This window comes from Hemicordylus capensis, chromosome 4, assembly GCF_027244095.1.
Source record: "Hemicordylus capensis ecotype Gifberg chromosome 4, rHemCap1.1.pri, whole genome shotgun sequence".
NCBI classification, from domain to species: domain Eukaryota; kingdom Metazoa; phylum Chordata; class Lepidosauria; order Squamata; family Cordylidae; genus Hemicordylus; species Hemicordylus capensis.
This window is the reverse complement of record NC_069660.1, coordinates 121,800,020-121,872,108: the sequence shown is the minus strand read 5'-3', so window position 1 is coordinate 121,872,108 and position 72,089 is coordinate 121,800,020. Positions and strand designations below refer to the sequence as shown.

Sequence of the window (72,089 nt, the reverse complement as noted above, 5' to 3'; positions counted from 1 at the left end):
AATTCAAGGTACTGGTACTTACTTCTAAAGTCTTACATGGTAGTCTGGGTACCTCAGTTATATATAAAATCTCCCACTACTCTAAAGTCCAGTCGTTATTTCTGTTTTGTTTTGCAAATTCTACTGCCATCAGAACCACAACTACCTTTAACTAAGAGTAGTTCTTTCTTGTTAGTGGAACTCATCATTATCATGACGGTCATGATTGTGTGGGGTTTCAATACCTGACATGGAGGAACTGATTTTTTTTGGGGGGGGGATGTAAAGACCCAAGAAATGGTTTAGATCTGCCTGTTCTCAATGGGGTTACACTACCCCTGAAAGATATAAATAGCTTGTTAGTGCTCCTGGATCCAAAATCTGAGGATTCTGAGGTTGAGGCAGTGGCCAGGAATGCTTTTTATCCACTTCAGCTGCTACATCAGCTTAGCTATACCCATTTCTGAAGGTAAATGACCTTAAAACATTAGTACACATGCTGGTGATCTCCAGGCTTGACTTCTGTAATGCACTCTACATGGGTCTGCCTTTGTATAAAGTTCAGAAAGTACAATTGGTACAGAATGCGGTAGCCAGGTTGGTGTCTGGAACAACTCGAAGCGACCATATAACACCAATTCCGAAAGAATTGCACTGGCTGCCAATAAGTTTCTGAGCGAAATACGAAGTGCTGGCCATTACCTATAAAGCCCTGAACAGCTTAGGTCCAGGGTACTTAAGAGACTGCCTTCTTTGTCATGAACCCTGCTGCCTATTAAGATAATCTGGGGAGGCCAAGTTATGGTTGCCACCGGTTCGTCTGGTGGCAACTCAGGGCCAGGGCTTTTCTGTGGCTGCCCCAGGACTTTGGAATGCACTCCCTGTCAAAAGAAGAGCTTCTCTCATCTCTGACTAATTTTAAGAAGACCCTTAAGACACACCTGTTTTCTCAGGCTTTTAGTTAAAATTAATTTTAAAAGTGTAATTATTTTTATCATGTGAAATTATTTTAATTGTTTCACTCTGTGAATGGTTTTTAATTGTTTTTATTCTGTGAAAGAGTGTTGTTTATGAATGTAAAAAAGAATGTTAAAAAAATTACATAAGACTAGCGCATATAATACAAACAATGCAGCAAAACCAAGCCACCTTGAAAGTGATCTCTTTACAAAAGTTAGATAACAAAAACTCAAAATAAAATTCATCGGAGTGACCTGGAAACTTCCCCCAAAGGGGAGTAATTAGTTTTAAATGAGCATCACTATAAAATTTACACTATAAAATAACATGAGGGGTAGTTTCTACGGCACCCATTCCACAGGGGCAAATCCTTAAATTAAACGGAATTCCTATATCTACCATCCCTAACAGCCATTGGAAGGGTGTTTAGGTGGGCAAGAGAAAATGGATGCCTAAATTTAGAGATTAGAATATTATCTAAATATGTTGCTGGTTTGGAATTAAAAAGTTGTTTCCCCAGATAGATGCCACTCCTTAGACAGGCTGTATCCACCTGTAATTCTGTATCAGCAATACACTGCTTAATAACCTACCAGGCCTGATCATGTCCTAATCTAAGAATTTCCTCATGGGAGAACCCAAATTGAAGAAGTTTATTTTTAACTAAGGTCTTCCACTTATAATTAAAGTCATCAATCATTACCAAGGAAGCCAGGCCTACACTGGCAAAAACCAGTTTTAACCAAAACTTTATAATACAGGTCCAGTAACCCAATTCAACCCTAGCGAGACCTACTTCTTGTCTGGTAAGAGAGTTGGGAACACAGGGGGGAACCTGAAGATTAGCTCTAATAAATTTAGACTGTACAGCTTACAAAGGGCAAAATTACTAGGAGGCCCCAATTGGGCACCATAAAAAAGTACAGGATAGACTTGGCAACAAATAACTTGATTGCCTCTGGAATAAACGAGGCCCCTCTCTTAAAAAGGAATGATTTTATTTTATTTGTAGAAATTTGAGCATTTTGTATGGACAAATTTAAGTGGGTGTTTCGTGAGCCAGAAGACTAGAAAACAATTCCAAGATATTTAAATGAGCTGACTTGCCTAGAGATACATATATCAGGAGGTATATAAATATGATAGATAGATTAGATAGAACTTCATTGGGTTCACTTGGGCAAGTTAAAACTTTGCCTGTTTAGTATTTAAATTATTCTCAGAGGCTTATTACCTTTTATATCTCTTGCCACCCACGTTGAATTATTTGATAAATTGGCCTGGTTCATACAATTGTTCACATCTTGGTTCAGTGTGGGTTACTGACATTAGTGTGATTTGTAAACCAACACCAAGACAAGAATCTCAGAATCATCTTTGGCCATAAAACACCTTGGTATGGGTTCACACAATCATGCTAATTTTGGTAATGCACATTAAACCTAGATTTGAACAGCTGTATGAACCAGGCCTCTCTTAATTGATACACATATCAGTCAGTATATGAATACATGTATTATGCTTATATTATTTATGATTCTGTTGTCCTGCTCTTTTTGAACTTTGTTGAAAAGTTAACTGTAAATGTTTAAGTAAATCCACATGGAGGGAGGGAGGGAGGGAGAGAGTGTCACTGTTATGGGTATAAAGAGACCAACATTCAGTGGACCATCTGCCACTTCAGGATTGACTTCTGATGAAGAAGGTGCAGATCGGCCTTATCAAGAGACTTTATCTGAGATCATAAATATTGTGGAAAACTGTGAGTGAGGGAATGTATCTCATGTAATCACTTGTAATTTCTATACCAAACATTGTTTTTTAATTCATTTGTCCTCTGAGATCCTCCAGGGACTTTCACTACTCAGATAGCGCATCTCTCAGGGACAGAAATACTGGAAATAACTTCTCTAGACTATCAGATAAACTCTGTTCAGACAATAATTTTGTGTAGAATCAGTGCATAGATTGAGATTGCATTCACTGGCCCGCATCCGATCCTCCATGCCTCAGTTGTGTTATCTATAGACAAGCAGGCTTCCAAGTGACCTGTACCCAGGGGCGGAGCCACCATTGTGCAAATGGGTTCAAAGAACCCGGGCTGCCAGTGAAAAGGGCCGCAGAAGCCTGCAAGGGGGGGGGCATGGCTCTGGCTCTGGAAGAGCCCCAAGCAAACTCCCCATGCCCGGGCTCTGGAGAGTCCTGAGCAAGCTCTCCCCTGTCCTGTTCAGGCAGTGCTTGCTGCCTGACAGCATGTATTTTTCTTTTTCTCCCTTGCTGGAGGGAGAGAAAGGAAAATATATGCTGTCAGGCAGCAAGCGCTGCCTGAAATGACAAGGGGAGAGCTCGCTCGGACTATCCCAAGCCCGGGCCACATTTCCTTTGTGCGTGACATCAGGAGCTGCCTGAAAAGAAGAGGGGAGAGCTCGCATGGGGCTCTCTGGAGCCTGGGCGTGGGTGGGCGGAGTTTGCAAGGGGCTCTTCCAGAGCCCAAGCCATGCCCCCATGCACATGGCATCACATGCGCGGGGCATAACTAGAATGGCCACTGAGCGGGGCCGAATATAGGCTGCCGTTCAGCTGGCTCCATGCCTGCCTGTACCCTGTACTCTTGCAAGTAACAGACTGTGTGCACAGAGTATGTATGTGCAGCTTTTCATGCTGGAACAGATCAACATATAAAATGCTAGGGGAGAGGAGATCTTATATTTTCTATGTGGAATTTATTTCCTATGTGGAATTATTGTCTGAACAAAGCTATAGAGTGAGATACAAATATAATCACTCACTTAGGAAACAGACAAATACAAATAAACTATCAACAGCCCAAATAAACTATTGATTTATTAATGAACACAACCTCTTTCCCTAAAGTATCCCATGTAAACAACTCTGAATAATTTGAATATAAATATGACAAATATACCGCTTTTCAACCAAAGTCCCCAAAGTGGTCTACATTGATATAATTGAATAAAACGGTTCCCTGTCCCCCAAAGGGCTCACAATCTAAAAAAGGAAACAGCCACTAGAGGGATGCTGTGTTGGGGATGGATAGGGCCAGTTGCTCTCCCCCTGCTAAATAAAGAGAATCACCACTTTTAAAAGGTGCATCTTTGCTCTTTTAGCATTAATTTGAATGCCTTGATAGACTAGTTCCAAAATATTTAATTATATAAAAAGCAAGATTTAAAGATTTAAGGATTAGGTTAATTTCTACCAATTTCTTAATTTGTTTGCATTCTTCCTACACACACAGAAGAGCAACCAAAAGTTCCTAATCTAAGGCAGGATTGTTCACACATCAACTTTCCTGCCTCCCCATATTAAGACCCACAATCTGTACCACAATGTGACATAAGTGGAGGGCAGGAGCAAATAAGTTGAGCCATCTAGGAGCCAAGGATATCGGACAAATCCAAATGACTTTTTTTTTTTTAAAAGTCAGCATGACAGATGAACCAACAATATTTTTGTAATCCATGGTACAGAGGAGGGAATATACACATGTGAAGGAATGAGGCACAAACCTCCTCAATATTGTAAATAATATGTGTTAGAATGCTGGCTGGACTCTGTGTTGCCGGCAGGGTCAAAAGTTTTCACATTTAGAATATCAGTTTGGTTTTAGAGGGAAAAGACATTTTGAAAAATGGAGGGAACTTTGAAGTTGTTCTAATTGGATTGTTTGAAAAAGTGTGCAAGCAAAAATATGTGTGTGTATGTACAGAGAGAGTTTAGAGGCAGCTATTCCTTCACCACATACAAAGAGTATTTATTTAGATACTACTTTTCAACAAAACAGTTCACCAAGTGGTTACATAGCAAAAGGAATAAGAAGATGGTTTCCTTTTCCAGAGGGACTCACAACCTACAAAGAAACACAAGGAAGACATAAGCAACAACCAGGAGGGACACTGTGCTGGGATTGAATAGGGATAGTTGCTCTCTCTTTGCTGGTCAGAAAGGGTGGTAGAACTGGATATATTTTCCCCATTATTCTCAACCTACTTCTGAATTCCAATTCTGCTCCAAGCACTGTTCAGTAAGCTTTAAAAATAAAAAGTTTGTTTCAAACATGCTGATACTTTGGGAGGAAATGATCAGGTGTCCAGATCACTGGAGCTAAGTTGCAAATGGGGCCACAGTCCTAAATGAATCCATATTGTCATAACATGTATGACTTGTCCAGCACCAGCACTGCACTGAATCTCATGAACTGCCTAATCAGCATTTTCCTGTATTTGAACAAAGAGGATGTGTTGGGTGCTCTGATAGTCTGCTATTTCCTTGAATGGGGAGGCTGCTGTTTTTCATGTGTTGCAATCAGATGTCCCATTCTTTGGTGTTAAAAGATATAAGTACATGTGTGTTTGAGTGATATGGCAAGGTATCAAAATACAACATTGCGCTGATAGACGTGCCATGCTGACATAATGCACTGACGTGTCTTTCTTAAAGAGGTGGGGAGGGGGCGGGGAGGAGAAATACCAATGAAGCATGTTGAACTGCAAGCCCCTGTGACTCTATCTGGAAAAGGAAAATGACTTCCAGAGAATTCAGCTCACCTTTAACTGGTCCTGAATGCAACGGTTGCTGATCCCCCTCCTGTCTCATGAAGGAAAAGAGAAAAAACTTCAGCATAAGGTAGCAGAGGTCACATCTGACTCACCGCTTAGCTTAATTCCTTCCCATTGGAACACAAGAGGACTTAAAAAGAGCTTAATTTTGCTTACTCATGCTGCATAAGATGTTGTGTTTCTGTAGCATTCTTCTTAAGTACTCGGAGCACTTGCCATATATTATCTCAGCCAGGGGCGTAGCCACCGTTGGGCAACCGGGTTCAAAGAACCCGGGCTGCCAACCCTCAGGGGCCATGCCTTGTGGCCCCGACACCACCACCCCCACATCTGATGTCAGACACGGGAGGTCCTGGTTTAGCTCCTTGGTGGGGCCATGCGGCCCCTTCCGGGAGTTAAATGGCCAGCGCTGCATTCACAGCATGGCCAGGAGAGGCTCTCCCTGCCTTTAAAGCAGGAAGAGCCGCTCCTGACCACTCTGAAAACGTAGTGTTGGCTTGGATCTAACTCCTGAATGCACCGCTCTGTTCTGGAGCCAGACCATGCTCCCCCCAGGCTGACGTCAGAGATAGGGGGTGCGGTGAGCAAGGCTGCAGCAGCGGCTGGACACCGGCCTCCGCCAGCCTGGCTCTGCTACTGATCTCAGCAAGGCCTACATAAAGCCCTGCAAAGATCAGTGGGGTGTAAGTGTAAAAAGATTGGCAGGGGATGGGAAAGCTCTCATAGCTCCTCCTGTGGAAAAATAAAAAGTTTGTTTCCAAAGAAATCTTCACGGGGACCTTTGGCATGTGAGCACTGTGGAACCCCACAGGGGGTGGGGTTAGGTTCATTTTGGTTGGTGTACATGTGGGCATGTATGTAGGTGATAGATGTTCCGCCTACCTTCTCCTCCAGCAAAATGGCAGAGTGGAATGCTTAGAGTAGGATAGAAGCTGGAGCTGCTGCTACTGCCACCACAGAACATTCTTCCATTTGTCAGTTCTCCACTGGTGGGCATACATGCAGGTGGCAGAAATTCCTCCTTTTCTTCCATTCAGGAAGGAGCTTTTACTGCCACTGGTGGGGAATCAGCAGATGGGGAAGAATCTTCTTTGGTGTGGTGGTGGCAGTTCTAGATCATCCCCCCACATCCATGGCAGCAGAGGCAGATCCTTCCCTTCCTACCCTTGGAGAGTGGGAAGTAATCACCATGTCCTCAACCCATTCACCCATAGGAAGAGGTGAAAGAACCCGCCACCATAGCCGAGTTCCTTGGTCATAGAAGCTCTTACTGTTCTTTGTGCCCCATTGGTGAATGGGCTTTCTCCCAGAGGACCTTGCATCATCACACTGCTTTTGGGGAGGGCAGGAAGCAATGGCCCTGTAGTTTCTTTGTCAAGAGGCTCACACTTTCACTGCAACAACATGGGTATTGATGGGCTTCACCTGGCTGACCTCTGGTGCTGGGCCTGTACCTTATTCTCATTGTTTCTTTTTAATTTACTTTCCTGGATGACTCATGCCAGGAAACTATTGATTGATTGATTAAGTCGGTGTCGACTCTTAGGGACCACATAGATAGATGCTCTCCAGGATGATTTGTCTTCACCTTGGCCTTTAAGGTCTCTCAGTGGTGCATTCATTGCTGTCATAATTGAGTCCATCCAACTTGCTGCTGGATGTCGTCTTCTTCTCTTTCCTTCAACTTTTCCCAGCATCATGGACTTCTCGAGGGAGCTGGGATTTCACATAATGTGTCCAAAGTATGATAGTTATAGCCCATTAATAAAAGCAGATCAAAAACATGTCACCAGATTGCAGATTCCTTTCTTGTTCTAAATATGACCATCACCTGCTACATTGTGCGCATAAGTGCGAAACCCCAGCCATTGGATTCTTCTGTCTCCCAAAGGAGAATTTCCTCTAGTAGAAGACCTCATATACAGCTTACGTAAGTGACTTCAACCACACTCTTCCAGTGCTTGAAGCAGCATGTTGCTTCATGAAATAGTGACAATAAACTCCCAAATATTCTGCCTCTGTGTCAAAGGGACAGACTGAAGGATTGTGAGAAGAGAACTCTTTCCTAATCCCAAATGACCACCTCTCAGGCGTTGAGGTGTTGACAGTCTGACGCAAACGCTACTTGCTTTAAGCAGCATGCAGTTATTTTTGGGCATGCATGGCCTTCTCCTTCCAGAGGTGAAAATAATTTCAGATTGCCAAAGCCTGCATGTAAATGTCTTATGCTAATTGACTGAGTTACAAACAAACAAACAAGCCCGAGACTGAAACCTAAGCCCAGCTTGAAGCAATGAATTGCCCGATGGCAGGTTCTGTTTCCGACTACGAGAGATAAAAGTACACTAGTGCATATCGGTTAGTCTAATTTATTCAGCCTCACTGCAATCGCGCAACCTCGTGTTTGAATTTCTTATAAACTAGTAATTTCCTGAATGAACTAATACTGCCACAGTCACTAGTAGTTCTGCCTTATATAGAAGGGTTTTTTTTATTGTCGTGTGTGCAACTAAATTGAAATATCTTTCACTTGAAATATTGACTTTAATATCTCATTTGAAAAATTCATGAAGCCTTTGATGTTAAATCCATACTCAATTTAGCCAAATGCCATTAGAATATGCAATATGCCTGAATACAGAAAGCATTATTGTCTGTGTTTCTGTAGAAGAATTACATTTTATGACTGTAGCGTCGGGATCTTTTTGGACTTGGGCACAGGAGGAGAAGAAAGGGAAAGGCAGCACATTAGAAGGAAAATGAAAAGTGGTATTGATTAGGGCTCCCACTTACCCTCTCTTTGCTTCAGTTCCTAAATGCATGGAAATCAGGGTTGTGGCACTGTGAGTAACAATGCTCTGTAATGAATGGAGCAATCGTTGGAAAATTAGTGTAAGCTAGGATGATGGTGCACAGATGTTGCTCCTAGTAACTGTCATACATTTTCTTTTACAACTCCATTTACATAAGTCTTTTTATTTCCTAATAGTATCATAATAGAAACATGACAATAGTTAATGATTTCATAAAACATATAATGTTAAGAGATAGAACATTAATTGAAACTATAGCTAGAGTACATTAGAATTATATTTCTTGGATCACAATAAAATAGCTCTTTTTGTTCAAAAGTGAGGGAGACAAAGGCAGTTTTTTAAACACACACACACACACACACACACACACACACACAACTTAGCCTTTTAGCAAATTAATTATTTTGGTGCAAAATATAACATTGGCAAATGTTGCAAAAACTCCTGAGTGCTAATAGAATGGTATTTGCCTTCAGTAATTTATGAGCACTTTCCCCCCAGCTATCGATCATTCACACTCACACACACACACACACACACACACACACACAGAGCATTAACATTTTAGGCAATAATGGCTGGAGGAAAATGTTTCATTTTTATCACGCTTGAAAACAATATCATAGTCCTTGCTTCTTTAGCTGAGATGTAAGAGAGGATAGATCAAGTGCTCTCTCTGTGTGTAATGTGTTTACTCAGGTAACTTGGGACTAATGTCTTGGATGTAAAACAATGCTTTGAGCTCACTGTTTACCTTAGAAATAGGAAAAAAAACAACACATTGGTGGCACTAGGTAGATGGCCCTTATTTGACAATGTGATTAGGTGTCTAGAGGGCCTTGGGGGTCCATTATGGAGAAGTTTATCCATAAACAAGAATCCAGTCGAAAGAGAAGGCTACATTTCCTGACTGCTCAGCAGCACCATCTTCTGTCCAGCCGACAGGAAACAAACATCTCACCAGCTTCAGTTTTAAGAAAGGAGGATTGGCTGTTGTCTTTACCAGAAAGAAAATATGGATATACTTTGATTGAGACCCTAATCATACTTGCCAGCAAGGAAATGCAACTTACTTCCAAGCAAACACATTTGAGTTTGTCCTTTTAATCCAAATTCAAAGCACTGAATATGAACACATCACATTGATTATGCTTGAATCCTTAGAACTGATCATCATCATCATCATCATCTGTTATTTCTAGAGCATGTAACATGTACTAGTATTCACTAACATTTGTTATACTGAAAGTGTTGAAGGAACCCTTATAAATACAATACGTACAGTATGAACATACATTATTATTATTATTATTATTTCTTGTTTACACAGTCAGACAGGTGTTATTGACTGGTTTGTTTTATCCAGACATCGAGTCCTTCCCAAGGACCTGGGATGCCAGAATTTTATTGTCAATGGTTATAGATATCGTCGCAGAATATAGGCTGTTCCCAGTAAAGCTGCTTTTTGTAATTGGCTGATGGTGATTTCTGTGGCCCCTATGGTGTTGAGGTGCTCTTCAAGGTCTTTTGGAACTGCACCCAGGGTGCCAATTACCACTGGGATTATTTTGGTCTTCTTCTGCCACAGCCTTTCAATTTCAATTTGTAGATCTTTGTATTTGGTGATTTTTTCTATTTCTTTTTCTTCTATTCTGCTATCCCCTGGTATTGCTATGACGATTATTTTGACTTGTTTTTCTTTCTTCTCGACTACAGTTATATCTGGTGTATTGTGTGGCAGATGTTTGTCTGTTTGTAGTCGGAAGTCCCATAATATTTTTACATCTTCATTTTCTTCAACTTTTTCATTTTATGGTCCCACCAATTCTTGGCTACAGGTAGCTTTTTTTTTTTGCAGATGTACCATTGTATCATCCCTGCTACTTTGTCATGCCTTTGCTTGTAGTCAGTCTGTGCAATCTTTTTACAACAGCTGATTAGGTGGTCCACAGTTTCATCTGCTTCTTTACAAAGGCAGCACTTGCTGTTTGTTGTGGATTTTTCAACTTTTGCTCTTATTGCATTTGTTCTTAGTGCCTGTTCTTGTGCAGCCAGTATTAAACCCTCTGTTTCTTTCTTCAAGTTGCCATTCTTAAGCCATAGCCAGGTCTTGGTGATGTCTGATTTTCCACTTATATTGTGTAAATATTGACCATGCAGGGGCTTATTCCTCCACTTTTCTGCTTGGTTCTTGACTTGTTCTTTCTTGTAGGCCTGTTTTGTTTCATTGGTGTTGAATAGTTTCGCGTTCTTGACCATTTGAAGTGCATCTTCTTCACTGTCCCTTATATATTCTTCAAGGCCTCTTTTCTCCTCCTCTACTGTTTGATGGACTTGCAGCATTTCTCTTCCACCTGAGCTGCGAGGGAGGTAGAGCCTATCTACATCACTGCGGGGGTGCAGAGCATGATTGATGGTCATGATTTTCCTGGTCTTACGATCTAGCGTCTCTAGCTCTGCCTGGGTCCAGTCCTGCAGTGTATCTAATAACAGGTATAGCCCAGGTGTTTATGGCTTGTATGATGTTCCCGCCATTGAGTTTGGACTTGAGGATTTTTCTGACTCTCCTGATGTATTCACTTCCAATTTTTCTTTTAACTTCAGTGTGTGCGATGTTATCAGCCTGGAGAATGCCCAAGTATTTGTAAGGTTCTTTCTCTTCCAGGTTCTTGATGTTGCTTCCATTGGGCAGTTCTATTCCTTCTGTTTTTGTTATTTTCCCTCTGTTCATTATTAATGCAGCACACTTGTTTAGTCCAAACTCCATTGCTATATTGCTACTGAATATACGGACAGTGTTTAGCAGTGATTCGATTTCTGACTGGGACTTTCCATACAACTTCTATTATTATTATTAGTAGTAGTAGTAGTACACCGCTCTGGGCTCCTTGGAGGAAGAGCGGGATATAAATGTAAAATAATAATAATAATAATAATAATAATAATTATTATTATTATTATTATTATTATTTTACATTTATATCCCACTCTTCCTCCAAGGAGCCCAGAGCGGTTTACTACATACTTGAGTTTCTCCTCACAACAACCCTGTGAAGTAGGTTAGGTTGAGAGAGAAGTGACTGGTCCAGAGTCACCCAGCTAGTTTCATGGCTGAATGAGGATTTGAACTCAGGTCTCCCCGGTCCTAGTCCAGCACTCTAACCACTACACCACACTGGCTCTTTTATCCTTCCCTTTCATTTCTTCTGTCCATATAGTTCTGAAATATTAAAAGACGAGGTAAGTAATGGTGGGGCATCCCCTTCTTTCTTGAATTCTATCTTTTAACTCAAATCCAGTTGATGAAATGGCCATTTCGCTGAAGCAGGAAGTCCTTATAATATCCCATTTGAGCTGCATTTGGTATGAATCTCATTCTACTTCTGTCACCACAACTTCCCTAAATTTGGCTGAAACTAGCCTTTAAGGACATGCTGTGCAACAGCTAGTTTCCCCCCAGTCTGCATGTGGAAGGGCAATCTAGACTGGGACCATGAGGATGACTTTAACCTCTTGCCACCACCATAGCTGTGATGTCCCTCACCTACTCCCCGCCCCCCGCCGCTCTGACTGCTATTTGACCAGGGAGGAAAGCACCCATTGGCACCAATGGTGGATTTTCTCCCTAGTCAAATAGCAGCCATGCAGAAGGCTGATGTTTTCACAGCAGTGCTTAATTTATGGGGGGAGGAGGGGAGGGATGGTAGGGGCAGGGATGTAGCAAGTGTGGAGTGGGCCTTGGGACATGAAGTGAAGTTGGGTCCCCACCTTCCTCTCTTTGTTTCTTTGCGGCAGAAAATCTGTAAGGACATGGTGAAAATTCAAACATGTCTGTATGCCCTTTCTCTTGCTTCTATGCAAATAATATCACACATTCCCCATGCACGAGAGTAAAGAGCGAGCTGTCACACAGCCAGTGCTCCTTCAGGGGCCCAGGTACATTTGTCCTTCCTTGTTCAATTATAGTTAGATCTGTGGGTAGGGGGCCGTTCATGAAATTCACAAGGGCCACCTCTGACGCCCCCCAAAATTTTTAGCCAAAGCACAATTTCTCTATAGCCTTCTAAATCTGTAGCTGCCAGGAACTTCATAAAAGAGCAGAGGGCTATGCCCCTCTGCCCCACTGTAATCTGAGCACTGATTTTCTGGCTTGATGGAATATATATGTAGACTCTGGTTCCTCTGCTACATGCTGTTCTTTGCTTCTGCATTTGAAACTCTACCACCTTCATTCACAACCATTTCTCCTCTTTTGCCAGGATTTTCCAATTTCCCCTGTTAACTGCACAAAGAGGCGCCTTTTTAAAGTGGTGATACTCTTCTGTTTATCAGGGGGAGAGCAACTTGCCTTATATACCTGTGCCCAGGCTTGCGATGATCTTCTTCTGAACTTCACAGGCACGCCTTGCAATTCACTACAGCTCCTGGGCCGAGAGGACGTGCCCAGCAGTTGCCCCCCTGCCACTGCTGCCTGGTGGGGGGGAGGAGGAGGTTGACTGCTCATCTAATGTCCCCCCCCCCCGGCAACCACCCCTCGGCCGAGTGGCAGCTTTGATTTAAAAAACAAACACACCATGTAGGTTCGCTGCAGGAGGCACCCCAAGGTAAGTTTCATGGGTCTCATGGCCGGGGGTGGGGACTCGGCAAAGGGCTGGTCCGGGTGCCGAAATCATGTAGGTGTGCCCCTGATGACAACTATGGGCTGTCCCAACATGTTGTTGGCTCAACACATGAATTGGGGCACACTCTGGATCTGTTTTTTTCAACTGGACAGGAGGATGGTGATTTGAAAGTGGGGGATATGGCATCTATGCCCTTGTCATGGTCAAATTATTCTGAGGTTTAGAGTCTCTGTGGCTACACCACTTTGCAAGGGTGGTGCATAAAAATTTTCTGCCCCCAGAGACCAATGGATTCCTGAAGGCTCTGGGGGATTTTCCAGCTGGGATGGCAGGCACTCCTGTTGAAGCTCTCACTGCTCTCTGGAATGGAAATATGGCTCAGCTGGTTGACATGATTACGCCCAAGTTCCCTCTCCCACAAAGCAGAGCCCATGCAGCACCTTGGTATATACCTGAGCTGAGCGCAATGAAGCAAGCTGGGTGATGGAATGTAAGTGGAGGAAAACTTGGGGTGAGTCTGAGCGAACACAGGTTAGAGCTTATTATCAAGCCTATTTTGTGGCAGTGATGAAACAAAAGAAACTTTTCTTTGTCCATCATTGAATCCTCTCAATGTTGTCCTGGCTTTTCCGGGTGGTGCAGGACCTCTTGAAATCTGGCACTGGGTAAGATGTATTAGAATCCTTGGTAGCAGGCTGTGACACATTTGCACAGCACTTTATGGGTAAAGTTGCTTTCATTTGCCATGAGCTGGACTCTACAACTGATGCAGTGTCATTGAAAGAGGTATCCAGAGCAACACCTGGCCTAGTTTTGCTGGAGCAGTTTAAATTATTGGTGCTAGAGGATGTGGACAAGGTGTTCAGTTGAATTCTGCCAACTATATGCATGCTTGACCCTTGCCCTTCATGGCGTATTAAATCTAGTAAGGAGGGAATTTTTAGCTGGGCCCAGCAGGTTCTAAATGCCTCATTGGGAGACGGAGTGATCCCAGCTCCATTGAAGGAAGCCATTTTTGACCACTCCTAAAGAAACCCAGTCTGGACCCAGAGGATGTAAACAACTATAGGCCTGTGGCCAGTATTCCTTTCCTGGGTAAGGTGCTTGAGGATGTAGTGGTTGACCAGCACCAGATACTCTTGGAGGAAATGGATTATCTAGATCCATTTTAATCAGGCTTCAGGCCTGGCTTTGGAACAGAAACTGCTTTGGTCACCCTGTGGGATGACCTGTGGATGACCTGTGAAGACAGAGAGATGGCAGAGTACAACTCTGTTAATTCTCTTGGATCTCTCAGCAGCTTTTGATACCATTGACCATGGTATCCTTTTGGATAGGCTGTCTGAGCTGGATGTGGGAGGCACTGCTTGGAGGGGGTTCCACTCCTAACTCGAGGCCCATTTTGAAAAGGTGGTGCTGGGGGATTATTGCCCAACCTCTTGGCAGTTATACTTTGGGGTTCCATAGGGTTCCATTCTCCCCCCCCCCCCCTTTGCTGTTTAACATCTACATGAAATGGCTGGAAGAGGTCATCCAGAGATTTGGCCTGAGATATCATCCGTATATGGATAACACTCAGTTGTATCTCTCTTTTTCATCAGACACAGGTGAGATGGTGACTGTTCTAAATCAGTGCCTGTATGCAGTAATGGACTGGAAGAGAGTGAACAAGCTGAGACTCAATCCAGACAAGACAGAAGTACTGTTGGTCGGTGGTTCCTCTGCCCAGCTGAACGATGTTCAGCCTGTTCTAGATGGGGTTGCACTCAATCAATCAGTCAAATAAAGTGTCTATCTATCTATCTATCTATCTATCTATCTATCTATCTATCTATCATCTTATTTATTTATTTATTTATTTATTTAAATTGCTGTCAGAAGAAGGGCTTCAGCAGCTTCAGTGGCATGGCATTTAAAGGAACTTAAGTGCCCTTTCCCTGCCAAGGGCAGGCAGACCATGGCGAAAAGGCACGGTCACACTTGGCACACCCCCTTGAAGTCCGTGGCCAATGGCTGCCACCCTGGCAAATGCTGATGCTTCATCCACAGTCTGGCAACACAAGCGCTATGGAGCTTGCTGGAATGCAGCTTTGACAGACCAGGAAGAGGGAAGGACTCCCCTGCCCTGAAAACAGAGGTTGCTGAACTGCTGTTGGATAAACGTCTATAATGCAATTCACAGTTAAAAAAATTAACCACGGGTTCGGCAACCTCCGCTTTCATGTTATGTGTGAATGTGGCCAGTGTGTGAATAGTGCTTCCTAAATTCTGGATTTTTAATAGGCTTTCTTTGCACACATGGAAGGACATTAAGCAAAATCACTTTCTTGAAGATTCAGTGCTGGCCTATGACATTTTGCTGCCTGAAGCAGAGCACCAAATATCCCTGATTTGTGCTGTTACAGATCAAAATCACCCTGGCTCTGGGTGCTCAATAGAATATAATAGTTTTAACAGATAATGATTATAATATGTTTGTATTAACAGTCTGATATTTTAAAGCAGTTATTTTAAGGGACATAGTATACATGTTTTACGTTTTAAAATTAGATCTCTTTAACATTTCAATCTGATATAATTTTTTAAAAAATCAATTTCGATCCATTCTGCTATAATCACTTTCAATTTCCTTATACAACACTTTGCTTTTCCTCTTATCTTTGTTTATCTTTAGCATAGTTTCATCATAAAGGCCTGTCTTTCACTTTTGTCCTTCTTTGGCCATTACAGGCCAACAAGGATGGGATGAAGTTTGCTGGACAGGAACCACAAGGATGGATAGAGGGTAGCTGGCAGTGAAAACGTGCAGCTGAATGAATGTAGGTGAACTAGGGAGGGGCACCAAGTAGAACAGGAATCAAGAACAAGAATCAGCCAGGCCACATTAGGCCAAACCAGCTTTGATGACAGCCAGAGCCCTTATATTCTGGTGCAGACCCTGATATCTGAACAAAGCCTGTCCCTCCTTGGTGAAGACTATGTCCTCTGGTCTGGAGCCGAGTGTTCTTTAGGCACTCTCTGGTTTCTTGGTGGGCCTTCTATCATGTCAGGCAAGGAGTACAGGGTTAACATAGACTCCTGGGTGGTTGGTGCAGATCTAGTTGTTTCCTTGAGTGTTTCAGACTGACTCCTGGATCTATATCCAGTTCAGTTGCCTCTTTGCTGGTCTGCTTCTGCCCAGAGAATCCATGTTCACCAGGCCTGTGTGTGCCTAATGGTTTCTAGGTCTGTGCTGGGCACTGGATGTAGCACCATCCCCTCTTCTGAGTGTCTAACTCACTGGACGAGGTAATGACTACTTTACTTTGAACATTAGAGTGATGATGGTGCACAAATAATTAGTAGTGGCAGTATGCAAATCACTGCTACAACACTGAAGGTGGTGTTCTAGCTTGACATCTGAAAAAACGAAGCAATCTAATGTACATATTCTATATATAGTTGCTATGTGCTGCTGAATCTGATGAATGACAACTTATTAGAGAAATACATTTTGCAATGCTTGGAGACTTTGCTTGGAAGTGCTTCGCATATCTTGTTATTCTGCTGTGAATTTGAGTTGGAATCTTGAGAACATACTGGCTATGAACAACTGTGGGAAAGAATGCAAAAATCCTTTAAAAGAAGAAGAAGAAAATTTTGTGTGTGTGTGTGTGTGTGTGTGTGTGTGTGTGTGTGTGTGTGTGTGTGTGTGTGTAAATTATGTGAATACATGATTTGTGCATGTATGTTCACATAACACTCCTCTGCATGTATTTCCCTCTGGGAAATTAATTTATATATCAAATTCATTGCTGCTTCCACTTTTCTGAATTTTTGCATCCCAAAAGGCTTGCTACTATGTTGGTCAGTGCAGGACAACCTAGGAAAATGAGATGGTATGTCCAGACCCATGTTATTAAAGAAATTGGTTTTCTTTCTTGATTTCATGTCATTGTAGTTCAGACATTCATTTGTTCAATAAACAGTTTGGTATGTTCTGGGAAATAATGAATATTGATCAACCAATCGATTACTTATTAAGAAACAGACTAAGGGAAATTGTTTATCCAATCAATTTTAATTTTTGATTTGTTATTTATATTTTCCAATTTAATCCACCCCTCCCTCAGGCTCCAAAGCCACTAAGCAAATCAGGGGCAAGAGGTGGGGGTGGGGAGAGAGCTTGCAACTTCAGGAAAAGCCCAAAAGCCAATATGCTCATTATACAGTAGATCATGCTGGTTGCTCACAATAGGCCACATTAAGAAAAATTGTGACTGAGAAGCATGGGCACATTACCTCATGTACCTGTGGCTGTTGGACTGAAATGTTAACTTATTAATGGGGTTTCTTAGGCCGTGTGATTACTGTTTCTTATATCACTCAGCCCTGACACTTAAACTACAGCCAAATGTCAGAGATACAAGCTCATCCATCAACTGTGTGTCAGACGTGTAACCTCGCTTGCTCGGGATGCTACTCTTGCAGCCAGATCAGATATGGAGAAAAGGAGTGAAGCAGTGTTCTCCAAACCAGTCAGATCAGAGATTTTGTGGGACGGTTGTATGAGAAGCTATCAGGATGGCTGTTAAAGGCTTGCCTTGTGCAAGGCCACTGAGGAAGTCATGGTGGTAATAAAGAGCTCTGAACGCTTTCAGATGATCTCTGTACTGGCAAGCATGGGGAGGGAATGGAATGGAGGACTTAGGGCCAACACTGCAGAGTAACAACCAATCTTTTCTGAATTGCTGACAAATTACAAATTATGTATTTTGCACAAAACACAAAAGAGTGTGCTCTTGATGCTTGACTTCTCTTGACTTCTGTTGTAAACAATATTTGATTACCTGTCTGGAAAAAAAGATATAGAGAGGGCATTCTCACAACCAAACGGGGTGGGGGGGTGGGGTGGTTTGCTGCTGAAGGGAAGGCAGGGACCTACCTTCCTACTCCCACATGACCAGAACCTGATCAGGGCTCTGCTGCCCACGTGTCCACAGCAACAATCAGGAGGGGGGAAGGAAGCTGTGGTCACCAGGTATCCCACAATGCACCATGTGAGTAGCGCAGTGCATTGGGAAAGCTCCATGCTGCCTAGCCACTCCTTCCCCCTGTCTCTATGAGAAAGATGGCTGCCGGCAGACTGGGAGCAGCTGCCAGCAGCACAGAGCTTCACACACAGCCACCAAGTTAGGTAGGAGGTGTGCACTTGTCCTCCTACATCACTTTCAGCCTGGGTCAGGACTACTGGGAGGGGGGAGTGGTGAGATTGGAAGCGATCCCAGGAGTGCAGACAAGCAGGTCGTAGGGTCACCCTACCTACCAGGTAGGGCTGGTTGTAATAACAAGATAAAAACTGGAGGGAGATTAACTTTGCGGGTTGGCTTAAGGATTGTTACTCTCTTAGCAGCTGCTATGTTAAGTTGAAAATCACTTCTGGGCAGAGGGCTTGGGCTTCATTTGTGCATCACGTAAGGTGAGATGGGATGGTTGCCAGTTGATTCCAAATAGGTGCATGTATTTGTTTCACCAAAAAAAGAGACAAAATTGAACCAAATCAGTGATGTGATTGCCTGCCAAGGCCTATGTGATTATTCCAGTGTTGCTACTGGTATGTCTAAAAAATTCCTTTGTAGTGTGCTTACATACCATGCGAGGGCAACACCTCCTAAGAGGCAGGCATCACATGGGTTTTGTAAACACTGTACAGTGAAATCACTTCTGCAGATCATGGGAGCAACATGGAAGAGTTGGCAGCAACTACATCACTCTAGGTTAATGTAAAGCAAACCTAATAGTGGAGTAATTTGATATCACGGTAACTGTTCGGTTCGGCCAATGCCACAGTTTGGCTTATGTGATTCCCATTTGCACACACAGAATGCCACACATGAAGTGACTTCTTGCATATCACTGAACGGCTGCCCAAAGTAGTATGAGAGGGATTGTTGTGATCTGGGTTGAATGGAGTAGTTAAATGATTATTTCACCATTGTGGAACATCAGAGTGGATCCATTCAACCCGCATTCTCAACATTCCATCTTGTGAACGGACCAAAAATGATCTGTAAATTACTTCACTGAATGTGAATAGATTCTGTCTGTCTGTCTATCATATGGAAGTCATGCTTCATTTCCAAGTATGCATTATGCACTGGTTCCAATTAGATTATTCAACTAGAAAGGGGGAAAAGTGCATAGAACCACTGCACAAATTGATCATTTTGTGATATAGAGAGGCATCTTTCTCTTTGCCATTTGACTGCATATAAGCAAAAGATAAAGTGCAACCATCTCCCCAGTGCTTAATTATCTCTTATTCAGATTTTAGTGCACAATGTTGTGGCTTTTTTACAACTTCTTTTGGAGTTTCCACTTTATAAGTAAAGAATGGGAAACTCCAGTTCCCTGTACGTGTTATTGTGGATATGCTGTATCGTATCAGGCTTAAAGCTGAGGCTGTCCTTTAGTTTTGTAATCAACTGTGCATCAATATGCTTGAAATTTCACCATATTGTGACATACAGAATTTGGAGGAGATACATTACTGGGCTGGTTTGGACAATACAGCCACCCAGCACACGGCACATTTGAAGGGGATATGTCAAGAGTTCGCTTGCTGGGACATCTTCCATGGACATCCCGACACCCTTCCAGCATGTCTCTTTATCACGCAGGTGTCGGGGAAGCTGTTCATCAAAACGTTCCAAGTACTTGTTTAAACAAGCACTTGAAGTGAGTGCCGTTTGGATGAACAGCTCCCCACCCCCACAAGAAAGGGATGCTGGGAGGATTGGGACATTCACAAGGACATCTTGATGCTCTCAGTGCGTCTCCTTCATAACTACTGCTCTATCTTATGCTGGTCTTGGACCGCAATAAAGATCATTTGATTTGATCTCCTTCATAATTGCATGTGCCAAAGGCCGTACTGTCTAAACAACCCCAGCATAAACATAATATTTCACCTAACCTACCTCACAAAGTTGTCGGGAGGGTAAAATAGGAGGGGGGGATAGGATAATCCCATCAGCAAAAGGATACAAATGAGATGTAAAACTAAATAAATACATTTACTACCAGTGCAGGCTACATATAGCAGAAGGAGGTGGGGCCATAGCTCACTCAGTGTTAGAACATCTACTTTGCATGCAGAAGGTTCTAGGTTAAATCCCTGGCATCTCCAGGTAACACTAGGGAAGACTCCTGCTTAAAACCTAGGAGAGCTGCTGCCAGTCAGTGTAGACAATACTGAACTAGATGGACAAATGCACTGACTGAGTTTAAGGCAACTTTTTATGTTCCTAAAGTCACTCACATATTTCTGCTTCTCCAGGTATGTACCTGGGACACCAACAAAGACACCACCATTAATACATCATAAAGGACAAGCAAGTTTAAAAAATGGTTCAAATAACAGTTTTTGGCCATAGAGACTATTTTTAACAATGGGGAAAGTAACAGAGAATTGCTGGATGCTATCTTATTCTCTCTCACTCTCTCTCTCTCTCTCTCTCTCTCTCTCTCTCTCTCTATATATATATATATATTAGTATTATCTATAACTGCTGGTGAAGTTAATTCTAGCACTAAGCTTTGTTTAACTGTAAAATGACAATTGCATAAACTTGCGTTATAGACCAAATGTTCAATTTGTTATGGCTGTTTTATGTCTGTTTATCTACAGCGGAATTATACTGTCATAGAACATGGAGCAATATGAGGCCTAGAGCAATAACAGGGCTGAAGCAGATGAGAAGAACTGTGTGTTAGAATGTAAGCTTTCCTTATAAAATGTTGCCCGATTCCCATGTAACTCTTGACAATTTTAAGTTTAGCATCTCGATGAGAAATTTAGGCTAAATGATGCCCACATTTGCACGTAAAATGAAACTGGAGGTTCCCTTCACCTCTGGTTTCAAAACCTTTTAGATTGTGAGCCCTTTGGGAACAGGGATCCATCTTATTATTTATTATTTATTTCTCTGTGTAAACCACCCAGAGCCATTTTTGGAAGGGTGGTATAGAAATAAAATAAGATAGATAGATAGATAGATAACTGCACATCTGAATGCGGGCAACCACAGTTTTGGCAAAAAATGCACTCGCAGTTTCCCTCCCCGGACGGAGAATTGTACCTTCAGGATGTAGTGAGGTCTACCACTTCTGGTTCTGCAATGCCAGCATTCTGTCCGAACTCTGGCATCGCAGTCTGCCTTTCTCCCAACAGCAGGGAGGAAGCTCCTCCCTTGGTCTAGCTGCTATTGGCTGTGCAGGCTGTCCTTCATGAATGAAGGAAACCCACACAGCCAGTTCCCCCTCCTCTCTGCAATCAGCATGACTGCAGAGAAGGAGCTTTCTGTTTCATCTAAATGCAGACAGGAGAGCGGGGGAAGGGGGCGCTTAACCATGGGCCCGTTGGACCCACAGTTCTGTGTTATGTCTGAATGTGGCCAGTCAAACCCATATAGGATTGTCATCTCCAACTGAAACTTCCCCGCAAATCCCCCCCGCAAATATTTTTCACAATCTTAAGCCATTCGGATTGTTTTCAACAGTCATCTGGAGATTGATGCTGATTCTTGGAGACTCCAGGCCAATCTTGGAAGGTTAGCAACCTTACTCTCAGAATATAGAGAGGTACAACACTTTTCTGAAAAGATTAAACTAAGCCATTTTGGCTTCTCATGAGATTCCTATAGATACTTTACCCAGGTAGATTACCCTAATTTGATTTGAATTTCATGTTAAGCAAAGTTCAATGGCAACTCTGCAGAGGCCTGCACATACACTTACACCCCGCCTGAAAAAAGTTAACTAATTAGCTGCTCAATTTTCATCTTCGTATATATGTTGTTTAAGTATTTTAATTGTTTATTTGATGTGATGCATTTAATTTTATGTTCTACCCACTTGAAGGCTTATGTGGAAAAGTGGCCTAAAAATAAAATTATATATAACGTTATTGGAATTCTTAACTTCCCTCAAAACTTTTACAGATGTTTCCCCTGAGGTGAGCCCTCCAAATTTGCCATGATTTCAACTTGAGGCAAAATTCAGTGGCAACTCTAACACAGCATCAGTGGTTACTAGTGTAGCATAAAAACTCTAGTCAGGTTTTGGGGCCTGGAAACTGCTAATATATTAGTAATTTTAATGGCTGCTGGAAATGTCTTCTATTTTAAAATGTATTTGTACGAGCTAATCTGTTCTTGATGAGTGCACTCACATAAAGCTAATGGGAGTTCAGTCTGCTAGGCCCTGTGGGACGGCTGCATTCCCCAAATGGGAGACATGACTTAGCTATTATTTTGTTGCTGCATTTTCTATATTCTCATATTTCCCATAGCATTCTAATCTTCTCCAGATGAGTGGAATTACATCCCTTTTTGCTTGACAGCCAAAGACAAACACCAAGCTGTCCAGAAGATAGAGTGCCATTTTATTCCTGTCGAGATTCCTGATGAGATGGGCAAAACATCAGGAAACACTCAAGAGGAGACCTCCACAACCTTCCAATTATTCTTGTTGGCATCTTTAAATAGATAAGGTCATTTAAAACAATCTTTTTGTTTGCAAGAATATTAAAAAACCCCACATTCATTCTGTACATAGAACTGCTTTGGGGTGGGGGTTAGCTAGTCAATTGGGCTATTAAATATTTCAATGCTAAATTTCTCTCTGAAATGTGATGTTATGCGTCCCACATATACAATGGCTTCTAAAGATGCAGTCCTGCAAACAGTTACTCACAAAGTCCCCTCCACTTGTCGATGAAGTCAGCAACCCCCAGCAAAATAGAACCAAATCCCTCTACTGATGACTGATGTAACATATGCACATGAGGTAGCGGCACACCTAGGCAATTTTGGAGCCTGGACCTAAAGGCCTTTGGTCCTCCACGAGCACTGCCCACCCCTCGAGCCACCCCTCACTGTAAAATATGCACTACAGTATTTCTTACACCAGAACATATTGACTTTTATTAGAGAATGTTTAACATATGATTTACAAAAGCAACAGTGAATAGAATTTCCCGATAAAACATGACCGCGTACTAACGAATGTGTGGTTGCAATGGTAGAAAGAATATAGCACTGTACACGAGTTTCTACAGGTTTGGGTAGAGTCCAGTTAAAAGAGTTCAGCGAGAGGAATGTGCAAAAGGCCAAGGAAGGGTCAGATCCCAGCCTCACCTTGCGTGTGGCCGGCAGGGCCATGCCAGTCTTCTTCTGCCAATTGCAGCCTCTGGGCGTGGGTCCTTGACGGCGGAGGGTCTTCTGCAGGTCCAGGGGATGCTCCAGGGGTGTTGTCAGCAGGAGTTCCTGGCATGGTCAGCCGCTGTGCTGTTCGTTTAGCATGCAGATATGTTATAGATCGCGTTCCCGAGGCGGGAGGTTACATACATACATACATACATACATACATACATACATACAGTTCAAGACAGCCATAAGAAAATAAGCATCCATCTGAGTTAGTCACAAGCTGCAAGTCATAGCCACTGTATGTAAGTCCTCTGGTTCCACGCATATGTGAATCTGGACAGAGTCCAGGGTAGAGTCCAAGCCAGGAAAGCGGGGGAACCCGGTCTCAACTTGAGGGTGGGAGGTGGCACATCGTCCGGGGTGTCCTCTGGGGATTTCCAGGTGGTCTGGCATCCTCCTGCAGGGGGGAAAAGAAACCTCACTGGGCTTGTCCACAGCTCTGGTGGAGCTCCTCCCTACCAGGGTAGGGTGGAGTGTGTGGTGGCTTGGCTTGCCCCCGTGGGCATAGCAGGGCAAGCCATGGGTGGCTCCCCTCCTCTGGGTTTTAGGAGGGTGGGCTGTTCCCCTGTGGGATGCGGTGGCTTGGCTTGCCCCCTGTGGGCGTAGTGGGGCAAGCCGTGGGTGGCTCCCCTCCTCTGGGTTTTAGGAGGGCAAGCCGTTCCTTTGAGTGCTCAGTGGCCCCTCCTCTCTTGGGTTAGGGGAGGTTTACACCAGAATCTTGCCTGCTTCTTTCCCCTCCCCACCGCCACAACTGTATAATCTTGATGGGGCAGATCTAAACTGCCCCTCAGTAAACACTGAGGCAACAATGAGGCAGCAGCTTGGGAATATAGTTCATGCAAATGAATCAGTAAGGTTGCACCCATGGGGCAGTGGGGCACAGTCATATAGCCATTTTACTATGATCACAGTTTGGCCTAGATATGCTCACCACAGCCACTTTGGATGTGCCTATAAATTAGGGTTGCCATGTCCCCCAGAATTTAGGGTAGCCACCGGATTTTGGCTCTTCCACCTGGCTGCTAAATTCCACCCAGATTTACATGGATTTCAAATGTGCTGCCCAGAATTTACTCTAGATCCGATCACATGGGAGGGCAGAGAAGGAGGGGAAAGTATACAGATCTGTCAAATAAATAAATAAAATGCAAATTAGTTGCTGCATAATTTGCATAATGTGCAAATTAGGCCACCCAGATATGGGAAGCTTGAAGATGGCAAACCTACTTTAAACAAATGGAGCCAATTTACACACAAAATATAAAGGTTTTATATGAGGTTAGCTGTCATGGGTTCCTCTGCAAAGAAACCTGGGAACTGAAGTTTTGTGAATGTGTTGACAACTCTGTGTTAGAGACCCCAAGCTCCTCCTCACAGAACTACAACTCCCAGCATTACCTGGACTGTTTAAGCCCCTTTAAGCCTGTAGTGTAGCATTGATATGCACTCGTGTTTAAGTGCTGGCTGCAGTGAGAGACATCTACAGAGGTCTCAGATCTCATGGGGGGAAGGAAGCTCACAGGGTTCCTTGCCATTTCCCCACTAAACAGCTCTCTAGTTGAGGGGGAAACAGAGGAAATTACTCTCTTCCTCTTTATCCCCCCTCCTCCACCTTTCTGCTCGCACTGTGCAGGCGCGCTGTGGCCCTTGCCTACTATTGCACAGCGGCAGAGAAGCAACTCGGGTTCAGGCTGCTCAGCTCTTTCACTCACTCCTGCTCTCACCACCACCCCAGCCAGGCCACAGGGCAGTGGTGGGGTGGGGAGTGGGGTGGCGACAGGGGCGTAACGATGGGGGGCCAGGCAGGGCACGTGCCCTGGGTGCCACCCTGGCGGGCCACGTGGGGGGTGCCAAAAAGTGGCTTCCCCCCGCCCCCCCTGGATCACCCACTGAGTGTGGCGGCGGGCGTGCAGCGGCGATTTGGCAGTGGCGGGCGACGGCGGCGGATCACCAGCGGCCTGCCGAGTGCGGCAGTGGCTTGTGTGGTGGTAATGGGCTGTAGTACGGCCCGAGCGGCGGTGGCAGATCGCCCGCCGAGGACGGAGTGCAGGCAGAGTGACGCCGAGCCAGCGACGCCGGGCCAGGAGGCAGGCTCGGCGTCGCTCTGCCTGCATTCTGTCCTTGGCGGGCGATCCACCGCCGCCGCTCAGGCTGCGCTACAGCCCATCGCTGCCACGCCAGCCACCAGCCACCGCCGCACTTGGCGGGCCGCGGGCGACCCGCCACCGCCGCACGCCACCGCCAAATCGCCACCGCACGCCCGCCGCCACACACCACCGCCGAATCGCTGCCACCGCTGGCAGCCTGGGGGGCGCCACCGCGCCCTCACAGGTATGTGGGGGCGTGGGGGGCGCCATTTCAGGGCCAGAGCTTGCCCTGTGCGCCGTTTCCCCCGATACGCCACTGGGTGGCGATGGGCTTCTAGGGAGGCCCCTGAGATCATTTGGAGGCCCACCTGAGACAGGAGGCCATGGACCAGCACCCCAAGTTCTGGGGGAAAGATTGCCTCTGACATGAGGCGTATTTCAACAGAATTGCAATATTACAGCTCATCTTCTGTGACCTGGAAAAATAGCAGCATGAAGTTTTCCAATTCACATAATCAGAGAAACATTTATTTGTGAATTTGCTGTTTCCATGTCACACTGTTCATGTGAATACATATGACGTCATCAGTGTTTGCACAAGCGAAGGCAGCTTTGATCATTGGAACTGATTCTCATTGGAACTGACATTTACACATTTATTTGTTTTGCCTTTTCAGGATGACTTGGATATCCATGGATTTGTTATCTGCGGATTCACATGTTCATGGTCCGGTAATAGATACTCAACCCTGGCATACACAGGAAAAAAGGGGAGTGGGGACATGTCGACCTTGCATGTCCGTGGGTCCGGGGTGGCTGGAAATGACTGTGGATATCATTTCTGGCTGCCATTTTGTGTTTCGGAGCCTCAAAATGATGCCATTTAAAAAGAAAAAATGGCAATTTCTGGCCAATTTTCTGGCCGATTTGGGGGCATTCTGGGGCACAGCATGACTCAAGGGGAGCAGCTAGGTATGGTAGGCAGCTTCCTCCTACACCCCCTGTTAAAATCGATGTTATGGCAATGTTTTCCCCCACCAGAAACCTAACCCCCAATTCCTCATTGCTTCAATGTGATATTCAGTATCTGTATCCACGGTTGTACTGTGGAACGGAACCCCTGCCAATATCAAGGTATTTGTTTTGCACATGTATTTGTTTTCTTATGTATCTGAGGCCTTTCCAGAGTGTTCAATGCAATGTACACAATCTTTAGATAATACATTTAGAATATATTAAAAATACGACAGTATTAGAAAACATGATCAATTGATAAAAAATCTTGTAAACACAATGGCCCTGTTAATACGCCACATGAAACCGGAGGTTGGCAAACCTGTGGTTTCAATTTCAAACTGAATTGCTCCAGAGCTGTTCGAAAAACCATGGCCTGCCAACCTACAGTTCCAGGTTAGGGGAGCCCCTCCCTGCTGCTGGGCCTCTGAGGTAGAGCCCATAAAGCTCCATGGCCAGACTGTGGGCAAAGAGTCAACATGTCAGCAGAGTGGCTGCAACTGGTCACAATCTTAAAAGGGGCATGCCGAGTGCGATCATGCATTTTCAGAGTGCAACGTTTGCCCTCGGCAGGGAAAGGGCATTTAATCCCCTTTAAATGCCCTGCCATGTCATGCGTGTCGTGCCATGGCAGTGCTTCTTCTGGCACCAGTGGCCCCCAAAGAGCCCTGCTTTCTGATAGTCCTGCACAAGCATGAATTGGAGGAGGGATTGAGACCTCCTAGGCAGGGATATGTAGATGAGGGAGGGCAAAGGATGCTGGGGGTGGGTGGGTCTGTCCCACCATAACCTAGGATGATGTTGCATCTTCCCCAGCAATGCAGTCCATCCAGACCAAATGAACATCCTAGCTGCCAGCAGGATTGCCTTCTCATGAGAGAGCCAGTTTCTGGGGAGATCATGCGACTGTGCAGGCATGGTCAACCCTCAGACTGCATGCTCATGAGCTGAGCCAGCGCACCTAAGGGTGCCACACTTCTGTGGGGATCCCAGCCCTCCATGGTAAAAGATAGAACCGAATTTCTCTACAGACACACACCCGAAATACCCTGTGAAGCCTTGCACACACCCAAAGGAGATTTTGACCTTCCATATTCCATAACTTGGCCATATGTGCGGACAGGAGAGACACTGGGACAGACCTTTAAGCCATTCAGAATTCCCAGGTCCAGTCCAGTGTTGTGCCTTATGTAGAGAGGGAGAGGGGAGCCCCCATTCTCTGGCCACCCCAGGACAGCTGGGTTGTTGTTTTGGGGCACAGGCAAGGGTGCACATGGGTAGATGGGCTGGCAGGAGGAACGCTCTGACAGCAAATTGACAGCAGTCGCCGAGACAAGAAAAGTATTCTCTGGGGTATGCATCCCCATGGCTTCCCTCCACACATCAGCCTTGCTTGATATAGAGGTCCAATGGCCTGTCACTCTCATGAGAAAGTGGTTCGTGGGAGAAGAGGATGTTTGCTGTTAGGCATCATTAGAAATTTTGCTCTGCATTTCTTTCCCCTCCCCTCTAATGGTTCTTCTCATGAGTTGTGTAGGGGTGTCCTCATGGCCTGGCGCTCTCGTGAGTGAGTGGTCCATCTGGGTAGTGGGGCACTCTCCTAAGCCTGGAGCACTACTTATCCTGGCTACCTGCTTTGCTCATGAGCAAGCCTAGGAAGCACAAACCCTCAAAAGGGAAAGGGACTGGGCCCCCCTTTCCCAACTTTTCAGTGAGAATAATAGGACTTGGCTGCTCCTGCATCCTGCTGGGGGCTGTCTTTTAAACCTGGCCAAGAGCACCCTCCCCAAACCATTTGCTCCCCTCCCAGCAATGGGGTGCCTGGCTCATGTTGGTTATCCCTCGCATGAGAGGGTCAATCTACTGGGGTCGACCAAGGGGTGTTTGCCCCAGGACGGTCTCCCTTTGGACTGCATACTCATGGGTTGAGCTGATCCCTCCATGGGGGTCCCCCTTGTGTGTTGCCCCTCAACTCTCAATGCTAAAAGATTGAACTTGAGCACGGCAACCTACCCCTTCCCGTGAAGCCTTGTGCGCACCCATAGGAGATTTTGACACCCCATGTGTCAGAGTCTGCTTGCGTTTGCAGACAGGCGAGACATCAGCTTCTGGGATGGACCTTTAAACCCATTCTAACTTCCCAGGTTTTGTCCAGTCTTGTGCTGTGTGCAGATCTGCTTTTGCGTGGATTCACGGGAGAAGGGAGCACTGGTTGCCAGTGGCCCCAGGACAGCAGGATCACCATTCAGGGGTACAGGCAAGAGTGCACATGTCCATGGGTGGACGGGCTGTCAGGGCACATGGTTTAACAGCTACTTAGTAGCAGCACTCACCAAAGTACCCATCCCCATGGCTTTCCTCTATAGAGCATCCTGACGATATTGAGGCCCCGATGGTCTGGCACTCTTGTGAGAGAGTGGTCCATGGGAGAATGGATTGCAAACACTAGAATACTACTGCAAATTTGAAATTAGTCCTCAAAGAAAGTTCTTCTCATGAACAGGCCTAGGGACTGATAACCCCCAAGGGGAAGGGGCTGGGTCCCTCTTTTCTAACCTTTCTGTTTAAAAAATAGACCTTGGCTGCTAGAGAATCTCTGCCTCTTAAACCCAACCCCAGGCACACACACCATGTCAAATGTTCTCCTCCCAGCACTGTGATAGGGTGCCTTGCTTCTGTTGCCACCTGGAATGCTTATGTTTGTGAACATACATCATTGATGCTTCATTTTCAGGGAGCAAAGCACTTAGTGCCTGTCCTGTCATCCTGTCCCCTTTCCCTCTTGCTTGCCAGGTGGTGGGGATCAAGGGACAGAGTAAGAGGAGGGAATGCCTCCAAGTGATTGTACAGCTTGACAGGCTGACAAGTCTGGGATGGGGCATGGTGTTCGGGATGAGCCAGGCTGACAATTCTGGGTTAGTCCTGATGCTGGGCAACTCCATAGCTGCATAGGTGACAGGAAGGCGGGGCTGGTTCTCCAAGAGGTGGCCAGCAAAAGCCACAGCATGCATAGAACAGCCACATTCCTTAGTGAGTGTGTACCATTGCCTCTATGATTGCAGTTTGAAAATGGGTGTGAAACTGCAGTTATGGTGGCTTTTGGAGTCAGACATAAATGCTTCAGTGGCCAAACCGGAGAGCTCAGCAGTGAACCTTTGTGCAAACTGCAGGCTCAATTTGGAGTTCGGCGAGGCAAACTGTGGGTCACTTTTGTTGCAAAAATGCTTCATGCGTGTGGACGTAATGGAGTTCCAACTTCTGCCCTGTTTAACTCTGGTATTACATATGAACCCAGCCAATGTGTTCCTTGTAGGTTTAATTGAGAACTTTAAGAAACAACTCTATGTCACCCTTCTCTTTTCCTTCTCTCTCGCTCTACCCTCCTGGCTCTGTTCTAGGGCATGGACCGGTCCGGGGCCATGCAAGAGGCCTCCAGACCGGTCCGGAATCCAGCCGGTCCAGCGGTTCGGCATGGGTGTGTGTGTGTTGCTTTAAGGGTGGGGGGGTAGTACTTCCCCCCCCACCCACTCTTCCCCCTCTGGCGCTGGACTTTTCTAAAACGTTTTTGGGGTGGCAGAGTTCCTCCCTGCAGCCCCTGCCCCCATCGCTGTCTCCCAATTTTCAAAGTAGTAAAAGCTGGTGCCACGCATGTGCCTGTTGTGGCATGCATGCTCCCGTAGCCACTGCCGGCGCGTGCATGCCGCATACGTCATTGTGATGACGTATCACATTGGGAGGAACTCTGCCACCCCAAAAACGTTTTAGAAAAGTCCAGGGCTGGAGGGGGAAGAGCGGTGGTGGTGGGGAAGTACTACCCCCCCGCCCTTAAAGCCACACTCCCGCCAGTGCCGGGCCACGCCTCCGTGGTTCCATGCACATCCCTACTCTGTTCCACCTTCTCTACTGGCTCCCCTCTGGGACAAACTTCTAAATAAAAGAAGTGATTATTATATAAGACACAGCAGCTTCTGAACAACTGAACCACCCTGGCAAAGAGGGTGACAGCTCACCACAGCACCCTTGGTGCTGGAGTGTTTGGACCAGCTCTGTTCCCCAATCTCCCCCGGTCTTCACCTCCTTCTGCTTTCCCCTCTATATTTCTGGAGCAACAGTTCAGACAAAGGTTAGAAAGAATTAACAGGTGGATGCGTAAATCCAGGCTGTGCTTACCTTAGCTTTTGGCCTGTTCTGCCTCAAGTTTGAGTTCCTGTGACTTTGACAAATCGGCATGTTGTGATAAATCTACATATTCTCCCCAACACTGGCTAAGCAAGTGCCAGTTCATCAAGGGCATTAGAATAACAGCGTCTCTAGAATAACAGTGCTTCTAGACTAACAGCACAAGTGTGTTGCGGAAGGGCTAATTTTTGACAACCTCCCCTTCCTCAGAAAGCCCTGTGTGTACCACTCAACATTATGTCTTGCAGGCTGCACAGCCCTCAGGGGCATATTTTTGAGGGCTTTCTGAGGAAGTTGAGATCATAACCCATACATCCCCCACCCATACACACACCCTACAAACTGGTGCTGTTAGTCTGGAAGTGCTGTTATTCTGATCCTTTCACTGCTCCAGCACTTACTTAGTCAGGATTTCAGCCACTGTGGTTTAATTTGTCTTCTGTCATATCTCTGCTACCTTCTTAGGTGCCTTGAAATAGCTTCATCACAGAAACCTTGCATTCTGTATTATTACATTGGCTGTTACTGTAGACTTAGAGAAATATATTTGATTGCTCTTTACATGTACTGAGCAAAGCAAACTACATTGCAGCCCTTATTTAAAGTGTAGTAACGCTTAAAGATGCCTGTTCAAATATGCCTTGTGGAAAGTACAAAATTAGGGAGTTTGGTTAGATTAAAATAGTATGCATGCGTTTGTTAGGACAAGTAGTTTTTAAAAAAATGCTTCACAAAAGAAATAGTTGCATTATCCATAGCTGTGGTGCTTGCTTCTCTAATTTCTACAGCTGCTGCTCTTAAAACAAAACAAAACAAAAAAACAAACCAAGAAACACGCCCCCCCCCCATTGTTTAAGGGTGAAAAGCTATTACTGCTTTGTCCAGATGGTGGTTTTCTGCTATCTTGGTCTGGTGCTAGAGCCCAGAACCAAAACAGACAAATTTGCCAGTTGGCCAGAATGTTACTGACCCAGTCAGAATTCCATCCTCCTCACCAGCTGCCAGAGAAAGGGGGTTGGCATTTTCACTGTTGGCATGTATTCCTGCACTATAATTGAGCATGTACATGCACTAGGTTGCTACTTGAGGTGCTGGTTCTATATTTAATGGGTTGCAGTGTACACATAATGAATGCAAACAAATGTTCTTTAGGCCTCTGTGTGACACTCTGCCCTTCATAGGAGGTGTGCAGAGGTGGCTGGGTCTGTTCTCTAGGTCTGTTCTCTACCATGCATTCTCTCTCCATATGGTGTGGGTGTTCTGGTCTCCACAAGTTACCCTGCAGGCTCTACACATTTGCTGCATATTTTCTGCATATGCTCAGAGATTTGGGCTGACATCTTGACAGTGTGCTCATGGAAGGACATGTTGCTAGTGCAATGCTGTTGCACTGGCTACTTGTGCTAAGTCTGGAGCTTGCATTCCAGATGAGTGTTGCCCTGCTGAAAGAATGCTTGAATGTGTTGTGGTTTGTGAGCTATCTTGGATGGTGGATTTGGGGGAGCAGTGGATTTGGAGGCATCCCTTCCTCCCACTTGCTTACTCACCCATCCACTTGGTAGCACCACAGAGTAGCTTTAGTCCAACTCTATGGGTTGTACTCAGGGGCACAGCGAAGAGAGAGGCGGTCTCCCCACTCACAGCAGTGCCCCTGTGATGGCACACACACTCATGCGTGCATACTCCCTCCACATTCATCTCCCTCTTCAACTGGCTGCCCACCTGCCCACCTACACAGCACCCTGGCCACCATCACTACCACCACCACACCTCCTCCTCCTGCTGCTGCTGCTGCTGCTCTGCTCCCAGGCCCACTCTCCTTCCATTGGCCCATCATGCATGACCTCCTTCCATTGTCCAGGATGGAAGGAGCCTGGCTGATAGAAGAAGGATGGACCCAGGAGCTGGGAAAGTGACTGAAGAAGGTGGCTGGTGACAGTGGCAGAAGGTGGCTGATGGCAGCAGCAGCAGCAGGAGCCATGGCCAAGGGGAAGGGGGAGCTTAGCAGTTCCTTCCAGATCCTCAATAGTTCCCCAACAGAGGACATGATGGATTCTTTGAACCCATCTTCCCTATTATAGCTCCACCCCTGGTTGTACTCTCGACCATTCTCATTGCCTCTACTCTCATTTCCTCTTTCCCCCCCAAAAAATGGAGCATGGGAGGAGGAGGAGGAGGAGGAGGAGGAGGAGGAGGAGGAGGAACCATTCACCTCCCTGCTTACTGGGCACAATACGACTGTCCATTGGTGCTTCTGCCACTGCCAGGCAGTTAGAATAGCTTCCCATAATCTCTGTGGTTAGAAATAGCAGCTATTCTTGCTTATGCTAGCTACCCAGCCTGGTTTGGAAAAGCAGAGTTGGAGTGGCAGGAGCAGTATCTCTGTCCTGGGCTGCTGGGTTGGGGGTGTGGGGGTTGATTATGCATGGAGGAGGGAGAACAGTGGATGGCATTTGGTGATCTGCTTCAAGCACCAAAATGTCTTGGACCCCAACTATTTGGAAGATGCACTCCCAGACCCTGAAATGGGATGCAAACTGGCTGCATGAGCCCTATGTACTGTCATGGTTGATGGGAATAACTTGTCCTTGAGCTCTGTGAAATCCTAAATCTTGTACTGTATAAAGAAATAGCTCTTCTATTCTGACGGTGTGAGAAATCCCGATTTTCTTTCAATTTATGGATCGCTGTTTAGGGTAGTGCAAATTATCCTGAGAGTCGTCCACTAATAGAGTGTAGTACTGAAGCATTCTCTTCAGGATGCAGGAAGTCTGTATCAGTTGAGGGTGGGTTAGCGAGCTAATTAGGTAGAAATATTCCCTAGTGTAACAATTCGAGAGCAATTTAAAGTTTAGGGAGAATGGTGTGTGCCTATTCACATGCACAGTGACAAAAAAATGAATATGTGCTGTACACAGTTTGGAGCCTAATAAGTCCAACTCCCAATGAATTGGTTTTTGACAGTTATGAATGGTGGACCAGCTGCATTAAAGCAATGAGGGAACTAACAGCAGGGCTGAAACGGAGTTTGAATAAATCAGCAACCAAACACATAACAGCATTGTAACAGTAGGCCAGAACCTATACAGCCATGTGATTGCTTGTTGCCAAGAGACCCTGAATCTCGGGCATTTTAGAAACACTGACACAAAAATAATAATAATAAAAAAAAATCATGTTCTGATATTTACTGGGCTCCTTTTAAAAAAATAAATCTAAGGCATTGAAAAATATTATTGCTTTTCCCTTTAACTCTTAGCAAGACCAGAGTAAAGAGTCCAAATCTTGGTGCTAGTGAGGCACAATTCCTTGCACAGGTATTGTCATTCAAAAAGCTACACAAGGACATCTGGCTGATCCCTGCTGGGATGTCTGAGCCTGCATAAATGCTACTCTCAGTAATGCTCCAATGAGCAGTTGGGTTTGGGAACATAGGAAGCTGCATAGTCAGACCATTGTCTACACAGACTGGCCGTGGCTTCTCCAAAGTTTCAGGCAGGTGTCTCTCTCAGCCCTATCTTGGAGATGCCAGGGAGAGAACTTGGAGTCTAGATGCTCCTCTCAGAGCAGCTCCATCCCCTAAGGGGAACATCTTACAGTGCTCACACTTCTAGCCTCCCATTCATATGCAACCAGGCCAATCCCTGCTTTGCTAAGGGGAAAAGTCATGCTTGCTACCACAAGACCAGCTCTCTTCTCTGGGAGGAATCAGCCTATAGACACAATTTGTTTGATCTGCTTGACATAGTTTTCAGAGCGTGCAGCGGCTACAGAAAGGGAAACAATGCGAGAGGAAGAAGCCAAGGGGGCACTTGCAAAGTGGCTGGAATGGTCTGACATATGTGGCGATGAGGGAAACCACGATCAGGGGAACAAAGCAGTGAATATAGCTGAGAGACCCGAAATGCTGACTGACTCTCTGCTGTCCTGAACTTATGAGCAGTGAGAATCCATTGAAGAGGGTGCCAGAGAAAGGCTAGTTGGGTCGTTCTTAAGTGGAGACTGACCATGGAGTATGCCCACTGCAGCTCCTGGAAAATGAAAACAGCTGCCAGGCTGGAACTGAAGTGGAAAAACCAGAAGTTCTGGCACACAAGTGCTGGTGAATGCCAGATGTGGCATTCCAAGCCCTAAGTGAGAGTGCTGAACAGAGAAAGTTGGGAGAGGTAACTGGGCAGCAGGGAACACGCCAGATGCTGAGAACAATGCCGGTAAGTTTCAACATTTTATTGGGGAAGGGAGGGGGAAATGACTCATATTTGCTCTGGGACCCATAAATCTTCTCAGGACTTCTGGGCTTGGAAATTGCTGCAGCTGTACTGGAAAAGCTGAATGTTCTGGGTGATGCCCACCAGGTTCCACTGCTCATCCAAGACCAAACCCATTAATTCTGAAAATATATGGAAAATTGTATTGTTTATTTCAAATATTTCTAGCCTGCCCTTCCAGCACACTGCTGTTCAAGGTGGCTTATAGTAAAATTGTAAGGCCATCAGTGACTCTCTCCAATGTGAGTTGATGCTCAGACTCAAGTGTATTTTTAAAGTCCCTTTCCACATCAGCACTTTCCACATCATCACATACCAGGAGTTAATGTAGACAACCATTTACTGAGCACTTTGACTTAAATTTAGCAAGGCGTCTGTAACTCAGTGGTAGAGCATTTGCCTTGCATGCAGAATGTCCCAGGCTCTATCTCTGGCATCTCTAGGTTGGGCTGGGGTAAACTCCTGCCTGAACCTTGGGAAACCACTGCCAGGGAGTTATTCACACATGGCTTCATGCTGTGGGGTAAATGTTGAGTGAAGCCACTTAGAATCACACTCACAGCATTGAGGGAAGCAGCCCCTCCCCTCTGCCCTCGGTTTTTGTTTTTTCAAGTTCACATGGCAACTTTTGTTTGTACCTAGACCCCCAAGGAGACGCGGAGACATTGCTATGGTAGGAACAGCCAATTCTTTATTGAGGTTTAGGTTACTGATTCATCGGCTGGGATTGATTAGTCCCCCCTGCAGTGCGGTGCCTAGTTGGCCGGCCATGCTGTGGCCGCCACCACCTAAAAGACCGTGGCGATAGCACCTTGGCTCCAGGCAGCTCCTCCGCTCTGCAGCGGAGGCGCCCTTCTTCACCGACCTAAGGTCAGGTTTCTTACAATCAGGACGACTCATCTCCGCATCTGGCATGTTCCCTGCTGCCCAGTTACCTCTCCCAACTTTCTCCGATGCTGCACAGCCATACGGATAGGGTGTCGCCTGCGGAGAGGCAGGAGTCAAGCATCATCCCTGATCTGTCAAGCCTCAAGGGATCAGCTCCCCCTCCTTGATTTACATCTTACCTAAGGTGCCACACCCCTTTAATTAGCAGTTCCCACACCGCACTGTACCTGCCGACCACCAGGAGTTGCTCTAGTTAATTCACTGGCTAGCTACCTGGGAACCCAGATATAGCCTGAGGCAGGCGAAAAAAAGGTGCACACCAAAAGCCAAACAGGTGTGGACTCAAAAAATTCCTGCCCGGCCCCAACCGGCGACCAGCGAACACCCAGTCTATATCTAAGGGATGGGAGGGAGGGTCCGAGATTGAGAGGCAGACTGGGCCGGCACAGGCGTGCTATCGGCTCCGCACTTCCGGTCCACCCCCAGAAGTGATCGGAGCCAACCCTGAGCAGCTCCCAGTCCCGCGTGCTCCTGGGTAAGGGGCTGGGACAAACTAGCCGCACCGCAGAGGAGGCGGCGAGCAGCTTTCTTTTGCAAGTTCACTCCATGTTTTCCTTTTAGCCAAGGGGGGTGGGGCAGATTATTAAAGAGCTATATCTGCATTTCTAAAGAGAGTATCTCTCTTATCATGATAATGATTCTACCTGTCTCTCCCTATTTGCTCTGGAGTTTTCAGAAAAAGTAGCTTAAAACCAGCATTTAAAAAATCTGGAAATAACTCGAGATAAGCTAGAATTTTTAATTGTAAACCGCCCTGAGCCATTTTGGAAGGGCGGTATATAAATCAAATCAAATAAAATAAAAAATAAAAATAAAAAAAATCGCAAGACAAAGCCTGATTTGTGTGTAGAGTGGGTCCAAGGATCTCAGAGGGACTTCATGGATCTCAAAGAGACTTTGTGGAGTGGGTCCAAGGATCTCAAAGGGACTTGGGGTAAATTTGGCTGGTGTGTGAATGCACACACTCTGTTCCGAAGGAGATTTGGGGTAGAAGCCCTGTCTGTAAAGTCTCCAGGCAGTGTAGACAACACTGAGCTAGATGGACCAATGGTCTGACTCAGTATAAGGCAGCTTCCTGTGTTGTTCCTAGGTGTGCATCTAGTTTCGTGGTAAATTGGTTGTCTTAACAACCAGCCCAGGGGTGAGCAGAATTTTCACCATCTGCACCTGATCAAGAATCCACAGAATCAGGGCGGTGTAAAATTTTCTTTGCCACTTTGAAGAATGTTACAGATGACCAGTGTGCCCAGTAGCTGCATGCAAACCGTGTGATAAGTTAGTGCTTCGTAAATGACTGCTTAAGCCTGTATTCACTCTTCACATTGCAGTTTTGCTTCACAATAAACTACCCACCTTTTGGGATTCATTGTAAAGGACTGTAACACGGAACCTGGGAACATGGCTGCTCCATCACTGCGGCACTTCTCAGTGGCTGCCTTTTCAAGCAGAAGCCCCACCCTTCCTGTCACCTATCTGGCTATGGAGTTGCCCAGCAACAGGAATGCTGCCGCATCCCATCCCAAGCTTGTCAGCCTGTAAAGCAGTACAGTCACACAAGGGCATTCCCTCTTCCCGCTCTGCCCCTTGCTCCCTCCACCTGGCAAGCAGGAGGGAAAGGGGACGGGAGGACAGGATGGGCACTAAGATGGGCTTTGCTCCCTGATAATGAAGCAACTATGATGTATGTTCACAAGCATAAACACAGCAGGTGGCAACAAAATCAAGGCACCCCATCACATCACTGGGAGGGGAATAAATGTTTGGGGTGGTGCCCGGAGTCGGATATAAAAACAGCCACAACCAGGGATTCTTGAGCAGCCAAGTTCTCTTTTTTTCACAGAAAGGTTGGGGTTGGGGGCCCCAGCCCCTTCCCTTTGGGGGTTATCAGTCCTTAGGCTTACTCATGAGTAGGGCTGGTCACCAGGGTCAACAGTGCTCCAGTCAAACGAGCTGGACCGTGCCTGCTCAAGAGAGTGCCAGGCCATGGAGACAGCTCTGCACTCATAAGAAGAGCTGTCAGAGGGTAGGGGAGAGAATTGCTGAGCAAGATCTCTAATAATTTGTGATGACAAAATAACCCCTTCTCCCACGGTCCACTCTCTCATGAAAGTGCCAGACCATTTGGGCCCTATATCGAGCCAGTTTGCTTTATGGAGTAAAGCTGTGGGGATGGGTATCCTGGCAACAGTTCTCCCTGTATTGGCCACTGTCACCAAGCAGCTGTCAAAGCTTGCCCCCTGCCAGCCTCTCTACCCATGTGGGCATGTGTACCCTTGATTGTGCCCCAAAATGGCAACCCCACTCTCACGGGGTCCCTGGAGATCAGGGCTCCCCCTCCCATGATTTCCTGTGCCGGCAGATCTGCAAACGGTGCAATGCCGGACTGAACCCAGGAACTTTAAATGGGTTTAAAGAACTGTCCACGCACCTGGTGTTTCCCCCTGTCCGTGCACGCAGCCAGGCTCTGACACATGGAGCACCTAAATCTCCTTTGGGTGCATGCAAGGCTTCACAGAGAAGGGGGGTTGCAGCACTTCTGCTCTATCTTTTACCATGAAGAGTTGGGGGCCCCACACAAGCGGGGCCCATGTTGTTGGGTTAGCTCAACTCATGAGCATGCATTTTGACAGAAGACCTAAAAGTTTCATCCACATGGGTGGTCCCCCCCCCCCCAAGTAGACTGGCTCTCTCATGAGAGGGATAGCCCACCAGCAGCAAGTTGCCAGCAGAGCAGGACTATAGTTTGGTCTGCATGGACTGCTTTGATGGGGTGATCCCTTGCAACAGCATCCTAAGTCATGGCAGGACAGACACCCTCCCCCAGGATCCTTTGCCCTCCCTCATATACATATCCCTTGCTTGGAAGTCTCCATGTTATTGGTTGGTTTGTTGTTTGGTTGATTGTATTTCTATCTCACCTGATACAGAAATCTCCAGGCAGTGTACAAATGAAAACATAACAGAATATAAAACAGTTAAATTCAGTTAAAATACAATATAAAACAGGTAAAATGTTCCACTCCCTAATCTGATAATAGAGAAATAATACCCTCCAATGTCCCCCACCCTTCCACCCCCCAATTGTTTGTGCAGGGCTATTTAGGTGCAGGGCTCTTTAGAGGGCGGTGATGCCATCACTGTCAGAAGAAGAGCTGCGATGGTATGGCATTTAAAGGGATTTAAATGCCCTTTTCATGCAGAGGGTGGGTGGACGGCTCCAAAAATCCACAGTCATGCTCAGCATGCCCTCTTCAAGATCGTGTCCAATCACAGCTCTTCCGCTGATGTGCTGATGCTTTGCCCACAATCTGGCTGGACACTTTGCCCACAGCCTGCTGGGATTGGCCTTGGTGGCCGAGGAGCAGGGAGGGACTCCCCTCTTCTGGAACTGGAGGTTGGTGGGCCGCAATTGGAAGAATATATTTGGTGCAATATACAGTTTAAAGTTGAAACTGCAGGTTCGCCCACATCCGGTTCCATCTTACGTCTGAATTTGGCTGGTGTCAGCTTCATGTAGAAAGATAATATGAAACTATCTCAGCACTGTTCTGACACACAGCACTTTGGGAAACTTAACACACACCCAAAATGCATATGAAAATGTGGCTTCATTCCTTTATCTGCGGCAAAATAATAGTAATTTCTGCACCTGAGAGAAAAGATGCGTTAAAGAATATATTATGATAATATAATATTATGATGATAGTGACCATAGAAGTGGTAGATAAGATGGTATGCCAAGGGAATGTTAAGAGAAGCTTTAAAATCTGAGGATTCAATTAAGTTTAAATCCATAGCACATTTGAATGATGTCTTAAGTAGATCTCATGAATGCACCAATTATGTTCTTTTCGTAAACCAAATTAATACAGATTTAAGTGTTCTTTTTATATATAGGAGTTTTAATAAAGGAAATCCAGTCAGCTGAGACGTTTCTTTTTAAGAACATTTTGCTTTGCATAAATACCAGTTACATCATTAAATAATAATAATCAGAAAAGCACCAGCCAAAACTTGTGGGAGGGAGGGAGGCAGAGAGAAAAAGAGAGAGAGAGTGAAATAGAGTGAGTGAAGCTAAGGGCATGTGAAGAACAGTGAATATCCGGCAACAGCAGCAAAACAGTTTCAATTTTCTGGATTATTAATTCAAATTCACATGCACATGCCAGTTAAAATTAAAGGCCTTTTTTTACGGCTCTAGTTTAAATTAAAGATTATATTCTGCTCCACAAGTCTGAATTAAATAGCTTATTTTGCACACCAAGCTCTCATTTTAAAGCTAATAAAGAAAAGACATAGCATGTACGTGCAAGCTGGAGACAGGAAGGCTCTAAATTACTACACCTGTTTCACTTGGGAGCTACTTTATTAGTGTTACAAAACTTGGCTTTCGGTTTGGCATTCTGCAATGCATTTAGAACAAGCCTTTCTTTGTTTTGACAGAATGACTGCAGTAAATGAATGACGTTTGAGCTAGGTGAGAAATGTGAAGGTACAAAATTAACTGGTAAGATAATTACTGTTCTAATTCTGCATAAACAAGCATTTTGAAAATCATTAATAGTTCAGGGAAATAATGTTAGTGATTAAATAAGGCGGTTTGCATCGCTGAGCACAACTAAGCTCCTTTAATTACATTTGAAAGCAAGGGAAAGCAGCTAATTAAAATTAGCACAGGGTTCCTGAATGACCAGCACTGTATTGTTGCCCTAACCTGTTTAATTGTGTTTATTAATATGTCTTCATTTTCTCCTCTTCTATGCATTAAAAAAAATCTTTAAGAAATGTAAACCTCTGCGAAGGAGCATGAACTGGATGCTGTTATTAAAATTAGTTGTTGCCACGATAACCAGGGAATTATTTAAAAAGTGAGCCAACATCATTACTTCAAAACCTTGACTTTCTTTCTCTTGTTCACTGACGGAATCACTGAAATATGTCAATCATATCTGCAGATGAGAAAATCATTAGAATGTAAGGAGATACCTTAGGCATGCCCAAGGATTTGGGGAAACTGTGGGACTTTTGCCTTTCCTTCACTTTTGAACAGCAGATCCCCCCCCCCTCTCTCACACACACACACACCCCTAACTTCAAATTGCTTTTGAAAGGCTGGTGTAGGTGAAACACGAGTCCAAACCACTCTTGGGAATGCAGAAATCATCACACGATTCATCAAGGTCCATGCTTGCTGCCATAGAGGCATTTTGTAACCTTTCACTTAAAAACAATAGGTTGGATCCAGAAGTCTGTGAAGAGAAAGCCACTCATGCACCAGGGCTTTCTTACCTCTCAATTACTTCTTCAGCTGCCTGAGGGTCCAAAAGCAATAATCCTGGAGGCTAGGGGGACTTCTGGAAGATCCTTAAGATCTTCTTCAGAGGCCCTCCTCCAGGTGCTCCTGCCAAACAAGGTGAGGTGAGTGGCTACTAGGGAGAGGGCCTTTTTGGTGGTTGCACCCTGTTTATGGAATGGCGTCCCCAGTGAAGTTTGCCTGGCTTAATCACTTTGTTCTTTTAGATGCCAGGTAAAGATCTTTTTGTTCACTCAGGCCTATTAACTTTTAACTTTTGGTCTGATTTTATTTATTTATTTATTATTTATTTCAATTGAGCTTTAAAGAAGGTCATTGAAAAAAGCTTTGATGTGTGGAAATGTGTATCACGTCGCCCTTTATACCATCTTATTATTTATTTATTTGTTTGATTTCGTTCCTGCCTGGCTTCAGTTAAAAATCATTTTAACTGATTTTAAAATAAATGTATCTTAAATGGCTTTGTATTGTATTTTGTATCCCCCCCCCTTTTATTTTGGTTTGTTATGATTTAATGTGTTGCGTGTGTTTTTATCTCATGTTTTAACATTGTGTTGTAAGCCGGCCAGAGAACAATTTGTTATAGGGCGACTAACAAAGTTTATTATTTATTATTATTTTTATTATGTGAATTGCAGCACAGCGGGTTGCAAGAGGTGGAGGGAATCAGGAGAATTGCCAACTCTGGCAGAAGCTATTCTGGAGATTTATTTCCCCCCAATATTTTGCACAGTATAACACTATTAAAATCTCCAGGATTGCATTCAATAGTTGCCTGGAAATGGATGCTGATCCCTGGAGAATCCAGGCCAGTTCTGGAGTGCTGGGAACCCAAGAATTAATGAAAGTTTGGGAGGTCATTTTGCACAAGAGGAACTGCATTTTGCTTCGACAAGGGATCCTCTGGATCCCAGCCACAGGCTACAATCCAGTAGAGAGGGGTGCTTAAGCTAAATGATATTGATAGGTTTAAGTGTGCCTATTACTGGAGTACAACCATTATAAAAAGCACATTATTCAATAAAATATACCTAATAAAACTAGCAACAATCAATTGTATATATGAAAAAATTCTCTACAAATAAAGTGCATTCATGTTATAACAATCCATAGTTTCCGAACAGGAAGCCTTTTTTGAGGCCCACCGCCCCACCCCCCACCCACCCAAAGTCCAAGGTATTCACAGCATAATTTTATTTGATGTCTAGCTAATTTCCTTTTCTACTGATCAACTGGCTTTTAGTCTTAATCCCTGGGTGGGTCACACATAAGATATATAAAGGAAATAGTATTTTGTAATATACAATGTACAATACAATGAATAGGACAAAAATAGATTCAGTGCTAACATATGTTTTATATTTAGGCATAATCAATTCAACTTAAAGCAGACAGAACAATTTATATGGTATTGATACTGCATCTCTGAAGTGAGACTTGGTCAAATAATAATTTACATACATATACATGTTAAACAGTAAAAACCAGCAAAAAATACAAAGTTGTATATGGAAAGGCACCAGGTCCTAAGAAAGCAGGTTAAATCATGGAAATTATGCTCATGAAACTGATAAGCAATTATCTTAAGGAGTTAATTTTAACTACATGAATAGTACAGAATATTCAGCAGACGTTACATACATTAATTTATAGATGCATATTTTATCAACATACAGAGGTAAATCTGGTTCACAGCAATTCAACTGTAGATTGGGGGAAGCATCCATTGATTAATCTTAATTCTTAGAGTTTATTGATTGATTTATTCATCAGATTTGTACACCGCCCCAAACTTCCATCTCTGGGCGGTTAACAATAACATAAAAACAAGTTTAAAACATACACAAAAACTTAAAACAATTTAAAACAATTTAAAACCAAACACAAATTAAAACCTAAACAATTTAAAAAGCTGAAAAAGCTTGGGTGAAGAGGTGGGTTTTCAAATGCTTTTTAAAAATTGTCAGAGATGGGGAGGATCATATTTCAGTGGGGAGCACATTCCACAATCTTGGAGCAGCAACCGAGAAGCCCCGCCCCCCATGTGGCCACCAGGCGAGCTGGTAGCAACTGGTGACAGACCGCTCCAGACGACCTCAATGGGTGGTGGGGCTCATAATGAAGAAGATGTTCTCTTCTTCAAAGTTCACAGTATTCACAGTATAATTTTATCTGATGTCTAGTTAATTTCCTTTTCTATTGATCAACTGGCTTTTAGTCTTAATCCCTGAGTGGGTCACATAAGATATGTAAAGGAAATACATAGGAAATACATATATAGTAATGGGCAAAATACAATGTGCTGGTTATTACCCTCAAAGCCCTGAACAACTTGAGCCCAGGTTATTTAAGAAAGCACCTTCTTCTTCATGAACCCAGCTGCCTAATAAGATCATAAGGGGAGGTCTAGTTGTTGTTGTTGTTGTTGTTGTTATAATTATAATAATAATAATAATTATTATTATTTATTACATTTATATCCCACTCTTCCTCCAAGGAGCCCAGAGTGGTGTACTACATACTTAAGATTCTCTTTCACAACAACCCTGTGAAGTAGGCTAAGCTGAGAGAGAAGTGACCGGCCCAGAGTCACCTAGCTAGTATTATGGCTGAATGGGAATTTGAACTCAGGTCTCCCCGGTCCTAGTCCAGCACTCTAACCACTATACCACGCTGGCTCTCTGCAGTTACCACAAGTTCATCTGGTGGTAACCCCAAACCAGGCCTTCCTTAGGGTTGTCCCAGGTCTCTGGAACATGTTCCCAAACAAAATCAGAACCTCTTCATCTCTTGCTGTTTTTAAGCAACATCTGAAAAAGCACCTATTTGATCAGGCTTTTCATTCATAAGCTTTTAAAGTTTTATTGATAGTTCTTTTAAATTGTTTCACATGATGCAATGTGTTAATTGTGCTTTTAATATGTAAACTGCCCAGAGATTTGTATATGGGGTGGTATATACATGCGAAAAATGAAAATAAATAAATAATCGGAGAGGCTGTTTTTCGAATTATTGCCAACATAATTCTTTTTAAAAGCATAAATTCTTTTAAAAAGCATACTGTTTTTTTTTAAATCAAATGATTTATCATTATGCAAGCAGAATTGTTCTGCAAAGTATACAGCTTCAAATGTTAATGAACACGTGTTCGTCTGGTGGCTATGCAGGGATGGGCCTTCTCTGTTGCTACCTCAAGACCCTGGAATACACTCCCTGCAGAAATAGAGCTTCCCCATTTCGGACAACTTTTTAAAGGTCTCTAAAGACCTGTTTTTTCACCCAAGCTTTCTGACTGGACTGTGGTTTTAAACTGTGTTAAAGTTTTCATTTTATCTGTTTTAAGTTGCTTTAAATTGCCCAGAGACAGACGTTTGGGGCAGTCTACAGATTTAATAAACAAGCAAGCAAGCAAATACATGCATACATACATACACATACATTCAAGATTGAGGTGGTTGAATTTCTGCTTGCTATCTTTGTCATCTTTGCCTGGCTTGCTGTACAAAAGTTTAGTCTTCTTTTTTGTAAGCAAATTTTGCTGGACACATGCTCCAGTGATTGGGAAATGGCAGTGTGTCAGGTGGGAAAGGTGTTCAACCTTTGCAAAAATTTAAAAATAAGATAATAGAACATGTCAAACAACATCCACAGATGTGAAGAGCAAGAGAGCCTTGCTAATGTGGGATTCTTTTATTTTTAAGGCATTTTGTCAAATGAGTGCTCTGCTTTGGCACAATGTGTATGTATAATTGCATACATGTGCACACAAACGGAAAAAAAATGTTTAAAATTAGAAATGACATTTTCAAAATGAATAGGTTACAGAATGGTGAGGGCCTGGAGGAAGGAACCGTATCGCTAATCACTGGTGATGTTTTGTGAAAAGTTACTTTTGGACAGTGGCCACCATCAGAAAAGGAGCATTTTCTAGATGTGGAAAATCACATTTTCCTAGTACCGTCCTTCATTGTTTTTCAAACGGGACCCACTTTAGCAAGGCTGAAGCTTCACACAGGCCCCATAAACAATTAGTCCAAGAGCCGCACTTAGGGGTGATGGGAACCACCGCTTGCATTTTCAAAGGAACATGCACTATTATTTAAGACTTCTTTCACTTTATTGAATTGCAATACACTGGTAGCCTTTTTATTTGAACGGTAGGGATACGCGTTTGCAGTGCTGCAGCTGTGGGCGATGACCCCATGCTACCATCACCGGTTTAAAGGGTGGGCTGCCCTTCCAACACCTGTCTGCCTTGGCGGTGGGCTAGAAAAAGATGCTCCCAGGCATGTCTTGTGAAGGCTCCTCTCACTGCCCGCGTTTCCCTGCTGCCGCCAGCAATCCTCAGGAGCCGGTCTGTGGGGTCTGCCAGTAAAGCATCCCCATCTCTGCTGGCACCCCAACCCCCACCACCGTGCTTGCCCTCTGGATGTGCAGCAGGTGGGTCCACGGGCTCCTCCAGCAGGATATCTCCCCTGTACATCCTGCACATATGCATCCTGCACATATGCTTTGCAGGATGCAGCAGGCCATGATTAGCTTTGGTACTAGCTCCTCATTGACATCCAGCAAGGTGTAGAGGGCATGCATCCGGGCCTTCAGCCTTCCAAACACTTGTTCAACCATGATCTTCATGCTGCTGTACCTGAAATTGAAATTCCTCTCCAAAGCACCTCTGGGTGTGTGATGGGGGTGACCATCCACTCCTGGAGGCTTATCCCTAGTCGCCGAATATCAGCGGCTTCACTTATCACCCACCCACCTCCATGGGCACAATATTCACCCAGGTACTGGAGCACAGCTTTGAGGTGAGTGGGGAGGTCCAGAAAATGGACGTGTTGTGGCTTTTGTCTGACACCCCAGTGTAGACATCCATGAACTGCCCCGTTGTGTCCACCATACCCTGTCAAGTCCAGTCATGGTGTTGTAGTGTTTTTCACATCTTTGCCATCTATACACCCACTGATGCCCAAGAAGCCCTTCTGCTAGAACTCTGACATCACCTCCGGTGCATTGCCCAAGTGGATCACATACTCCAGCAGGTCAACCACTTCATTGACAATCTCGCAGATGGTGGAGGTGCCAACCACAAACAGGTTGCTCAGAGCCAGGAAGTTGCAGTTGGAGGCCAGTTTGTAAATTTTTATGGTGAGCCGCTTGTGTGCTGGTTCGAGCATAAAACCAGGCCGAACCAGTTCAGGGGATATGCTTGCAAAGGGGAATCCAGTGCAGATTCTCCTTTACAAGTACAGGGGATGGGGGACACTTTAAGGGGTAAGGGGTAGGGATGTGCACAAAACCAATTTTTGTGGTTTGGTTCTAATTAGAACTGAACTCAAACCATTTCTATCAGTTCAGGTTCTAAACTGTTAGAACTGGCCTGTGGTTTGTTTTGAATTAGAACCTCCTAGAACCAGTTCAAAAAAGTTATCCATAGGGAATAATGAGGCTCAAACAGGCTCATATTCCCTATGGACAGCACCCAGGGGTGCCAAAGTGGGGTGTGTGGTAGGCCCCCATGTTTGTCAACTACCATCCAAGCCCAAAAGCAATTTTTAATGATGTTAAAACACTTTCAATGTTTTTTTTAAATTTCTCCCATAGGCAATAATGGGGATTAGAGTATGTATATATGTATGTATGTATTTATTACATTTATATACTGCCCAAACTTTTGTCTCTGGGTGGTTAACGTTTTTGACATTTTTGATGTCACATAGATTCTACATAATGAATCCCGATGTAGAATCTATGTGCCATCAGAGAACCCAACACTATTAACATCAGAGAATCCACATGTGTTGGATTCTCTAACGGCACGCATAGATTCTATATAGGGATTCTATATCGGTAGAAAAAATGGGCCAGAGGCCTGAAGCCATGCTAGCTGGCTAGGTACAAGCAGGAGGGAGGATTAGGATCCCACCACACATTCACTCCCTACACACATCTTTTTAAGCACACTTAAATATTGTTAACTTCTAAACAAGTTAGTAAGTAAACTGTTTACCTGTCTGGCATGGCTGGCACTGCCGCCCACTGCCTCTCGCCTGCCCGGTGGCCCCAAGCAGCCAGCAATGGCTGGCTGGTTCAATGAATCGATTCAAATTTTTGTGCTGAGGTCGAATTGAACGGCAAAAAACTATTGGTGTATTCCTCTAGTGAATTTGCCCATTGTATATGAAGGTAATTGAAGTCACCAATTATTACAACTCTGTCTCTCTTTGACGCCTCTCTAATTTGCTTCTCCAACTCCAGGTCACTCTCAGCATTTTGATCCGGAGGGCAATAGCATGTCCCTAGTAACACATTTTCTTTCAGTCTTTGTATTGTCATCCATAATGTTTCTGTTGAGGACTCCAGGCCTCCTAGGTTTTCGAGTTTGTTTGATTCTATCCTACCTTTAACATACAGTGTGCCTCCACCCTCAATTCGCCCCCTCCTGTCCTTCTGTAGCGTTTGTATCCAGGAATAATAGTGCCCCACTGGTTCTCACAGTTCAAATGAGTTTTCCGTTATGCCCACTATATCTATGTTTTCATTAGCAACCAAGCACTCCAGCTTGCCCATCTTGGCTTGGAGGATTCTGGCATTGATATACAAACACCTATATGCTGAGTAACTCACCTGGTGGCATGTGCTATCATCTTTAACATTACCTTTTTGATCAGCTGTCATGTACTCCTATCTGCTCTACTCCTTCTTCTACTCTCTCCCCTTCTGGTTTATCTGAAACATTTGGACCTTCTCACCTTAGGGGATTTTTCTTGCTGAACCAGATACCACCAGTTTTTGTCAACAACCCTGCAGGCATCATTTTAAAATCTGCTCTGCGATCTTTTCAATTGTAAGCACCAGCAGCCTGGTTCCATCTTGGTTCAAGTGCAGCCCATCCCTTTTGTACAGGTTTTGCTTGCCCCAAAATATATTCCAGTGGCTAATAAATCTAAATCCCTCCTCCTGACACCACCTGGCCCCTCAGCTCCACGTGTCTCACTGGCCCTGCACATGGAACAGGTAGCACTTCAAAGAACACTACCCTGTGGGTCCTGGACCTCAGCATGCTACCTAGCAGCATAAATTTGGCCTCCAGGACCTTCTGACTACATTTCCAACATTGTTGGTGCCAACATGCACCACGACAGCTGGCTCCTCCCAACACTGCCTAACAGCCTATCAAAATGATGCATGATGTCCACAGCCTTCACACCAGGCAGGCAAGTCACCGTGCGGTCTATACATGGGCCCATCGCACAAACCCATCTGTCTATGTCCTCCACTACTTGGACACTACTTGGAGGCCCCCAACCCCCGGAGGAGTATCCTCTGTGAAAGAGGATATGGATGCATCACCCATGGAAGGGGTCCCTTCTAAGGGAGCATTCCTCTCTTCCTCAGACAAATGTGCTCCTTCCCTGAGACCTTCATTCTACATGACAGCAGAGGAGCTGTCATCCTGAGAGTGGGATGCCTCTTTCACATCCCTGAGGGTCTCATCCACATATCTCTCTGCCTCCCTGAGGTTCTCCAAGTCAGCCACCTTGGCTTTGAGAGAACAAACTTGTTCCCTAAGAGCCAGGAGCATTTTGCACTGAGCACACACCCATGACTTCTGCCCCTCAAGCAGATAGTCATACATGCAACACTGTGCAATACACTGGGAAGCACCCCCTCCCCTTAAAAACCGGTTTCATTGGCTATTCTGTCTTCAAAACTGGTTTTATTGACTATTTAGAATATATAGAGTTTGTCTACTTGGAAGCTAGTTCTTAACTGCAGTTGCCAGCTAAGTAAAGGTTTTAAGCTCTGCTTTCCAAAAAAAAAAATTACAAGTGTGTGATAGTATCCACTCATGGTGTGTGTCCCCTTTGTGATAAAAGGGGACTGCTTGCATGCATCCCTACACACTTCCATGCGAAAATCCACGCAAAAAACACCTTTGATACTCGTTATCAAACTCCTGGTCACAAAGCTCCGAGTAGCAAATTTCCCCTAGTCTGAAACTGTCTTTGGAGATAAAAGTTCCACAGCCATCATGGCTGATAGTTCCAATTAGCTATCATGGCCTCATTCATGTGTCTGCTTCCCTTTTAAAGCCATCACCGCATCTTGTACCAGTGAATTCCATATGTGTGTTATAAAATCATAAGAACACAAGAACAGCCCTGCAGGATCAGGCCCAAGGCCTATCTAATCCACCCAATGGCCCACCAGATGTGTTAATAAATTTATGAAGTACTCTTTCATCTGTTCTGAACCACCAATTTGATAAATTAACATTTATAACAATAAATATATTTAAATGTGGTAAATATCGGGCAAAAACATATACATATGTATCTGGTATCCCTAATTCCGCGGCCAGTGCCTGAAAAGCTCCCATAAATAACTGCCATCACCAGTGCTCACCATACCCACAAACAGGAAATGGTCTAGTTCAAAGGTTCTGAAACTTGGGGACCCAGAAATTTGAGAAGCCCTCGTCTAGGTAATGTGCTACTTGCCTCAGACCTGTCTAGTCTGAGGCACCCAACAGAGGTCTAGCCTTAAGCACCCACTTGAGGAAGGTACTGAAGGCCTCAATGCAGTGCAAGCAACTTCCTGAAACAGTTGCATTGAAATGGCAAGTCTGTATCATAACCTGTTTTATACTCTGGCAGGTTAGAAAAAAATACCCTCTTTCTAACTTTAAAGAAAAGAAACTCATATATTAAACAAATGACCTAATTAAGTCTTGCAGAGAATTTTTAGTAGCACCTCATTGCCATAACTACGATCTTGCATCATCAAAGGGATACATGACAAGTTCTTAGTAATCAGAGAGATAATTAATGGTGGCATTTCTTTGTATCTAGCAATAGGAATAAATAAAGTTTGATTTTTTTAAATTGCCTTTGGCCCTTTGTTGGGTCATGGTCAGAGAAAGTGTGGCTGAAACCTTTAATTAACCTTTCTCTAATTCAGCATTTCAAATTTAGCATCATTAGAAGTACAAGAGTGGGCAAAATGCATTATATATTGAACTGGAGAAGTACCTAAATACTTAGGGACTGATTTTTGTTGAGTACCACATTTCAGTCCGTCTTGGTTGATTATATACAGCTTTGTGTTTTTTTGGAACATAAAAATATGGGTACATTTCCCTGACATTTACTACAGTCGGATAAATCATAGCAATTAAGAACCTGAGCTATAAATGTAAACCATGCAGTATCTGGTTCACATTTCACCTCAGAAATGGATTCACTGGGTCTATCTCTAGCCTCTATATCTTAGCCTCAGGTCTCCAATCTGTAATCTAATGATAATAATTTTATCCTAACCTACTGGGTAGTACTTCTAAAATGTATGTGGAGCCCTTAGGAAATCTTACAGTACAAATAAATATAAAGTATTTTACAAACTGGATTGTTTTTAAGTATAAAAGAACATTCCTAACATCCAGTTCCACTCTTTCAGCTTTTGTCACACTGTAATATGACCAAGAAACAGGGTGTGTGATGAGGCTATACAGATGGGGACAGGCTTTGTTAGTGGCTACTACTGAATGCTATGGAACATAGGAAATGGGCTACAATCTGGGCCTATTCAGATGAATGTTACCCCACCGCCTCTTTTGTAATCATAAGGTTTGAGCCCTGTCTGTCTCACACACACACACACACACACACACACACACACACACACACACACACACACCTATGTCATTTAGGAATGTAGCAATGCATTCTTGGCATGTCCTTTAATTATGTGTGATGGATGATAATCTGAATTGCCCCTCTACACATGCTGCAAAATTCCTTCTCATGCCGGATACTGGGATCACAAGGGATAGTGGATGTCTTTATCTTGCACTCGAGTGTTCCTGGTTGCATTTCTTTACTGTGTTCCAGGTGGCTGCAGGAGTCAGCATTACTGGGAAGCTGCTGAGGGCTCAGGACCCTCAGAAGCCTATTGTTGAGGCCACTGCTGTGCTCATAGCCTGTGTGTGGTGGCAGCAGAGCAACTCTCTTAGGGCCCACCCAAGCAGGAGGAGTGGGGCTCATGAACAGTTTGCCATGTGCCTCCTGAAACCTGGAGCTGGCCCTGCTTTGTCCCATGAAACTGAATTGCTGCCATTCATTACTCTGAAGGAAATCACAATGCATAGTTGTGGCAGGGAGAAAACTTTCCCACTGCCTCCCGCGTGGGGAGGAACACTCCATTCTTGTCCTTCTCAAAGTAGCTCAAGCAAGGGCTAAAGGAAAGGGCAATATAATTCTAATACATTCCCACTCAACTCAGGAGGTGGTCTTGGGAGGGAGGAGAAGATATGGAGGCAATGTTTTCAATGTCATACAAAACAGGGAGCAGTGCCAGGATTGGAAAGCCAGGCTTCTGCCTTTGCCTGAAGCAGTGACCTCACTAATGGCCATGATGGTGGAGATTGGGGGAGAGGCAGTAGAATGTTACAACACACTAGCATGCAGGGAATGGTATGGCTCTCTTCTCTCCACAGGCAGATACTGTATATACCCAGCTGCAAAAGTGATTGTATGGTAAATAACCACTTGACCAATGGTCATTTGTGTTTGGCCACAGAGAAATAAAAATCTGTACCTTATGAAAGGAGGAAAACATGATGGATTCAAAGGTCACACAGGATATTATTTTGTCATACACTGAGGTAGAACTGAGGTACATTGGACATACCCCATAATTGCCATCCACTCACATTTTCTCTATGTCATTTGTCACATTTTGACAGTAAAAGAAAAACTAGTGGGGGAAAGGAGTTATTTTTAATGCATGTCTCATTACCAAGTTTTTTTTAAAAGGTCCCTCTACATTTATTTTTAAAGAATTGCTGGAATAATTTCTAAATAAAAAGACAAAACCAAAATAGACATTTACTTGTTCTAAAAAAATGCCGTGATTTCTATAAAGGTTCCTTTTTTTGAAAGAATGTTCTGAAATGCATCCCAAAAGGGAAACATAAGAAGTTGTGAGTGATGTGATTAACTGTGGCACTTCACTGCATTATGGCAGTAGGAATGAACAGGAAGGTGTCGAGGAGTTTAATTGTTAAAGCTGCCATCTCTCTTGCCCCTTTGCTCCATCATGGCTCTTGTAATCATGCCGGAAAACTTCCATTAACCTTCCTCTATTTGAGTCAGTCTTTTTGAGTTAATACCATCAAAACAAAATACGTTGGCTGCTTGAAGTAGCGCTATGCTGAATTTTCGTGGGGTTTGATTTTCAGTGCGAAAGCTGCTGTTTTAGAAGGGGGCAAAGCTTTTCCAAAGGGCCTTCTAACCCTTGTGAGAAACTGCTTTGCATGGCAAACAAAGCATGGTGCAATCCTTCTCCCTCTCTTGGAAAGCACTTTGCCAAGAGCAGGAAGCTGATCAGGCTGTGCATCAAGCTGCCGATTGCCTCCTTACAGTGGCAGCTGCCATTTTACAGGAGGTGACCCATGGTGGGATCTGCCCCTCTTCTCTATTTGTAGAATGTGCTTTGCCAAGAGAAGGAGGGGCAGACCGTAAATTGCACTACAGAGTGCCTCCTTTTAAAGTGGCAGTCATTGCTATTTAGATCCAGCCTGAATATTCATAGGAGCCATTTTCATAGAGGGCAAAACATTTAACAAAATGGGGCCACCTCTTTTGGCTCAGGATTAGTTTGAACTTAGTAGGCACCTTCTTTTAAAAAAACAAAACCCAACCATTGGCTGTAAGCAAGATGTGCCTCAATAGAGTGGGATATTAATTACCATGTGACTTTTACCCATGTTGTGTCTGCTCCTGCTCCATTTGGACACAAAAGTGGTGTGCCTTGTCACTTAATAGGGGTACTATCAGAGCCATAAAGAACAACATTTTATCTGTAGCAAGCAATTAACAGCACAATCCAGTAGGCAAGCGAGGCATAATTATAACCTAAAGATAACCTATTTTCTATTTTCTCTCTTACTATTTCAATTTGAATCTAATTGTAATGAAAGATGCTGACCTGCAGCTGTGCTTTTTTCCCTAGCTCTAGTAAGAGTCCGTGGAAAAGATAACAGGTGAGCAGAGAGTTGAGACACAATTATTTTTAAAATCCTATGTCACTTTTAGAAATAACACATGACCCTGGCAGCTGAATCGAAACAATAAGAATGGATCAACATAGTGGACTATGAACAACACAGTAGCCCGTTTTAGATGTAACATGGAGCCGCGGGTCCAATGGAACCGCGGCTCTGCACCCCCTGCCCCCACTCTCCTGTGTGCATTCGGACTGCCTCTCTGCAGCCAGTGAGACTGCAGAGAGGCAGGGGAGTTAGCTGTGCAGGCTAAAAGGCACAGTATCCCTCTAGGGACTGATGCTGGTGTCTGTCTTACGATTCTTTTAGATTTTGAGCCCTTTGAGGACAGAGATCCATCTTATTTATGTATTTATTATTTCTCTATGTAAACCGCTTTGGGAACTTTTGATGAAAAGCTGTATATAAATACTCATAGTAGTGGTGGTGGTGGTAGATGAGAGAGTATGACATCTGTCCATTACTGACATGGCTTTATGTATTTTCTTTCCCCTAAAATAAATACTGCGAAGTTAACATGTGTTTTCTTAAGTCTAGTCACAGTTGCATGACTGGCAGACTTGGCTTTGAATGTTCTGGATCTGGGGGACGTTGCCTAGAGCCTCTAACACTTCTGCTTGCATTTTCAGATGCTGTCATTATGATCTTGCCATCAGCTATTGGCCTTACTTGCACCAGTAAGGTTATTCTTGTTTGTTTGTTATTTTCCTGTTATCTTCTTGGTTATTTGTTTTGGTGTCCCCACCGCCCCAGCCTGCGTTTCACACCCTGTCCTTGACTTCATCATATTCCTGAAGGTGCCATTTTGAAACTCTGCTTCTGGCACAAGAAGATTTCTTCATCTTTGAGGTCACATCCCAGGCTTTTGTTCAGTCACAAGTTCTGTATGGATTTATCTTCCATGTGTCTACTTGAATATTCAGAAAGTCATCAGCTAGTCTGATTTGTTTTTTCCCCTCCCTAAGTCATGTAAAAGACTGATTTGCTTTGACAGGTGGATCAGGAACAGAATTGGAGCTATTTTATCTGGACCTAATTAAACAACCGTCATTACTGGCAGGCAGGTATGTGTTTGTGATGACTTTAAATTATCTTGATTGGAATGAAAATGCAGACTATAAGCCATTGAATTGGCTGGTTTTGAAATGTGATTTTTAAAATGCAGGTCATGTGTTACGTATACTGCACCAACTGTAAACTGAAATTATAATAATCTCATCATAGATTCTATTTTGTTTTTGTTTAGGACAATTAAACATTAGCTTGTTTCCCATGTTATTTCATTCAATGAGAATAACTTCCCCCATAGATTATGCCCCATTTTATTTCTTTTTGACCTACATGTCCTATAGTAAATTCTGTCAGTATCTTATTACTTATTTATTTCTTACATTTATAAACTTCCCCATCCAAAGGCTCTGGGTGGTGTACACCCCTAATCCAATTTTTCAAAAACCTGGCCCACGTACTGCGCAGGGAGCTGCTAATCCAAGTGAGAGAGGTTGTCGCTGCTGCTTGTGAAGGTGGGCTGCTCCACGGCTACTAAGAAGTGTGTATATCACCCTTCTCAATGGGAGTAGCATCACAAGTGTGATGATGCACTGCCTGGCAGCCATGGAACAGCCCACCTTCAGTAGCCATGCAGGTGGAATGTAGAGTGGCTTGGAAGCAGCAGCATGCACACCTCTTGCTTGGATTGACAGCTCTCTGGGCTGTATGAAAGTCACTATCAATCGTGGTTCTTTATTTATATGATAGTCCTGTCCCAACTATATACAAGAAATACATCATATCAATCATCAAAGAACAGGTCCCTTGAGATTTTCAATGACAAACCATGAATCCACTCTCATTTGCTACCAGAGAATCTACACTCAGAACACCTCAGAAATAACAGAGCCCTGTACCCCATGGGCTAGCAACCCATGGGGGTGGTTGGAACTCTCTGTGCACTAAACAACCACTGGCTGTGGGCTACCCCAGTGCCCCCCCCCCAGTGCAATTCCTTTGAAATAATTCTGGTAGCTTCCTTGCCCCCATTGGGCACTACTACCCACCATACTCTGCTCTGGGCCACCCTCCCCCCCCCCCCCCAACGTGAAGCAATACATTTGCTGGAACCCAAATTATTTCCTATGGGAGGAATAAAAAAATGGAAAAAACTTCAAAAATTTACAAATAATTGCAGGAGTCTCTGATTGCTTTGCCATTTGGTGGGTGGTAGGCACCCCTGGGGTTTTTTTTTGCCCCTAGGTAATCCACATAGGGAATAATGGGCAATAATAATAGAAATAGAAATTTTTATTTGTTGTGAACTGCCCTGAGACCTTGGGTTAGGGCGGTATAAAAATGCACTTAATAAAATAAAATAAAATAAATAATAAAATTTCAAAACAATATTAAATATTGTAGGAGTTTCTGATTGCTTTGGGATTTGGGTGGTAGTTGGCACCCATGGGCGCCTACCACCCAACCCAGTTTTGGAGGCTCAAACCAATTTGAACCAGTTCAAACCAGTTCAAACTACCTCAAATCAGATTTGAATTTAAACTGAACCAAAGGGGGGTTTCGAGCAAAACCAAAACCAAACCTCCCCACCCCAGTTCAAACCCAGTTCAAATTTGAACCAAACCAGGCAAACCATTTTTATGCACATCCCTACTGCCTGTCACCCAGGCATACTGCTTTGTGTGCCAAGAGTAAAGCAGCACGTACAGCATCACAGGGATTTCTCCCCCACATCCCCCTTCATTTCCCTTATCTGTTGGGTCCACAGTGCATCAGGAGATGAGTTGAAGCATTTCCAGTGGATACTGCAATGGCAGTAGCTGTTGGAAGACTCCATTTCCCAATAGCTACCATGACCTTCCTCCTGATGATCTAGCAAATCATGGCTATAAGGGGATGGTAGAAAATCCCACAACATCACATTATTCTGCCACACCATGGGGGCAGGGGAGAAGGAAGACAAAAATCTTTCTTCTTACCATTCCTGCTGCTCCCTCCAGTTGATGGGTCAGTAAAGAGTGTGCTTGGGATGGTGGAGAGCTGGTGAGAAGGACTGGTGGGGAGGGAGGAGTCATCTTTAGCCTCTGATTGTCTCAGTAAATGGTCTGATTTCCCCCCAATATTGGAGGGACAAAATTAGATTATATCTTTGTTAATCTGAAGTGAGCAGGACGTTGGCTCAAAACATGTCTCAGTTAGAGTCAGGGTTTCAGGGTAAGGGTGCCCCAAAAGTATTCTGAGAAGTGAAACTTTTTAATAGGAGTAATTATTTGCAAAGTTCATCAGCATCTGTACAATGTAGCAATGGGCCAGGGTCTGTTCTGAAGACATGCCATGCAGAGACCTTGCAGAAGCTAAGCAGGTCTGGGCCTGAATGGGACTGCCTGGAAACTCAGTGTAGTCCACCTTGAGTTCCATGATAGGAGCAAGGTGGGAGATAAATGTAAATAATAAATAAGCTGTATTTGTCCATATTTGTATATAATGTCTGAGCACCTGTTCTCCATTAGTGTGAAGTCTTTACTCCTCGATGAGCCAAACCTTATTACAGAGCTTGGCCACTTAGGGGGTCAGGGTTAGGGTTACAGTAAATAGGATTCTATTAGGCAAAATAGGATTCTACCCTTGATCTTCTGAATTGATAATAGAGCCAAAAATACAGAAGCTAACCATACCTGATCTAAATAATTAACAAACTGTTAAATGCTATTAGCATTTATATTGTTCTCTCCATAATATCTGCAAGTTGACATTGTCTGTGAGCTCCAGTTAGGAGTGTCTTAACCAGTAGTTACAAAGAATTCCTAGAGAAATAATTTAAGAAAAAATGTGAAGCGTGCCAAGATAGAGTGTGTAAGTCCATATATAATTAGCGCCATCCTTCATGTAGTTCTTTTCTCACATTCATTTAGCAAACTGGTACCAGGCAATGATCAATGTATGAGCCATGAAAGCAAACAAAACCAGCTGAAAAAGCAATCCTAGGCCTCTTTAAGGAAGAAGAAAAACTTTTCCAATTGATGTAGTGCTTCATAAATTAGCCTAGGGACACCACATAGATTGTGCTCTTGTCATGCATATAGAATTCTATTCAATTAATAATTTTGCTTTTCAATAAAAATATGTCTGAGTAGCAACTGAATACTAACCCCATTCAGTGTGCATGTAAATAGATGGAACAGAATGAAATTACTTCCCATTGGTTTCCTTAGTTACACATTGATCCTAAACACTCATTCCAGATACCTACTTGCTACATGGGTGTAGTGTATCTTCAGTGTTGGCCTTGAAAATGGTGACTTGGAATGTTATGTTATGCTACAGAATTATTCTAAATCCAAGGCATTTGTTCAGTTCTGCTGCTAATATTAGGATTAGTTATGAGCTAAATTCTATTAGAAATAATAAAATGTATGGGAAAGTGAAGGTTACAAGGTGTGTGAACAGAATCCTTAACATCTGGGATCACCAGGATTTAGTTCTACTTCCATAATTTGGAGAACTTTCAGGCAAGACATCCTCAGAGCTCCTCCTGGAGCTCCCTTACTCTCTTTTTCCCCCAATTTGCTTTTGATTTTATTGGATGCTCCATGTAAAGTGATAACAGTGGCACTTAGTGGTAATTAGTAGAAACACACACACACACACACACACACACACACACACACACACACACGAATTGGCCTTCCCCCCCCATCAGAAAATGATCCACCTTATTCCAAACCCAATTTAGCCCCTGTTGCACTGTTGATCCCTCTCCCTACTCCTCATGAACTCCCAAACCCGCTTACCTGGCTGCCATGGTGTCAACTGCAGAGTGGCAGAGACTCTTATTTTCTTTCTCCCTACTTCTCAACACTCTCCCACCCCATATGCTGCCATGGCAGTGTCCCAGGTGCCAGAAATGCCAGGCAACATTATTTTTCCCAGGATGCCTGACATCCATAAAAATCTCTCACAGCTGCAATGTTGAAGGAAAGATTAAACCTGCCAGTGCTAATGATGGGCTTAACACAACTGCTAGTTTGGCCCCTACAAGGTCTTGACATCCCATATGGATACATAGATACAGGGAAATACATTTGCATAAACATTCTCAAGCATGATCTGCATTAAGCCTGAAAACTTTCTTCATGGTAGTGGATTCACAGTCCGAGTCGAACTCCTTGGACCTCCTGGACCTCTCACTACTTGGACCTTTTATTGTAAGTAAAGAAATGGCCAGTGAGTAGAGAAAGTGGAAGGAGGATAGAGGTTTAGCATATGCAAAATTTTTGGAGCAGAAGATATAGTGAAAATACTCCTTCCAAGCTAAGCAAGGCCCACACCACCCCTTTGTCACAATTGCATATATTCTACTATTTTCTAAGCCACTAAGAAACAGAATTTACAAGCTTCTTTATACCCTCCAAACAAACTCCATTTCAATAGAATATTATTAGAAAACTTTATACACCCATCATTTCCACACAAGAAGATTCCTTAGATACTAAAGTATCATGGGTATAAAAATATTTGACAAGTTCATTTTCCCAGGGACTTGCATCATGGTTATTATATCAGCGATTCATTCCCAAAGGCTTTTGGTAGTCCAAATACTGATTTAGATATTTTCTTAATCACTGAAAAGCTAAAAAGAGCTTCTAAGGGGCTGTGTATCTTGGCCATAGTCCATTGTTAAAAGCTTCATGGATAGTAGCAAATATGTGAATAATTCTATGTAACTCTGTCCTTCAAGTCTTGACTTTCTGGAATTCATAATTGCAAGTCTTCACACTTTCACTGATTTAAGACAATAGGTGCAATCCAATGGAAGCTGAGCATCAGTCCTAAAAAAGATATCCTATGGCAGCTTGAAGTGCCTAAAGAGCCAAAAGAAAAGGAGGCAGCTCAACTGACAAGCTATTATTACTGTTTTTGTGATTCTAAAATATTTTTAACAGGAAATATCTTAGGGTGCCAGTCAATTGGAGTTGAACTGCATTATGCACTGTGTGTGGAGACAGTTTCTTAGCTCCATCCCTCTTATCCACAAACTTCCTGGCCCAAACCACCTCCCCCGGGGTGCCTGCACACATACAACTGCATATGTGTAGGTTCTCCACATCAGCACAAATCCTACATGATGGGGTACCCTCCAGTGTATAGATCTTATGCACATAAAGCTGTGCTTTATGTGCATAAGCATATGTACAGCAGTCGGGAGACATGGATAGGACCATACAGATCTTGGTGGGACCAATGGGTGTAGTCATTCTCTTCCTGCCATATACTGAACATATGTGCAGAGAGGCTTGTCTGAAAACCCCTTAGGAGGTTGAACCAAAGTCCTGATGGCAGGGGCGCACCTAGGTAATTTTGAAGCCCGGACCTGAAGAGGGTGGGCTTCAGAAACCCTACCCCCACACACACTAGAGGGCTTGGGGGGCAAGTTAATTTTTAAAAACTTTTAACTGTCCGTGTGCACAGAGACCCCCCAAATGGGCTGAAAATGACCCAATTTGTCATTTGGGAGGCAGGCAGGCTCAGGGAGGGAGCTCTTGCTGTCGTCTCCACCTCCCCCACCTTGGTCTCCTTTCAAGTGGCCATCCCTGCTACACAGCAGCAGATGGTTAAGAGTAAAAAACAAACCCCAAATTAAGTGGTACGGCGGGCACAGGGCAGTGACGGGGCAAGCATGGGGCAGCGGTGGGGCTCTGGGGAAGCTCCCCTGAACATTTGGAGCCCCCCCTGCAAGACAAGAGGACATGGACCTAATCCCTAAGGTCCGTGGCTAAATCCGCCTCTCCCTGCTGGACCCCAGAGTCTCATTGGTTGTTTGACTGTAGAGCCTGGTGTTGCAAAGTAGGAATATTCTATGCTAGGCAGCTAAGCTTAACAGGTGGAAATATACACACACATACACACACTCAACAAGAGTATTTCTATCACTGATGTACGGCTCTGTGTATTCTTTATTCAGAGATTTGGTTTCTCTACATCAAAAACTACCATCAACACCATGTCATTGTGATTTGTCACACATTTTATTTTCTCTGTGTTACATCTCACTGAAGCCCCATCTTGCTGTCCCACTGCTATTGATTACACTAATGTGAAGCAAAAGATAAATCTTAAGATTGAAAACAGAGCAAAACATACTGAAAGAAGAAAGTGTATTATTATTGAAAGGTCTATTTTTATAGAACCTGCAAAATGACATAATTGTGACTTTGTTACATCCCTTATAGTTAGACAAACAAGATATTAATAGATGGAAGGGCATCCCTGTGTTGGGAAGGTGTGGGAACCAGGAATATTAACTCCCCATAAGCTACTTCTTTTATCACTTTAACTGCTGCTTCTGCCTTCCTGCCATACATTTGGTAACTTCCATTTCAGTTGTCCAATGCTTCAGGCAAAGAAAGGAGAGAGACAGACATACCTTCATTCAGGAGTGGGTGTGGGTATTCCTACTGTTGCAGGGGAGTAACAGCAGGAGAGAGGGCATGCCCTCAACTCCTGCCTGTAGGCTTCTAGTGGTATCTGGTGGGCCACTGTGTGAAATAGAATGCTGGACTAGATGGGCCTTGGGCCTGATCCAGCAGGGCTGTTCTTATGTTCTTATGTACTGTTTTTCCTTGCCCTCACTCCTCTATAAGTGGATGTATTTGGCTCCAATTCCAGGATGGATGTTTGCTCCTGCTCCCCAGTTCTGGGGTATTTACTTAAATGCCTTCCGCACAACCAAGGTGCCTGGCATATTATTCATTTTACTGTTAATTCAGCACCATAAAAAAAGAAACAGAAAGCCTATCTGTTTGGTATTTTTAGACTTAAACCATTGCTGGGGCCAGGAAAAGTAAATGACTTCATGATTGTCACAAGGACCAGCCAATAAGCATTCTGCATTGCCAGCTTGTACAGGAAACAGGAAGAAACAGTTGCTCCCAAGCCTGATTCTTTCAGGGAGGTTGTATGTCTGGCCTAATAGGAGGGAGTGATCCACTGAGCAGGCTTGCTGCTCCAACTTTATACATCTGTCTTCACTCAATGACTCCCACAGCAAATGCCACCATATAAGCACTGGTTAGTGTTTTGTCCCCCCGTACCCCGGAAAGTAGACGGTTAGGTTAATTCAAACATACAGTTAATCAACACGCAGATGACCAAACGTAAGGGCTGCAGTTCAACAGAGTGTATGCAGAGCATTCAGGGATGCCTGCAACTAGCCATTTTTTAATAAACTGAATCACTGCTGATCAGATGTTTGACAGGGAAGGTAGAGCAAGAAGGCTGAATCCAAGCCCCCTATCAGATGTCCTGATCAACAGGATTTCAGTTTTTTTAAAAGCAGAGGTCTGGCTGTTGGACTGGGCTGGCTAGGGCAGCCCTTTCGTGCGGTGAGATAGTTGTCTCAGGCAGCAGATTACTGGGACACCAGGAGGGGGAAAGATGTTATCAGAGCAACTCTTCAGGACCAATCTGACCATTGCAAGCTTTCCAAGGAGCACCACTCCACACACAGAGGAGACCATGCAAAACCCAAGAGGAGAGAAGAAGAGGTGGCTGGTCACCTCTTCTCTTCTCTGCCCCATTTGAAGGCTTGCATGGTTTGGTTTTGAAAGGGGGCTAACCTCCAGTAGGGATGTGCAAACCGGTTCGAATTCGAACCAAACTGGGGGGGGGGGTGTTTTCAAACAAAACCAAAACCAAACCTCCCCCTCCCGTTTCGAACCCGGTTTGAATTCAAACTGAACTGGGCAAAATAGTTTTGTGCAATAGTTTTGTGCACCTAACCTCCACTAGTAGTGTAGGTGAAGACAGAATTTGCTTCATTGCCTCAGCCACCACAATATACTGAGCTGTCCCTGGGGAAGGTGAATAGTGTGTGCAGCAACCATTTATGGTACAAAGCCATGACAATGATATTGAGCGAGCCTGTATCACAGCTATTGTAATACTTACCATTTCAACTCCAGGCTCAATGAAACTGACCTGGCTGCTTAAACCCAGAGTGTGGAAACCTAGCCAACTCCTCACTCTCCAAGAGAAAGAACAGCAAAGAAAAATATACACCACCACAATGCATTAACATGCATGAAAATGTAGTATTGAAAGGAACCAAAAGAATGAAGCATTATCTGATGGATGCTAAGGCCACGTACAATGAGAGTGAGAGCAACTAGAATCTGGTATTTTGACAAATTGTACAGAAATCTTATCACTGATCAACAGATGGACAGTTACGTTAGAGTAGAGAAGCAGATAAAATCCATTTGGTTTTATAAACTAAATGGTTATTATAATCAGCTATCAAACGTACCAATACAGAATCTGAAGGTAAACGTGCATTCCTCTTTGAGCATAATATGTCATTTCCCCATCCATGTATACCTTTGAGATGGATTTAGGGGGCTATATTGGAAAATCCCAAATAACAGTTTAGAAACATTCTGGCATTCAAAGGACCTTCTGTTTATATCCCCTTTGCACCATATGTGCAATGTGGCTGAGGAAAGAATGGTAGCCCTTAACTGACTATTTGTTCGAAGGACTAAATGAATTTTTCAGTAATTAATTTGGTTCCCAAACACCTGGCTTCCAATTTTGTATGTAATTGGCACTTGGGTAGTCTGCTTACCTATTGATAATTTCTTGGTATAAGCAGTTATTTCAATTCTAGTGAGTTTCTAGTTAATAATCAATACTCCGGTTGTTTAATGAAGAAATAGCCTTCCATCACGGCCTTTGTGCATTGTTAAAATGACATTGATCCTTGCCATTATCATATGTCCTTGCTGCAAGGACATAAATATCAGTCTTATAGTAAGTAATAAGGAGCTGTTTAGTGCATATGTAGACATAACAATGATTGTTCAAAGAAGTCTGTTCCATGGTGAAAGTATCAGAGAGTAAATTAAATAGGGAAACATGTTTCTTGCTCAAATGCTCATGCATTGAAGGCAGTATCAAAGTGACAAAATGTTTACCCGCAGATTAGTGTCTCCTTTTCTTCAGTTGTATTCCACATAAATCAGTTGTTGTGGCCCATACAGCAGTGTATGGCACACAGAGGCGATCACCACTGCATTGCTGCCCTTACCCATAACCACTAGGAAGAGGAGGTGGAGGCAGCAGACTGTGCTTGATTTAGAGCAGAAGAGGTAGGAGGATTTTGAATGAATGAAATCCCGAAATCCCACTGCCTGATTCGCCCGCTCCATTCAGCTATATCATACCCCTCTTGGAGCCTTCTAGATATTAGCTAGGTAATCAGAAGAAAAGGCAAGGGGGGCAGACCTCTAGCCCACCCCCACTAAATCAGGCACTGGCAAAAGAAGCAACAGTCAATATTGTGTGAGCTACATTCTGGCTAGCCACCCCTGGTGCGTATGCAGGCTGCTGATGTCAGCGAGACTAGCTAGCCAGTCAGAATCTGTGTATCTGCATAATGCTGAGAAAGATGGCCCATATTTTCCACCACCTCCTGACAGTTTCTGGTAAGGGCAGAAATTCCCCTCCCTTTTCGATCACCTTATACTGGCAACTGGCAGTTCCCACCAGCAAACCACTTTACCAACCACCATTAAATCTCCTATTAACCTTTTAAAACGGTGAAGAGTTACTATATATTGGGAGCAACATCATCTTCTTTATGCATTGAGATATTGAAGCCACGGTGTGTTTTCCAATATTAGTTCCATTTATAGTCCACAGGATATAAATGTAATTTGCTCCTTTTAGACTGGAACATGAACATTTCTACTGCTGATTTTATTCAAATTCAAAAGCTCATGTTAAAAGCATTTTTTTAAAAAAAATTATGCTAGAAATGCATGCTGCAGAATGCTTGGATCATAGATACAATTGTTGAATGAAGCAAATTTAACTGACGGCAATACTTTCAATATTCCGTTTATAATCTACAAAATGACAGCAATCCAGGGACCCTGTACAGCTGTGAGAGCAACAATGTAAACTCTGAACTCTCCTCATTAGCAAGAACTTCCCTGTTCTTTCCAATTATAGAACCCTCTCCCACTGCAGACTCATTGAAGTTCAAGCCTGAGCACCTTTTGGAAGACCTACCTGCTTCGGCTGGTCTTTGGGCCTCAGCGCTAAGTCAGGGAAGCATGGGAGAAAGTCACTGAACTTGATTCAAAATGCTTTGTTTTTGTAATAAGCTTGCTATTGTTATTTGCCCTAAGCCTTCTAGACAGAGTGAGATAGGCTATAATCCTAATGAGTGAGTGAATGAGCAGAGTGGAATGCCGAGATGTATGTCAGGGCTGGAGGTCTGCACTCTTGGGCAGATGCTGAGGGCCCACTGCCAATCCCCAATGTGTTGAGCCCTTTGCACACAATTTTGTGCAGTGACAGGATTGCCTTGGCCTCCTAGAGAGTAGTTCCGTCACCTACTCCCACTATCCTCATGCATGGGCTTCCTCAAAGTGAATGGGCTCTGGGGCTTCTGTGAATGGGCTTCCCTGTAATGATGCAGGAATCTCCAGTTGAAAACCTTCCTTTATGCATGAGGAGGATGCCTGGAGGAAAGGCGGTGGGGATGGACAGAGGTGGCACCAGCGAAAGGGAGGGGAGATCATGATGAGGGGGGGAATGACAGAGAAACTTTGCTGCTACTGCCACTGGAAAAAATTCCACCTCCCTATGCCTCAGCAAGCCCACCCACATAGGAGGGGGCTCACAGAGGACACTTTGCTGAGGGCCTCTGTAGACCCAGAAGCCTCTTGGGCACTGAACCCATGCACTGAAGGAAACTGGAAAGTGGGATGTGTGGAGAGCTGGTCTTGTGGTAGCAAGCATGACTTGTCCCCTTAGCTAAGCAGGGTCTGCCCTGGTTACACATGAATGGGATATTCAAAGTGTGAGCACTGTAAGATGCTCCCCTCAGGGGATGGAGCTGCTCTGGGAAGAGCATCAGAATGTTCCAAGTTCAGCCCGTCATATCCAAGATAGGGCTGAAAGAGAGATTCCTGCCTGCAATCTTGGAGAAGCCACTGCCAGTCTGTGAAGACAATACTGTGCTAGATAGACCAATGGTCTGACTCAGTATATGGCAGCTTCCTATGTTCCTATGGATCATGGCATAAATGGGGTTCTGGATTAAGACAAATGTGTTCAAGTGAGATACACAATTCTGGGATTTTAAAAGAGCATGCCATGTTGGTGGGGAAAGAATTAGTAGCTTAAGGTTTGTTTTAAGGATGAATGAAAAGAAAAAAGAAAGGCCTAAAACATAATCTTAAGAATATTGTTTTGATTCCTTTCATCACTATTTAAACAAGACAAAAGAATGGTGACAGCTACATTTGTAGATGCTTGACATTTTTGTGGCCTCAGTCCGTAAGCACATCTGTTGAACAAATGTTTTGAGAGTAAAGGATCTTGTCTTGGGGCAAAAGTGATATCCTGAAGTCATTCAAAGATACAGGAGTTGTCACTTTATGTCTCAATTTCCTGAGGAAGCTAATTGTGTGATATTCACTTCAGGCGCTAAGGATTGGTCACATGACCAATACGAAGAGGCCATGCTTGCCCAATGATTTTCTCAAGACAATTGGGATGGGGAGATCACTGCTCCATGAAAACCTGTTTTCCAGAAGTAAATGTTTTGACAAACATATTATTTATTTACTCTACAGAAAGCTTTTTCCCTGAGAACATAGATAAATGTGCTCACTACAGGAGCACTATGACCACTACAGGCCCAACTGTCAGTCCTTTGGTACTTCCTGTCAGTCTGACTAAACTCTGTCATCCTTCAACCCAGTTTAAATTAACAGGTAATTTGTAAATGTCACTTCAGGTTAGGCCGCTCATTTTGTTTCTACTCTACCAATGCAAAGTCGAGGACTAATTTTTCTTGTCTTCTTTTAATAGGATTTTCATTTATAAATAGAATTATGTTCTGAAAATAAATTACAGTAAGTGATGCACGGAACTGGGAGCAACAGCACTTTCATAGAATTTCAAGCACCTACATCAGAAGAGATTAATAAAAACACTTCAAAGGCTAAATTCTATTTAAGCAGAAGACAGCTTTTGGTTAATATTTAATCTGAGCAACGGCGATTTCAGTTGAAAATATAATTTTTTAATATCTAAATTAATTTGCAAAACAAAGCCATTAATTTAGCCCGAGAGCTTTCACTGTGCAAAAGTTTCAGCAATTTATTGGGGTGAAGTGATGTGGGGTTAAAATGTAAAACTTTATTCCAAAACTCCTTGTTTTAATAAACAACTTTCTTTCTCAAGGCCTCTATGGTATTTGATCAGCTACACTGCTTCAGGTCTCTACTTTTATGTTATGCTTTTTTTACATTACATTTGACAAGAAAGGAGGATTATTTTTTAGTAGAGGCTCTATCATATCATACTTTAAAAGTTATCAGTTAATGAATGGGCATAGAACATATGCTATCAAGAAATAACTTTAACAGGAAATAAACTATTGCATTACTTTTACAAGTGCTCTGTGGGTTTGGGTTTTTTACATTTTTCTTGAGCATTCCATACATCTGAGCGTGCTACTCTCTGAGAGATTTGTCCTGTGGAGTTCTTCAGGACTGAATCCTGACAGCAATTTTGCTTACACTTGTCTATCAGATGAGAAAGACCATTTGGAAATCCAGGACCAAATTAGACATAATACAGAGAAATCTGTGATCGAATCTCCCACTTTTTTTTTTTTAAGTAGATGAAGCCATGGGGTGCCAATCTGGGTCGAGTCCATGACGTACGTGTGTGTGTGTGTGTGTGTGTGTGTGTGTGTGTGTGTGTGCTGGGGATGGTTGGGTTACCCTTTCCTCTTCACTGATTAAAATAGTGCATACATATTCCCAGAGCTTCAGTTTGTCCTGCCAGGAAAACTATAAATATATTGTATGGTTCCTGCATGATTCTGCCACTGAAAAAGTACCAGCTGGGGTGGGGTTAATAATGAAAACGGAATGGGGTGTGTGTGTGTGTGTGTGTGTGAGAGAAACTATGTCTCCCAGCACTACGGCCCCAGTCAAAATCCCCTTTTGCTTGCATTAATCTTTTCAGAAGATCACAGGTGATTAAATCACAGATCTCCAGACACACCATCTAGTCTGGCTGTCAAAGTATGGTCTCATCAGATTCTCTCCCCCGCCCCACCTACCCAGGAGTGGCAGTTGGGTCCTTAGAGCAGTACTTGAAGGTTATTATGAGCTGGAATTATGGGCTATCAAACTGAAGCTTAATCAAAATAAGACAAAGGCAGATAAGAGCCAGGCAAGAGCCAGGCATCCAGCTGACACAGAGGTGGGGTTGCCTTTTCTTGATAGGATCATGTTTACCCTGAATGCTAAACCTGACTTTGCTCATGGCTAGGTAGGTGGCTCCTTGAGAATATTTGTTTCCCTAGTCTGTCAAATGTGTCTTTCCTTGAAAGTTAAGGGCTATGCCATTATTACCATGCCTTGGTAATCTGTTGGATTTGTGGCAAATTTTTCAAAAGATGAAGGAAGGTGTTGCAGGTACATATTACACTAGTTTTTGTATGCAGTGGCTACAAGTTAGGTTCTGAACATGAATCAAGGTGCTGGTATTGTCTTAAAATGCCCTAAACGACCGCATGTATTTAGGCCTGGTGTAACAGATCTGGATTCTGCTCCCTTCAGAACATCTTCAGCACTCTTAGTTCAGATAGGGCCTTGCTTTGGGTTGATGTATTCAAATATGTAGGTAAAGTCTGGCAATCAGAACAAGCATGTTGAAGTTCTGCTACTATAATGCACTCTGCAGAGTGGCCTAGCCTGGTAGTGCTCCACATGGCAATGAAGATATTTTGTGCTTCAGGTGTACACACACACACACAGAGTCAGATACCTTTATGCTGTCTCTAATCTAAAACCTGCCACAGTATAGTTCAGCTTATTCCTAGTTTTGAACTTGGTTTCATTAGAGCTTGGTTTCACTTAGTTCCTGAATCTGAATTTTGTGCTATATGATGTAATAATAAAGAAGAGAGTGCACTGGGATTGTTTTTAATGAAAGGTGGTATATAAATTTAACAATAAAATAAATAAATAATTTTGAAGTTTTATAAACTTCTGTTCTTCTCAGTACTCCATAACTAGAATCAGCTGAAGCAAATGTGGAAACAGTGGAAAGAGATGCCAGGTTATTTTGTTAAGATGGAATAATAAGATCTAACTCTCATACAGTTCTTAATTTCCTTTAAAGACTCCACAGCTTGAAATCTGAGATAAATCTGTGAGCAGTGCTGTAACCTTTTGGGGCCCAAAGTGAAAAACAGCCAAAATAGCACCTCTATGAACAGAAAAGGGATGCTAATTTACCAAGGACATGTACCAGAAAATTTTTCTTTTAATGGGCCTCCTTGCAGTTGATTTCCACAGTAATTCCCAACATCCGCACCATATTTTAAAAACAGGGGCTTCATCCTAAGGCAATCTCATTCTGTCAAAGTTTCTATAGGCCGTGTGATGATGTCATGCAACCAATCAGGTTTGCCTACAAGATGGCATCACAAAGCCAAATCAGAGTGAGAGGAAGAACTATTTACCTTACTCTAGCTACATGGCATGTATTCAAATGGATTTGGCTATATGATGATGCACTGAAGCCAAATCAGAGTGAGGACAATACTTTTTGCTTTCACTTTGATGCCTTATTTTGCAGCCCCCTTAAAAGCTGATCTCACTTAGTTCTCCTAAAAAATAATCGTATTTTGCCATTAGCCTAAAGAATAATGTGATGTATGTTCACAGGAGCCTTCACCCCACTTCAGCTTAGTCATTCTTTCTATTTCTAAGCTTGTCCCATACACAAAAATATATGAATGCCCTTGTGTTGGACTGTTTGTAATATTGGCAGCCTGATAAACCATTAATATACTTCCAAAACTCACTAGTTGGTCAAAATGACGGATTCTGCTGAAATCTGCAGTTTGGAAACATGGGTTTGGAGGCATTTATTAGAATTTGGAAAAGGATGCCGTAAATCTCACTGCAATTTTCTAGGTCCAGTCCATAGGCTAGCATGCCAGTGCCGTTCCATGTACTTCAGTGGTTCCTATTTAACAGGCAGCCCTTTCCTCTCACCGCTAAAATATAGAAGTTGTTCTCACAACCTGATGGGTGGGGGGCGAAGGCTTGTTTTACTCACGTTCCCCTCAGATGACTGAGTTCTGCTGTTGGGAATGCAACCCGCACTCCCAGATGAGCAGCACTGAGCGCCAGAGGCCAGGACTACACTTCCCAACCTCCAGAGATCCCTCAATGCACTGCGCAAGTGTGTGGTGCGTTATGGGGATCCCGCCCCCAGCAACAGGTGGGTGTCTGTCAGCAAGCAGCTGGCACTGGGACACAATTGAGTAAATGTGGTGAGGGGAGTGCTTGCTCCCTTAACCTTGCTTAAGAGGTGGGTTCCCTAGGTGGGTTTGCCACCGAAGCACTGCCGGGAGCCAGTTGGCTCCCGTAGGTTCCCACGGAGAGCCAAGTCCAGGCTGTAAGAACAGCCTCACAGTATCTTTTTTCACCCCTTATGGGAAGATGCCAAGGATAACTTTACAAATTGTTGTAAACCACCACTAGAATTTTGCAGGCTTCAGGCCCTTTCCTAGGCCTTGGAAAATTAAATCTCTAAGTTGGGTATATGGATATACCCTGACTTGCATATATGCATACTTTGATACATATAGACACAGCACTGTAGTGCACTGCTCCCCTTCCACCCTTCGCAACTGCATATCTAGATAGTTGCTGATTGTGTTTTGAGTTGCAAGCAGTTCTGCTTTAAATACAGGCAGATCATTCGGAGATTAAACATTCTATGAAGACTTCTTTTAAATTTTTTTTTTTAAGTGGATAGCATGCAGACAAGTTCTGTGCTGACGTAAATGCTGTCGCACTAGCATAAGGACATAGTGCATGGTCATTGAATTAAAAAACTCACCTCTATTCTAGACTATTTCATACAGTTGTGCAACCTTTTGCATAACCTGTTGCACAGCCTTTCACATAACCTCTTACACAAGCCTGTATATGTGCAAATGGAGAACATCTTGCACAACATGCATTCAGGTAGCTTCTTTCCCACTAGAAATAGCACAACTCTGCAGCACACATCAACTGCAACACATCAACCATCTCTGTGGGTGCTACCCAGTGTCATTAATTTACATTTAGTAATCTGCTGTGGCCAGTTTAATGTAGAATAGGTGGAGTACAGCCTTCAACCATGTCTAATGTAGGTGTGTATGCTGGCAGGCCATACTCAATAAGTGGCCTTGATGTGAAAACAGGAGTGTCACAAATAGAGAGTCCGTGTTTCTATCTCTAAGATTTTGGAGGCTATGCCATTCAGAAATGATCCACGTATACTAAGAGGCTTGGATTATTTCCAAAGAGGACCCACATAGTTTTCATACCTTGGTGGTATCTAGGTGGTTTGCATAAGTAGCATTTGCTATTTTGCATGGGGTGCCTTTACAGGAACTATTGTAGGTGTTCAAAAAATAAAATAAAATAAAATCTATCATGTGGGGCTAGGCTACTGTAACTGTAAAAACAAGAATAAGCCTTATTCATGTTCTGACCATTCATCTTCTGATTATTCATGCTCTGGCCATCAGGTAATATGACTTGCCTTGTGTAAACATTAAGCACTTTAATCACACAAGGCATTTTAATGCTGCTTGTCACACCAACATGAAAGCACCCAAAGTTTGAAACGGAGACTGTGATACACACTCGCTTGGAGTTCCCTGCATGTGGATTAATTATAATTAGCCAAGACTTCATGTGTAGCCACAATGTTATTCACTTCCCCAAGCTGGATTTTAGCTGTGGCTTCAACATCAGTCCAATTTTCCGCATAACTTACCTTGGTGAGGTTTCTCAATTGGATCTGTTGTGTTGTACAGTGGTCCCTCGACTTACAAACTACTCGACATAAGTATTTTTCGAGTTACAAACGGCAGTTTTAGATCCGGTTTTAGATGCGGTTTTTTCGACTTACAAATTTTTAGATGGGGTTTCCTCGACTTACAAATTTTTAGATGGGGTTTCCTCGACTTACGAATTTTACATGCGGTTTCCTTGACTTGCCTGCCTGTTTACTGCCTGTTTATTCTTGAAAAGAAATGTTCCTGTGCAGTTTGCAAGCCTTACTGGGGGTCTGGGTCTTTTTTCTAGGCTCCGGAACGCATTAATCTGTTCCCAATGCATTCCTATGGGAAACCACTTTTCGACTTACGAACTTTTCGACTTACAAATGTGCATTCGGAACGGATTAATTTCGTAAGTAGAGGGACCACTGTATTGCCTTTTCCCATCATATATGTGACAAAAAGGACTTAAGGTACAGCAGGAGACCATTCATAGACCCACTGTGTGGTGGGGCTCAGAATGATGCCCACTGTGATGCTCAAAGTGAGGGTTTCTTGACTCAGGAAACCTAGGAAACTGCCCTTGATGGGGACTGGTTGCCAGAGTTCCTCAAAAGTTGAACTAATGCTCAGTACTGGTAAAACAGGGATGGGGAAAAAAGAGCTAATAACTGGAACTGCTGACAAAAGGAATTCATGGTGAAACAAATGTCTGTCTAAGGCCATCAAAATTAAACCCCGGAAGTAGAAATTTATTACTACCTGTCCTGGAAACAAATATGTAAGATGAATGTGCACTGTACCATTCAAAATGACATCTGTGGGAGCCTTTTTTGTCTGTCCATCAGAGTTCTTGCAAAAGGAGCAACTGAGGCGGTTACTCTGATTTTCACCTAGTTATTTAAAACTCTTTAGAACTAAAGAGTCAGTGTCCAGAAGCAGAGAACTTTCTTGTTAAGTGTCACTGAGCATTCTAAAAGTTAACTTAATCTATCTGTTTGGATTGCATATAAATAGACTTGCCAGATTCAGACCCTGGGAGGATTCCTATACCTTTAAATGCAGGTTTGCAAAGAAAACCATCAACTGTGGCTGCTTCCATCATTGCAGATCCA

General features: G+C 43.8%; 1 long non-coding RNA gene across 1 annotated transcript; it reads left to right on the top strand.

The window, feature by feature from the left end:
• Positions 1 to 53,728: 53,728 nt before the first annotated feature.
• On the top strand, positions 53,729 to 66,256 carry LOC128322068 (uncharacterized). Its single transcript, XR_008305501.1, has 3 exons — positions 53,729 to 53,761; positions 54,079 to 54,148; positions 65,976 to 66,256. It is a non-coding gene; the product is annotated as an uncharacterized LOC128322068 (long non-coding RNA).
• Positions 66,257 to 72,089: the final 5,833 nt, after the last annotated feature.